The 72,089-nt window shown below is 39.6% G+C and overlaps 2 protein-coding genes across 7 annotated transcripts; one reads left to right on the forward strand and one right to left on the reverse strand.

Annotated features, from left to right (window-relative positions):
* The first annotated feature begins 707 nt into the window (after window positions 1-707).
* efna4 (ephrin A4) lies at window positions 708-46,408 on the forward strand. The gene is made up of 5 exons (XM_014995193.2): window positions 708-1,939; window positions 28,739-29,037; window positions 35,242-35,310; window positions 43,667-43,693; window positions 44,531-46,408. Exons 1-5 carry the CDS (start codon window positions 1,818-1,820, stop codon window positions 44,614-44,616), a joined length of 603 nt encoding a protein of 200 aa, XP_014850679.1. The 5' UTR covers window positions 708-1,817; the 3' UTR covers window positions 44,617-46,408.
* A 13,222-nt stretch (window positions 46,409-59,630) lies between these two features.
* flad1 (flavin adenine dinucleotide synthetase 1) lies at window positions 59,631-67,994 on the reverse strand. 6 transcript variants are annotated; one of them, XM_088013928.1, is made up of 12 exons: window positions 67,658-67,994; window positions 67,434-67,471; window positions 66,849-66,939; window positions 65,866-66,034; window positions 65,087-65,464; window positions 64,060-64,173; window positions 63,688-63,955; window positions 62,848-62,995; window positions 62,478-62,576; window positions 61,945-62,134; window positions 60,071-60,144; window positions 59,631-59,963 (listed from the first exon to the last, which is right to left on the reverse strand). In XM_088013928.1, the coding sequence occupies exons 3-12, from the start codon at window positions 66,854-66,856 to the stop codon at window positions 59,828-59,830; spliced, it is 1,584 nt and encodes a 527-aa protein (XP_087870054.1). In that variant the 5' UTR covers window positions 66,857-66,939; window positions 67,434-67,471; window positions 67,658-67,994; the 3' UTR covers window positions 59,631-59,827. The 6 variants fall into 6 exon arrangements, with proteins under 6 accessions (XP_087870054.1, XP_014850680.1, XP_014850682.1 ...); XM_014995194.2 differs by having other exon boundaries at window positions 67,563-67,994; XM_014995196.2 differs by having other exon boundaries at window positions 67,890-67,985.
* Between the last annotated feature and the right edge of the window lie 4,095 nt (window positions 67,995-72,089).

A 72,089-nucleotide genomic window follows, 5' to 3' on the forward strand; every position in this document is an offset into this window, starting at 1 on the left:
AATATATTCAGGCTAAACTTTTAATGGATCAGCAGATTCATCTTTTAAACTGCATGACTTTGGTTAGCCATTTTGGGTGTCTTTCTAAAATCTCCTCTAAACAGTTTTCTTGAATTCGGTCCCATTCCCACAGAACAAGTGTAACTGAGCCACCTTTCAGCTGTGCCCACAAGGACATGTTTTATTGTGGATAATGGCGCTCTCTAAAAGCTTCAGCCAGCATTTTCACAAGCTCTTTGCTTACTGTTCTGAGGTCAATTCACACATAATGCTTCAAGATACATCACCTGGAACACATAACCCGTCTTCTTCTTGAATGTCATGACGGCTGGGCATTTTCATACTGTTTATAATGGTAAAGATGAACTGGGTATCTTCTGGTATCTGGAAATTGCACCCAATGATGAACCAGACATGTGGAGGTTCACCGCTCTCTTCGTGATATCTTTGCAGATTTTTTTTTTAACTTCACATCATCAAGGAAGAAGTGTCTGTTGTAAATTAACCTGAGTACTTTTATAAACCAGTACTTTCTCAAACTTCACGAAGGCATTGTAGTCCTACATTGGATAAAGGCATTGTATGTAAATTTCTGACAGAGAAGAATGGAAGCAATAACAAGGATCGCTGTGATTTTTTTTTTTTTTCCAGATTTCAAGGTTAGTGTTGTAGAGGTAAAACTCTGCTTTCATTTGTACAGCTCTTCTGTAGGAATCATGCAGCTTCTGCACCAACTCACTCTGCACACCCACATTTACATCAAAAATGTGTAAAAAGAAATGAAAAAGAAAAAAAATCTAAATCATACAAGGAATAAAACACATATTGCAAGAAGTGTATGCATCATAAATGTTAGACAAGTGGACCACAAAGCTGATATCCAACATACCTATACAGCACATAACTAACGTTGAGTAAAACTGTGTACATTTAAGTCAAAAAGATACTGAGGGAAAAAAATGAAGTAAAAGTAAAATATATTGCATTCTATGTTTGAAATATCAAAAATAAGTGCCACAAAATGTAATAAAAGACAGTCTACCTGAAAGACAGACAGACAAGGTATGGTAAGCCCCTGAGATTTCTTAGGGGACATTTTCTCCTGGTTCTGCCCAGGACCTGGTTTCCCACGCTCCGTCTCTGGTCACTTCAGGTAAAAAAAAAAAAAAAGTAAAACCAGAGAGTCTTTCTGGGTTTTCCTGTAATGGCGAAACTGTCGCAGGCGGTACCCCCACACCAGTGGGCGCACCTCTCAAGGATTTAACTGTTGCACTCTGGTGTCACATATAACCACACCCTTATGGACCGATTGGCTCGAAGTTTGCCCGGCACCGCCCTGAGCTCGGTGCATCCGCCCTCTCTCCTCTGTGCAGCCTGTTGCTGCCAAACCAGTTGGCAGGCTATGTCATTTAATTTATTAGAAAGCCTTTTTGAACTCAGGTGACATCTTCGTTTATAGAGACTTCTGCTTTAAACGAGAAGTCTAGATTTGAGTACATTCTCAGGAGCGCACTTTTGGGGCGGGGGGCGGCGCACCTTCTTCAACCTCTGTGGTTGTGATTTTTGTTTTTATTTTTTTTTATTTTTTTTTATTTTATTTTATTTTATTTTTTCCTGCGCGATTTGAATGAGTTCCTCCTGGTACATCATGCCATTCTGGAGCAGGCGCCGGTCTAGCGAAAGTGCGGCACCGTGTGCATGAGTTGCTGAAACTTAAATGTGCAACAAGAACAGCCAGCTGATCACCGCGCCTCTTCTGTCAGGTCTCCCAACCTGACTTCCTCCCTCTCAATCGGCTGCACAACAACGGCTCCGGGATGGTCTGCCTGCGCGCACCGGGAGCTGCGGGCGCCCTTAAAGCAACAGTTTTCCTCCTCAACATCATCTCCGCTGTGGTGGCGAAGAGACACGTGGTTTACTGGAACTCTACGAACACAAGGTGAGAAACCTCCTTGCTGGGCAGTCAGGGATGCTGCCCCTCAGGACAGACACGAGCAGCAGCAGCAGATCGGGTTAGAGCTGAGGCTTGTCAGGCTGATTCAGTCTTCGGGCCCTGTGTGTAAAACAAACGGAGCCGGCCTGAACTCGTCCTGCCACGCAGTTGCACAACAACCTGAGCTCCTTGAGCATGACTCAGAGCTTAGTTTGTTTTCAAGAATTTCAGCTATGCGAGCAGATCGCGTGTTTTGTGCGCTTAATTAAAGGGGGGCGTAGAGCAGGAACGATTGCTCGAAGTCTTCAGGCTATGAGGCTACTGGAGTAAAAATAACAAGAAAAACAACTAATGTTGATACAGTGGAAAACTGGGTTCACCTAAGACCCAGTTATCTGCTCACACCTTCTCCAGGCAGCCTCTTATCTTCCTCATAATAACCATTCTGCAGTTACTTATTATTCTGTTTAAACAGAGTCTGAAATATGGGTTTCTGTTGAAATGTTTGTTATTAATGACACTTATGACGTTCTCATGGCTTAGGTGTTCATTATGGTCTTATGTGCTTTTGTGCATCGGTTTGGTGATGAGAAGATATGCGTGTAATGGGTTGATTGGGGCCATTAGGGTTGGCAGAGTGAGACTTATCCAGGTGTTCCAGGGTGGTCTAATTGGGCGCTTGAGGTGTGAAACTTGCAGAGACGCAAAAACACGTCAACTATTGTCTTACAGGCTTGTTCAGAGACTCACTCTACATGGAGGCGCTTTAAATTGAAAATGAAAGTAACATTTTACGCAAACAAATTGCACGCAAAGTAACATATCCCATACATTTATTTCAGTTGGATGAACACAGTTTTTGCAGAAGGACACTTACACTTTTTGCAAGAGAGAAAAATGTCCAGCAAAAGAAGATGGCTGAGTATATGGAGCACAAAAGATGCCCAAAGCAATAGGTTTGGCTTCTTATGCCTGTCTAAGATTTGAGCTAAGGGAAGCATATGGATTATGACTACATTTAAAACAACAACAACAAAAAACAGTTAGCAAGTTAATAAACTTTTATGGCTTAACATAACTGTGAGAGAGACTGGTTTTACAGTTGTCAAACAGATGGTTGTTTTTCCACGAGAAGGCTAAGCTAAATAAGGCCAATGTTAAAGAGTCTTGCTTTTTTTGGAGAGATGCATAGAAGCACACTATCCAAAAGTTTAGTGAAAGGAAAAACTGTGGTGGGAAAAGGCATCAAGCAGCCTTGAGAGTATTGTGGAGCAAAGCTCATAGAAGAGTTTGGGGGAGATTCACAAGGAGTGAGCTGGAGCTGGAGTCAGCCCAAACTACAGAGACCAGTCTAGACTCCAAATACTTCAACAATAATAAATATATTCCTTGTAGAATAAAGGGATGTTTTTTAGCCTTTATTTAGTCAGCTGTCTGGCATTGTGGAGCACCATGTATGGCATGTTGTTCTTAGCAGCAGCTCAATCAAAAGTGTGCCACTCCTGCATTTTTTCTGGCCTCTGATTAAAAGGACTTTAAACCAGGAAAGGTATGACAGTCTCTCTTGAGCTCAGTGAAACTGGTTAGGGACTGGTCACTGTCGGGGAGTAAAGATTGCAAAACAATTGGCCCCTGTAACTTGAGAGGTACTTGCAGAGAGCAGCAGAGCTATGTATGCAGATTTCCTTTTCATATTTCTAGTCAAATGTTCATTAAATGCACAAGACAGGAATATAAATGGCAATGTTTTCTGTGGCTGCAGTAAATCAGAATTTCTCAAATGTTTTACTGTACAAGATTATGGCTATAATGTTAATGTTACTGATGCGCTGATCGGCATTTTCCTGGCTAACGTGGATTTCTGTTTTTCTTTTTACATTTGGACTGCCAGTTTTTGTTTATAGAAATAAGTCATTTTTCCTCCAAAAAATAGGTTTTTGATTTTAGCGGGTTTTTATCCTGGGGGAAAGAAAAGGTTAAATAAAAATTCATGTTGCATAAAATATGAATTACATGTTCTTCAATAATGTTGATGGTTCTTGCTGTGCAGTATTCTAGCACAACTTGTTACAAAGTTCTATATGATTAAAGTAGGCATTATAAGGGAAGTATTTTAGTAAAACAGAAAATCCAGGCATTAAAAAATTATCCCTTTTTGTGGCCCAAAGCATATATTTGTAACTTTTATTTTTATTTACCTAAAAATCAGTCGATGTGCATTTTGTTGGTTGATTTATTTGTTTTATTTTTTTTACAAATTCTCTCAAACATTGTAGCATTTTTGTTGCATCTCTAATTTTCATGTACATACAGAGGATCTAAACATGATTCCCGAGACCAAAAATGTCTTTCCTGAGGCTTGTTGGTCGTTGCTGCAGTTCTTATCTTGTGCGTTAGAGCCAGCCAGCGTTTCTATCCAGGCAAGTAAAACCCAGAATTGCAAATTGGGATCCAACAGAAACGTGTTTTAGGAGGAACTCTGCAAGGATTAGGAAACCCCTTCATGTCCCCCAGAGATTTGGGGATGAATGGTCACAGTCGGCGACGGTGCCGCACACACTCTGCTGCACAGCACACAGTCACAATGCCATCAGGTGGAGGGTGACCCACTGTGGCAGAGAATCACTCTCATCAGCTACACCACCCAATCACAAAGCTATCAGTGGAGCAGTGATGTCCAGAACACCCTAGACTCGCTCTCCTCTTCTCCCTCCCCTTCTTCTTCTTCATTAGTTCCCTTGTTACATCCTGCTCTCCATTTAATTTTTTTTTTGTCTGTGCTCCCCCTCCTTTATGTCTCGCGACTCCCTCCTGTCCTGTGATGGTTATTGGCAGTGTGATTAGTTGAGCTTCAGTCATTTTCCCATCCCATATTTTCTATTAGCTGCCTGCCAGCCAGCCAGGTTGTCTTGAGGCCTGTAAATGCAGTGAGGCAGAGGGGAGAGGAGCACAGGAACACGGGTGCTATGCCTTTTGTGCCTCTGTGCTGCACTGCAGGACTCAAAGCCCCAAAATATCCACTTTTTGGACTTTAGTTAAAAGAGTCGAATGTTGTTTAAATGTTTTACATTGTGATATTCGTAGTAATAATATTAGCTATTTTTATTAGCCGTTTGACTTTTTTGTTTTTTAATCATTGTTCAACTAATATGTTTAAACAGATAGATCCCTTCTTATTCAATTCAGTTAATTAATTATCTGATCGCCACAGGGCTGCAGAGTGACTATAGCAGGGCATCTAGTTGCTTTGCAGTCTTATTTCCCTCAGGAGAGGGTGGAGGAAATGGCAAGCCAAATATTGATTCAGGACAGAGTAGTTTTGGATTTGCATTCATGTTTCTGTCAAACATTTCTTGAAATAAATGCATAAATTCTGTCCCACCTGCTTGGTGTCCAAGTGTTAAGTAGAACTCATCAAAAATATTGAATCACACTAGTGTAACAAGAAATACTGAAAAACATTACAGCATTTTATTATTTTTCTCATCCCACCCGTGGAAATGGCTGCTTATTTTAGTACTGACAATAACTTATGAAGCACATGCTAACTTTAGCGTTGTGTGTAGTGAACAGTTAGTCAGTTGAGGTATTCTCACTGTTCTGTCAGGCTTTTTTGATGAGTCAGTATAGCTCATGTCAGTGTTTCTTTTTGCATTAAGTACCTAAAATGTAACCACACAAAAATAGTTAAGTAGCAAGTGCTTCGTAAAAACGTGTGAACGTGTTTGTCAGCCTGCCCTTGACTAATTTGACTAATTACTCCTTGACTCATCGACATAAAAGGGCATCTAAGAAAACACTTTATTACGTCATGGTTAACACCAATGCAGGGTGTTAACCATGTAGCCATTACCCTCGTATCTCAGAAATCTGAGCTTGAAATGCTAGAAAGACTTCTGATTAATCTGAAAAAAATTTGTCATCTTCATGTCTTGACAGCTTTTATCACCACAAAGCACAGTCCTATATTTTTGGCTTTTAGTGCCAAAGAGCAAATGCTAACATTAGCAGCATTAGCAGTTGGGCGCTTAAAGTATTCTTAGAGTGCAAAATATTTCTTTGTAAAATCTTTATCTAGACTGTCACATTTACTTATTTATTTCTTCCTTAACTTTTAGATTAATCTGGCAAAGAAGCAGGACAACTTAAGAATAACCGAGTCTTAAAAAATAGAAACAGTGTATCTGGATTTGAGCGTTTCCAGTCTCACATTATTGGCTCATAGTTATAGTTTGATTTGATTTAGCAATATTATTGATTTCAAAACTAGATATAGCTTCGTGACACAGTTCAATTTCAACATTGATGGCAGATTTTTTTTTTTTTTTTAAATGATAGAATATAAAAAAAAACAGTAAAATTGCTTACTACCTTTTCAATGAGAACAAGCAGAAGACAACTGAGGCATCATTAGTGGCTAATAACTGTGAGACATTGAATTTCTATGTTCCTAAAAACATAGAAATCCTCACGTTTATTACCTGAGCATACAAAAACTTGATGTTTTTTTGTTGTTGTTGTTAAAAACAGTGTGGCATTTTAATATTGCAAAATGTTGTGCCACATCTGTTTACATCTTGAGGAAAAGACCCTTATGTTTTTTTGTCAACAACAAGCTAACTGCAGCAGCTAACGGCTAGTCATTGTTTTCCCACAGTGCTTACAAATTATTTGTGTCTTGATTACCCAAAAATGCTGCCAGATCAATAGATTAACAATGATGGGGGTGGGCTTATTCAGTGGTGACATAATCAATCTTTATTACTTAATAATTCTTTAATACAAAGCTACAATATGTCAAGGGTAAAATCACTTCTCTGTGGTACATAATGGCAGCTTAGATGGTATAGCTATTAGATGGTGCTTTACAGAACAGACCTTAGTTTGAGAATTGCATAACTTGTTCACTAATGAACTATTAATATTTCCAACATCTTTGGACGTACTGGCACAGAATAAACACTGACCGAACAAAGGTTACAAAATAAGATCATGTTGGGTTAACGTCGATTGTTGGAGGACATGCTCTCTTTAGTGTGGTTGACAGGAGACGGTCTCTCGCTGCCACCATTCCTTCGACATCTAGATTTATGGTTTTAATGAAGCGGGGGCAGTGGAGTGGAGACAGAGGAGCCTCTGCGCTCTGCCCTTTGCTTGCTAATATGCCTGTAACAAAGGCTCAGTAAAACACTTTTAACGGGCGAACATTTAGCACTCTCCTGATTGAAAAATGGAGCTCTGAAATGGAAGTGATGGGGGTCAACGGCCAACGCTGTGGGATCAGATACCATGGCCTCCATCTTTGTGGTGCTCAAGTGTTCCCCCCTCTTTTATGATTTCTTTTTTTTTTTTTTATGAAGAGAGTTTACGATCGCGCCTGGTTTTACAGCTGTGCCTCCTTCAGAGCAATAGTCTCTTATTAGATGAGAAATTATTATATACTTCCTGGAGCAGTTAAAGGTCAGTAAAATTATATAACCACACTTCACAGAGTATTTGTGAGTGCGGGCAATATTTGTTACCTCTCTCCTGAGCAAGAAGCTCTAACACTTTTATAATAGTATTCATACTTGTAGCACCTCAGTGTCCTTTAAAACCTGTTGAGTCAAACACTTTGACCAGCCATTTTGCTGATGCAGCTGTGTCTTTTTTTTTTGTTTGTTTGTTTGTTTTATCTTTGGACCTACATTCATCCTTATAAAATCCACTCAGGAATCTGTCGGAAAGTTTACTCAAAGCACCAAAACTTTACTTATTGAATTACTCTAGCGAGATATGATTTTGGAGATGCTGTATACGAGCGTCATCCCATACATCTGTTACAGAGAGAAAATGTTACCCTCATCTGAACCAAAAATAAGCCACTTCGATTCCTCGTTCTTTGGCTTATTATTTTTCCTGTTCTTTTCATTCTTGGATTCCTCAAAAGAGGTGAGCTTCTTGCACAATTGTTTTTTTTTTCTTTTTACTTCATTTTTTGTTTTATTCTTTGCATTTCTTCTTTGAATGTTTGCTGCTTTTCTTGTAAAGTGACTTTATTACTATCCCTGAGATCCTCATAACTGAAGTCACAAAGAGTCATGGTTTTAATATTCAACTTCCAAAACATCACTATATTTTCTTTTACTGGCTGACTCAACATCAGAGTGCACAATTAATAGGCAAGTGGGTATTTTGACCATATGATCTTTTTACTAACTCCCAGCGGATAAAGCTGAATGCTAAATGGATTTAATCATAGCAGGTGAGTCAAATCTGTTCAGGATTTAGCCTAAGGAGGTCAATGCCTCATATCAAGGTCTACATAATTATTAGGTAGATTCTTTTCTTTAAGTGAAATGGACCAAAAAAAAGAGTCTTTTTGGGTTGCAGCTCTGTTTAAATTGCAAAGATATCGGGGCGTGATTACAGAAGCTTTGTCACATTTTGTTACAAATAGTTAACAGGGTCGCAAAAAACGAAAAAAAAGATGCCAATTTGAGGAGAATCGATCATGAATCTGCCAGGAATTATCTTCCATATTTCATCACTGCAAACTACCTGGAGCACCTGGAAGTACGAGATGTTCAGATCTCAGAGACGTGCCCAAGGTGAGGAAGGTAGAAACCCAACCACCACTCGGCTCTCCCATCACATTACTAACCGCGTTGGGAAATCGGCATTACCTGGGCTTAATCCGCCAAACACCGGATGAAGAAACAAGTACTTGGGAAATGGGATGAAACAGATTATTTAGCATGTACTGGCGTAGCAAGAATAATATAACATGCTTTTCCCAGCAGTTTCCCCTCTTGAACCCTCTTTTCAAATTTGGACATAGTCTTTAAAGTAAAAAAACAACAAACAAAAAAACAACAAAAACCCGTGAGCCCCCTCTTTCTTTCTGCCTCTATCCGTCCATCATCCCTTAGACAAACTCTGAGCTGGAGCTGTGAGCCAGTGGAGCATGTTTAAACAGTGCAACCAACAGTTGTATTGGTTTTTCTGCATCTTTATTGAAAGAGGCCCTCGTAAGTCTCCCGCGTAATCTCTGCTGTGTTTAGGCGTTGTTTCTCTCTGCCTGCGCTCATGAATGATCTGCTTTAAATACCAAAGTAAATCACGTCTCGCATACCGCACCTTCACCACGCACACGCATATCCCGATCCGGTCAGTGTTGCGAGCAGCAGACAAAAACATGCCGCACGCCGAAGTGAAGGCAGACAGCGTTTGTAATCATGTCTCGGCAGGAGGAGATTCTTTTATTTTTATATTATTATTTTTTGCTTAATCACGTTGCAGTCATTATTGAGCATCCATCGCTCCTCCGTTGCACGGGTGGGCTTAAGTGAAAGTATTTTTCATACTGTCTGCCATCTCTCTTCTCTGTGTCTGTCTCTACTAATCTCTGTCTTCCCCTGGTAAATGATTAACATGGAGAACCTGGCTGAACTATAATCAACAAACCCACAGTGAGGTAATTACACTTTATTCCCTGTCCTGCTAACAAAGCAATTTCTCTTCCCTCGTCCGCCCCCCACGCCCCTCCTCTCCTCATCTGTCATGTAGCTGTATCAGTGTCTCTCTCTTCCTTTTTTTTACCTCGTTTCTATCCATTGTCTCAGTAACGGCTGCGCTGCGACCTGTGTAGATTCAGAGATGGCATTTGCGTACCTTGTCTGTCTTTTGTAAGCATGCCTTGTCTGTTTGTTTGTGGATTGGGGTGTATTATCTCTGAGTGAGCCCGCTTTGTGTGCACCCTTGAGCTGCTTCATCTCCGTCAGGAAACAATGCGGGGCAGTGATTTTTTTTTTTTGGCGGCTTGTAAAAAGCTTGAGAATTGACATTTGGCAGCATTGTTGTCAGCTGAAGTTTGTTTCAAGAGGAACAATGGCTCAGTCAGAGGTGTGTTTGTAGGAGAGAGAGGGTGTGTGTGTGCTTTTAGACCACTTGCTCGTTTAGGTAAAAGGGAAAGTCTTTGTTTCCTTGATAAACAGTTGGAGCTGCGATTAATTTTACAGCCTCAAAATGTACCTGCCAAGCGTCAGAAACACTCGAATTCTGCTCCAATCTTTTTCATCATCCTTCCTTCTCGAGTTTTCAAACTTCTCTCCTCCTCAGAATGAGCTGTGACAGTGGCTTTTGCTGAGAAAACTCCTCTTCCAGCCGGCGGCGCACGGCTGTGAGAACATTTACCAACCACTGCGCTGGCCTCTCATCTAAATGGGTTATTGTTTTGTTTCCACTTGCTAGTTGATTTTAGGTGCGACTTAAGTGTTCAAGGAAAAGGTGGATTGTTGCCTTTGGATGCCTCTGCTTGTATTTGTCATAAACGCGGGGCATGTATTAGAAAGGGCATTGTGCATTCAATGTTGTTGCTTGTTACTGATAAGGTATGGACCGGTATAAGATTCCCACAGTATGAGACCCTTGAGTAAAAATGTCCCCGTTTATTTTGTTTACACGGAATCTTAAGATAAAAATGTACAACTTGTTGCTATTTTTAAGCAAGAATATCGAAACGCCTGCTAATGTCAAGTTTCTTGCTTCAAAAAGTGACACTTAAACACAGAGTGATTATAAGCAGTGTTCCACCTGTGACTGTTCCCTAAACTAAATGGACTTTGCATCACACACCTCACAAGGCTGCACTTTTCTCTGTTGCTGCCCCCATATGTTTTATTTTGTTTGTTTTTTTTTTCCTTCTCCTTAACTTTCCAATTAGTTTGCAGTTTTTGTGAACTGAACTTGTGCCTCATCCTCCTCGGTGGGGAGCATCAATGGCTTTTTGCTAGACAACCGAAATATGGATATTTATTAGCAGCAAGTCATATTAAGCAAAGGCAGGATAAATAAATACTTGGTCTGTGTGAATTGAAAATGTGATTGGACAGGTTGCACCTTCACAAACACCCTCTGAAGCTTTACAGTAGTTTTCAACTAAATGTGTAGAAGATCTTTTGCCATTCTGCTCTTTTTACAAATGACACACCAGCAAATATTAGCTGTGCTGTCTGTTTAGGTAGCCAGCTTTCAGTCGGCTGCTTAACACTCAACTGCTTGTAAGTGGCCAACAGGTTTAACATGATTTTACCCTTATAAGACTTACGGGTGGAGCTCATGCGATTGTTTTTTTTTTTTTTTCAAAATGAAAGATTTGAAGATGCATTTCTTTCTTGTAAGTCGGTGATTATGTCAGTGACTTCTTTTAGCCAGCTATTTCACATTTTCTGGCATCCTTTTAGAGCCTTAGGAATATTTTTGTTTGAAGATTTTTGCAGTCTAGAAGCCTCAAAAAGCTTTGATATAACTTGATATCAGCCTGTGATTATGTTTGTTTCTCTCTGTGGTGCGCATCAGTATGTAACCTGTATTCCTCCATTCTCCTGCCAAGTGATATATTGCACCCCAGAATGCATGCAACATGAATATAATGGTTGCACAATAAAAACTATCTTTCCGGCTGAAGGTAACACCGAGATGCCTGTGCACGGGAAGAGTCGGGGCATACTGTATTGAAAATGAGGTTTGAGGCAGAGGCCTGGCGGCGGTGAGGACGTCTGTATTAAAATGGATCAGATAGTCACAGTGCAGCTCCAAGCAGACATGGTGTAGAGGCATGAAAGGACGGCCGCCTCTCTCCCCCTGGTCAGGATATTTAGTCAATCGATACCAATTTACCAGCCAGATATTATCGTCGCCTCCTCGCATTATCACCAGACTGCATATGGACCCATCGCATTCCCTATTTCTCTCTCCACGTCTGCCCGGTTCTCTGTGTACACACATGCATCAATATTAGGGCGCATTAAAGTGTAATAAGCTGCATCGTGCGAATGTCTCCGAGTGAGCCGGAACAGCTGCGAAATGAAATGAGGTGCGCTGTTGGCACGGCGCAGCCCGTTTGGCACAAGATGGCTGCTGCGCCGCGTGCGTGTGAAGAGGGAGGTTATGGTGGTTTAAGAGCTGCCGGCGAACGCAGAGCGTGAGCGTATTCTTTCATTCATTCATGCATTCATTGATTCACGGCTTACAATGAGCTGCCATTGTTACTGGTGTCAAACGAGCTGTGTACTCATTTGATACAAAAATATTTGGTACAAAACAAGCAATTAAACTTGGGGGAGGCAAAGAATGCTTAGACGAGAAATGTGGGAAACGCTGTCAATCTAATCCAGGATAAAACGCAACAATGTGACGCTTGTTTAGCCAACACGAAGGTTGTAGAATTTCTCTCACACGTGTGCACGCAGAAGCTGCGCTCGCGCTTTCAAGTACACATGGCCTCGCACGGTGCTCTTCCACTCGGCTCAGAAATCCTACCAGAAAGGCAGCCTGGGAATTCCCAGAGACAGAAATTGAATTAGTATTGAGCCAGGCAGAGCAAAAGGCTGTAGCAGGAGCCTGGATTATTGTACAAGACAAGGTTCTGACTGCCGGAAGGACACAGAGACATCATACCTCCACAGATGACGGGTGCTAAGGGGCAGAAACTTGTTTCTTTTTTGTGATAAATCCTTTTTTTTTTTTTTTTTTCTTTTTTAGTTCTCCCAGAAACCATGCCTGATTTGGATCTCTGTTTTCTATCAAATTAAAGTAATTATGGTGAAATAAGTTACTCTTTGTGGTTTCTAACTAAATGATTCTTGCTAAATGACAAGAAGGAGGTTTCAAGTTCCCCTTCATTAACTTAAATTTCAACTTAAAATTCAACGTGCCACATGAAATGTGCCGGTATTAGATTTTTACAGTACGGTACAGTTAAATAAAAACATCAGTTTCACTATATCATGGGATTCACAAAACAACAAAATAGAAATTGTGCAACATTATCTGATTTTAGTAACTTGAGCTAAAACCTGACTTTCTCACAAACATGAAGCTTTTATACCACAAACTAAAGATTTAAAACTGTCGTTCCATTTTCATACTACGGCTATCTATGGTTTTAACAGCTGAAAATGTTTCCATACAGTCAAATTTGTGTTTTCTTGTGAAGATAAAGTCTTAAGAGCCCTTTTTTTTTTTTTTTTTTTTTTTTTTTTTTGCAGTCAGGTGACCATCAGTTGCAGAACAGGCGTGGTAGGAAGCACTCTTACTTCATAAAGCCAGGAGAACTCAATCACTTTCTCTGGCATCACATTAAAAGCCCTATGGGAAATGTAGAGACATGACAGTATAACATTAAGCTATTGCAGGTTTGAAACAAAGTTTTTAAAATGGTAATTGGTCCCTGCTGTATCACAGAGCAATGACAAATTATGATAATGTATTCTGCCCTGGGATTTTACAGTAAAAGATAAACGTAGATAATTTAAAGTAAAGTTATCTTCAGGTTGCACTACTTTAAAGAAGAAAAAGCAAAAAAAAAAAAAAAAGAAATGCTTCAAAAATAAAAAATCAAATCTGCATGAAGTGTTTTCCTTTGACCTGCAGAGCTCATCACTTTCTACTTCACTTATTGATTTAGACCTCATTACATCCTCCGTTGGCCATAAATCTGTTTGTGTCCGACCACACGTCATGCTTTCTACACTTTGCACTACAGCGTCTTTAGTGAGTTTGCGGGAAATGGATTAGTGGCAGTAAACCTTGCAGAAAAAAAAACTTTGCACACTACTAAACCTGCAAGAAAGTGGTTTATATGTAGACTGGAATAGTAGGAATGTCAACTTTTATCCAGGTCTTGACAAATACTCAAGAATATGGAAAACGGTGTGTTAAATAATATTTGAATTTCTAAATGTAAATCTCTCTCTCTATATATATTGTTTTCTCCATCTGTCCATCCATTAACTTTGTCCAATCTCTCAACCATGCAGCCAGCTTTTTGTCCATAGGTCATTCGTCCATCTATCCAAGTTGTCCATTTATTAGTCGTCTATAAAAAAGAAATTCTATCTGTCGAGGAATTTTTGCAGTTTCTGTTTTTAAATCTTGCACCAACACAGAAATATCTCCCATAAATTTACAGTGTAAAATATGTGAGAACCCTAAATATGGCCAAAACAATTGTAAATTTATTTGTCTACCGTATTTTTGCAAGAGCATAAAGTAAACTTCTAGAAATGTCAGAAATTTTTATTTTTTTATTTTTTTTTTCTTGTGGGAGAACAAAAGCTAATATTTTGGCTCTGCCTCCCAGAAGTATAATGCAACCTACTTTCAACCCACAGTGATACGCAGCACACTGATTTTTGCCTCATTTTGTTTTGTTTTTTTTGCAGAGACACCCGTACCACACACACACACACACACACCACACAAATGAACAGAGATGCTGCCTCACTGCCTTGTATTTTTTAAGCCCCTAGAGAAAGTAAAAACATTAGACCCACAGTGGAGGAACTGAGAGATGAAGAATGTGTTAAGGAGAGGATGGTGGAGAAAGAGTCAACAGATTTCAACTCCCCAAACGGCAAAGGAAGGGCCCCCAGGGACAAAGGGATGGGAGAGGCTGAGAGGAGAGAAGAGGGGGTGTCGGAAAGCATTACAGTAACCGTCAGAGTAAAGGAGTGAGGGGCGAACCCTTCCTCCACCTCACAGTTCATGACGCAGGCTCGCGTACAGGTGTCGTAGGGAGAGGCGCACGTGATGCCGATAGTACCATCGGCCTGCCTGCGAACACACGTGGCTGCTCAGACTCTGGGGAGAGCCCAAGGAGGAACCACACTTCATTTAGAGCTGACGGCGCTTTCCTGGCTTGGCAAAGCGGTGGAGTCACATGACTTAAAAAAAAAAACAAGAACAAGAGACCGACTGTATCAGAAGCCCATTTAAGCTCGCAAGAAATCAGATTCAAGATGGTGCTTTGGTAGATCAAGATATGAAATATTTCTTTTCACTTAAAAAAAAAAAAAAATGCACAATTTGATCCAAGCTTCTTGGTGATCTGTTTTTTTTTCTTCCCGTTTTATCTTTTTCCATTTCAATGTTTTTAGGATATTATGCAGCAAATTGAGTTGTTTTACTGAATTTCTGAGTGGACATTGTTTGTTGTTTTCACCCACTGCTTTGTCTGATGTCATACAAACAACCGTAGTCGACAGTTTTACAAGGGAATACTTTTAATAATTATTTGACAACTTTTTAATTTTCTTATTGGTGCCATGGTTGAAGATTTTTGGTAATGTTAAATTAAGTGTGTAACAAGATGTTTTGACATGATCATATGATGATTGGGTGATTCTTTTTTTTAAACAAAATTATTATTATTCCATCTAAACCATGTTTTTCGATATTCCATAGGCATCTAGACGTAAATTAATATATATTTAAAGTCTAAAAGTGAATGCGTTTTTTTTTTGTTTTTTTTTACATTTATTAGAAGTTTTCATGTTGGTTTGTTTTTAGTTGAGACTCACAAACTCAAAAGTAAAATTACGGGTGAAACCTTTCAGAAGGGAACACACACTGGGAGCGCTGCTGTGCATCACCGCAATTAACAAGCATCAGACGACATGAAACTATTTTAGACTAATCCCAACAAATCAGATAACTGTCGTTTACAGTCTGACAGGATCCAGAGCAGAAGTTGATTTGTGTTGTTATTTTTTTTTTAATTCTTGCTGAATGGAAATGGAGAAAAATAGCCTGTTGCCAATCTGCACAGCTATGATCTAATAGCAGGAGAACTCATGAATCTCATTGCTCCTGCATTCAGTTGCAAATGCAGTCATTGTGTGCAGCGGTCTTCTCAAAACACCAGGGCGGTGGCTTGATGTTTATGAGTATGGAGAGTTAATCTAAAACACTCAAGTAGCAAAAGCCTGGTCATGAAATCTCCACTCATTAATGTTTTAAAATATATTTCCAGATGGACTTGTTTACAGAACAGAAAGTTATAGACAGGGTTTTTTTTTTTTTTTTAAAGGTGCTTGCCTCAGATTTACAACAGACCTTTTGTCATTAATTGGAGCAAAAAACAGTCCTACATACCTTACCTCCTATGTGGTAATCTTTTAATTTTTTGGGTCATTGTGGTTCATTACCTAAAACGTCGAGCAGTCATCTCTAATCCCAAATTAATCAGTTAATCCTGTCTGCACCTCTCCTCATGACCCTCACCACTTCCTTCCTTTCTACTCCTAAATCCATCCAGCAGTCGCCCCCTCCTCCTTCCCGTCTTATTGTGTCTGAACTTTTCATCCGTGTTGAGGAACTTTGGCCTCAACTGGTCTCTCCAAGAAAACCAGCAGCTGCCAGGCCAACCAGAAGGAACAGAAATTTATTTTAAAGCACAACCTCAAACTAAAGTTGTCGTCGTTCATTATTTGTTTTTGTATAAAATCGTTAACTTTCCTAGAACAAAACAATAGAAAATGATTCGTCGTTCCCCTTTTGATTTCTGTTTGTATTCACGAGGTGCGGGTTGGTACAGCTCTGCGTGACTAGAACGGGCGAAAGTTGGATGCCTTGAGGGGGAATTAAGTGGACCTTCCATACACCCGACACGCAGAGCGATATGACTCTCAACCGATGTGATGGGAAAAGATGGAGACCATGGATCCGCTGCGAAGAGGGTGGGAGAGGGGAAGCAGGCAGTTTAGACTCCTGGGAGTCTAAGGCAGTGACCGTGAAAGTGCTTAGATAAACAGAGAGAGAGAGAGAGAGAGAGACTGAGGGGAGGGAGGTGGAAGGAGAGGGTGGTACGGTGCAGGCACACAAACTGGAGAAGGAAATGAGACTTGAGGTAGATGGGGAGTAAAACCAAGAATAGAAGTTTTTAAGTAAGTTGACCAAGACTAAAGCACTGAAAGTGGCAAGCTTACCCTATTTACTCCTCTGCTCTTCTTCAGCGGCCTCCGCTTCTCCTCTCCCCTCCCTCCCACACTTTAAATTATTCAGGCCAGTTGGATGTATTTGAGCATGTCTCCTAGACATGTTTTGTACGTGTGTGTTTGACTGACAAACGGCAGGACAGCCTCTAGCCCACCAACCACCCAGTCCTGGGTGAACAACCGCCGCAAAATCAGAGTCGGGGAGGGGGGTAAGCGAGAGGCGGAATGCTCACCTGAGATTACAAAGACAAGTGTACGCTGCCTATCCAGCATCGACCTTAACATCGTGGGTAACAAGACAAAAAAATGGTATGCACAAATTGGATAGAGGTTTCACCGTCAGGAAGCTGACCTAGTTTGAAAATGATGGATTTTCAAAGCCAGGTCTGATTTATTGGCTGAGTGTATATGCTTTGCAAGTGCCCTTTTCAAAGTAGTGACTGTCTGGGTACGTGTGTGTGTGTGTGTGCGTGTGTGTGTGTGTGTGTGTGTGTGTGTGTGTTTGTGTTTTAAAGGTTTATGTTTCTGTGTTCCTCTTAACCTACTTAAACAGGTGGGCTGACAGACTTGGGCCACTGATCAGCGCAGGTTAATGCAGTTAAAAGTGTAGAATATGAATATGTCTTAAAGTGAGCTCCAGAGAGAGGAGATGAAAAATTAATAGTGCTAAAAAGTATAAATTGTACAATGTTAAAAGGATTATTCATAAGAGATAAACAGAGAAATTTTCACAGCAATAATTTCCCTCTTTAAAAATAAAAAGTTTAGCTTAATCAGCCCAAACTGATGAGGAAAGTTTCCAAAAAAATAAAAAAATCTAAAAAGCTTAAAATGTACATGTTCTGTCTTGGTAAGATGTCAGAAGAAACACAGGTCTATAATAATATATCTAAATTGTACCTGTTCTCTCTACAACATGTTGAGACTTAAATGTGTTTCGTTCAGGCTGTGAGAGAGAGAGAGAGAGAGAGAGAGAGAGCACAAGACTTTCAATAGATAACAGGAAGGCCAAGTGGAATGCAGACTACTTTTTTTTTTTTAATTAAAGGCGACATTTTACTTCTCTAGGAAATACGAAGAAACTGCTATGCATAGATATGAAAGACAACTTTCTCATCTGTGTTTGGCTTGTGCCAAACACAGATGAGAAAGTTGTCTTTCATATCTTTCTTACAAAGTAAAAGCTTAAATAGTTGGTTGCCACTTTTATGAGAAAATGTGGAACTTTTTTTTAGGAAAATAACATAATTCCAGTAACTAAGCATGGAGGTGGATGTGTGGTGGTCTGAAGCTGCTTTAGGAACTGGTTGACTTTCTGTGTTTGAAGCCATGAATTCTGCGTTTTTGCAAAAACTCCTGGAGGATGGTCTTCAGGCATCAGTTCTGACCTTAAGATTAAGAACGCCTGGGTTTTGCAGTCAGACAATGACTAAAAAAAAATGTCTCAAATGTTTTTGAGTGGACCATTATCAGATTGCTTGACACGCTCCAATGTTGCTGTAATTCTGTAAAAATAGTGGGCCAAAGTTCTTCCGAGTCGTCAGAAATACTTCAAATTGAGATTTAGGAAGCAGTTACTTTCTACCAAGGCGTCTGGTCGATATAGATAGCTTTTTTCATTTTAATAAATAAAATGTGTTTACAAGAACAGAAACTAACTATCCAATTAATGTTGAAGTTGAAGTAAATTCAGTTTTGTTGTATTTTAAATGAAGTCAGTCAGTGTGTTATTAAAATTTCCACTCTTTTTTTTTTTTTTTTTCATTTGTGCCATTCATTGCAGTGGAAACCTAAATGAAGAGTCTTCTAAAAATCTGTGCTCTCCTCCTTAAAGTTAACATTAATTTGTCTGCAGGCTCTGAGATCTACATACATCACCATAAGGCATGTTAGTACATACGCATAAGACAAACGATGTTGACGCAGTGGATCAGGTTGCCTGCCACTTTGCAGGAAAAGCTGTTTGATGAATTTTATAAATAGTTTGAATCCCTGCTTTGAAGCCACCTATCATAGCTGTCACAGTAAGATCCCCTTCCCGTCTTATAGGTTGGCCCTATCAAAGTCTGAGCGGTGCAGTACTGCTGCCGTGTTCAGGTTTACGTATACGAGCCAGGCACCTACACAAATCAGCCGTGTATTTTCACAGCAGCTCCATTTAGATCGCTGAAAACATGGAGAGCACTCATTACTCTGAGGTTTAGGCTGTCCAACAGACGTGATGCAGGGGGAAAAAAGACGAAAGGAGCAAACGATGGATGAATGGGTGGGGCACTGGCTTGGCACCAGTCCCAGCTACGGATTGGCCGTTGTCCTGGCAACGGCACATCTGACCTTATTTAGCCCCTTGTACACACTCCTTGCCGAACGAGCACTTTGCTTTCGCCCTTGTACAATTCTTGTGCCGCTCACGACTTCCCCATCGCTCTTCTCTCCCTTTTCACAGTGTGGCCATCTCCACTCGAACGTCAGCTCCACGCTGCTGCCGCAGTGCTGACGGGCACGGTGAGGCAACATTTCGCCATGCACCGCTTTTCGCCAGAGAAGTGCAAAAATCCTCTTGCACTCTGGTCCATTCACTGTACGTTGGGGGCAGTAATTTCATACCTCCTTGAAAAGTTACAGGAAGGCTTTTTTTTTTTTTTTTTAGGATTAGACTAGGCCAGACGGGGAGAGCGGTGCCTATGCATGAGGGAGCTCTGCCACAGGATGAGATGATAGCTTCTGCCGACCTAAAGCTGCAACAAAATGACTCAGATGAATTGGTTTCCATACACGTCGGTCCTCTGGGCCTAAATCGACCAATTCTCCTCAGCTCTGTCGGCCGTAACTATCCGTCCTGTGGTGCTGCTGAGTCCCGCAGAATCCGCACACATGCCGGCTGAGCGGACCTTCGCCGTAACAGGCAGAAAATGGGGTCTGTCTTTACTTGAGGCTGGGATTCCTTTAGGCCTCAAACAGCAGGTGCATCCATATATCTGCATGCTTTCATCCCCATCTGTTTCTGTAAATTGGTGGGGAATGTGGGTCGAGACGGCCTGCTGATCCACACAGTTTGAATAAGGAGTGGTGTGACTGGCTGGTGTCTTCTGGTCATTTAATTAAGTCTGCAGGGATAGGAAAGTGCAACCAGTCGTTTTATTGAGTTGCTATATGTATGCTGTCCTCTGCATTTATTGGCACACCTGGTAACTATGAATAAAAAGCCTTGAAGTAAATATTTTTTTTATTTTTTGCAGTAATGTAAAAATAATCAGCATTTTTCTACCAGAGATTTTTTTTTCTTTACCTTCTTCACCATTTTTTCACCCTTCTTGTTGGAGAGATGAGCTTCGGTCACTACTCGGCTTTATACAATATCATCAGTTGTTTTAAATTTTGTAGTTGTTGCTCAAACCCGAGATGTAATCAACTTTACATGAATGGGTAATTTCTTATAGCTGTTCCAGAGCTATTGAACGCCTTACTTGAACTACTTGTTTTCTTGTCCCTCAAGTTTTGAACAGCGACTCTGTCACATTAAGAAATCAAATGTACACCACACTTTTCAGATTTTTAATTATGAAAGTACTACGTATCAATTTCCATACTCTTCACAGTGATGCACTGCTTTGTGTTTGTGTATCGCATGCAGTCAAGCAGCAAAAACCTTTTCCGGGGCATTGTAAACCCAAAGCCCATTTCACTTAACACGTATTGCAGAACTGATTGAAATGTGCCGATATTGTTTTCAGGACAAAGGAATTTCGTTTGACGACAGAGAGGAGGTAGCGGCTTTGCACATGTGAATGCAGGATAGTGCGAGTGTTTAGACGCAGAAAGGAAACGACATACAGATGGAGACGGGAGACAGTGGGACATGTTCCAAAGTTCACATGCCGACCATTCAAGTCATTCGAGTCACTCGAGTAAAGGAAATAAAAGCAAAGGGTCTGTGGTGTAAAGCTCAGAAACGCATCCTGCCGACCCTGAAGAAACCAACAAAGCACGCGCGCACACACACACACACACACACACACACACACACGCATGCACTCTCCTGCAGTCACATTCAAAACAGGAAAGTGTAGATAAGCACTTTTCCTCATTCCTTTCTGTGATGAGGTGTTGATCATGTGTTTGTCTCCGATTTGGGTCCAAAGAGGCGGAGTCTGTTCTTTGGATGTTAGGTGGAAAGAGGGGCTTACAAAAGGTTTTTTTTTTTTTTTTTTTGAGCCAGCTGGAAAGGCGAGATAGTGGGGGGGCCACAGATGGTCGTGGATTGGGAGGCGACATCCTTGTTTGTGTTCGTGGAGGGGAGTAAGGATCACGACAGACACAACACTATAGGTTCTAGGCTTTGGACACAGCATAGCTTTGTGTTGAAAGAAGGGGGGCACAGCTAGGTGATTTGGGGGTTAGGAGGGTGGGCTTGTCCTCATTTTGTTGTGTTTTTCACTCATGTGGAGAAGGAGTGTGTGTGTGTGTGTGTGTGTGTGTGTGTGTGTCTGTACGTGTAGGAAGAAGGAGACGGTGAGGGAAATGTTTCAGCGCTGTAATCTCCTGGAGTATAAAGCAAATGAAGCCTGTTTTCCCACTTTTTCTAACTTGTTCAGTTCCACTTGTCTTTTTCTGGCTCTGAACTCGGGTAAGCCCGTGGACTAAGGGGAAGTTTTGCCGACCTGAAGGAAGCACTCTTCTCCCTTTGATGAACTGCCGACTTTCTCCTCCTTCCTTTATCTTTAGGCTCATTTTATCAGGAGCTCTCTCACACCTCCCCTCGGTTACTTCTGATTGTGAAAGTGCTTGCTGTCCCCACAAAAAGGCTTCCCACGTCTGGGAGCAACAGCTGCTCAGTGTTGCTACGCCTGTTTTTCTCTTCAGTCACAAAGAGGTGTTGTGGTGGAGTCATTTTGACCGGTCAGACCTCTGAGATTTGATGTGTAGACATCATCAAAGGAAGGGACCGGTGAGACTGGAATGGGTGCATTTCTTTCGCCATGCCTTTTAGTAGTTGATGCCAGTGACTGTCTGGTGGTAAACAGTCATGTCAGCTGTCTTCCTCATGATTGTGTTAGCCACTACAAGACCATAACACAACGTTAAAAGTTTTATATATTATCTAAAAGTTTTAATTTGCTGTAAACCATAACCGTAGAAGTCGCCACAAACAAACACTTGAAGCATATCCCATTGAATAAGTATCCTCTTCTTAAAAAAACTTGGGTAACTTATGGTGGTAGCCTCAAAAATCTACCAATCTTTTTTTTTTTTTTTTTACTTCAAGACATCTCAGTAAAATTCAAGCCAAACTAGCAGACTGAGTTGCTGTATAGCGTTCAGCTCTCAAACTTTGTGAAATGGGAGCATGTGCTGACTCTACTCTGGAACCATCATGATGATGGGGATAAAAAAAATAATGAGCAGCACTAATTGGAAAGCCATGAGTCATGGGAGAATAAGTTGATGGCTCAACCTGCAAAAGCTACCCTGTCATCCCAGATGAGTAGCTAACAAAAAGTAAAACTTTTTTTTTTTTTTTCTGTTTTTGTATGGCTGCTTTTACCATCGGCTCATTTCCACACTTGACTGCTAACGGTTTGGCTAATAGAGCTGCTTATGCTCTGGCAGAATTCAGTAATGGTTTGCAAACTTTTCAGCTTTCAAGCCACAAACTCATTTTGCTGCACAAACTGGTGACCCTAACTACGCTCGCTCAGCCAGTCTCGCTGATTAAAGTAAACAAACACTACTAACAATTAAGCGGGTTGGCGTCAATTTGCTTCTTCGTTAATTTTGACCCTCATTTTAAACCCATGAATTGTTATTTTTCCTCAGTTTTTTATTTGGTAATTCATTTGCATAATTTGTGAAGATAACTGTAAAAAAAAAAAAAAAAAAAAAAAAAAAAATTCCTAAAATTTGTAAATATTGAAATGTAAGTGTAGATTTTTTTTCAATGAAGGCTTTATACTCAAATTTATTTTATTGGATGTAAATTTGGTCCCCTGTTGGGATTGGCTGGCTCTTTTTGAACTATTAGTGATTAAGACCTCTAATCAAACAAAAATGTTCAAAAGTGGCCTCCATTATTAAAAATGGTTATTCTAGTCACGCAACCACATTCGTTTACAGTAAACAAAGCAAACTATGGATTTTTGACATTTCAACACCAAAAATGTATTTTAAAAGGTGTGCTTTGTGTGTATCTGCTTCATTTCAGCTTCTTTTAGTCAATCAGATAATCTACTGCACGCATGGCGCTCACACCTTTATATAACCATATTTGTTTTAAACTATTAGGAGTAGAACAGAAAAAAAGTATAGTTTGTTATACTTTTTGTTTCTTTTTGACTAAAATGAATCATTCCGTGAGAATCGTCTTTTGACTTCCACGGATAATTAACCGGTAAAAATGTGCCTCTGGTTCCACTGGTTTCCACAGATTAGCCGGCGATGAACTCGCCAAACAAACTCTTTTGAATGAGTTGAGATGTTATTGTTGATCCAGGTTTGACATGTTTTCTTTTTAATGATGACATGGGGGGGATTAATCAACGCCACGTCAGAACTACTGATGCCACGAACAATAGCCTTGTTTTGTCTTGTGAGATTAATGCCTCACCTTTTGTTAATTCTTCTATTACACGGTAATCTTCGTTTGTTTCCAGTAAAAGGAGTGTAGAAATGAAACCCAACTCCAAATATTAAAGAGAGCACATGGATCCACCCATGTGACTGCAAGTGTTGTTTTTAGGACCCACCACAGAGTTGGTAGTTCATCCAGCCAAGGAAAGTACGACCACAGAGCGCTGTGCCCAGCCAGCGTAGTGAGCAGAGTTGGCGGTCGCCCTGCTGCGACTGACCACAGAAGAACTGCGACTCGACCAAGCGTCCTGGCCTCCTCCTATCGCTGAAAGGGACCAGAAGCCAGGCACATAGCTAACAAGAAGCGTATTAAAACGATCGCATGCTTTCAGTCGTAATGGCAGGAAGTGTAATTGTGTTTTTCAGCATTTTTATTCTATGATTTTTTTTTTTTCTCCCAGATATTTATGTGCTGTGTATTGGGGCATATGCAGCTGCTGTGCATAGTTGAGAATCTGTTCTGTATTCCTGAGGCCGTGTTGCAAGATTGTTGCTCCTTTAATTATTCTCTCATATTAAAGGATCAAAGGTCTCTGCCACAGTCATCCCCCTGCATGTCATTAAAACCGCACGCACACACACTCGTGGCCGTGTGTGTGTGCGCCGCTCGGCAACATGGGGACACATCTGCAGGATATTGGCTTTGCGGAGTTCCTGGATTTGTATGGCAGTGTTCAGTGATTATTAAGGGATAAATGTTGGCATTTCTACTGAAGACCCAAGCTTGTTATTTTGGCTTCAGCTCCTTATCAACCGTGAGCTTGCAACAGTCCTCGGTGCAGTGGCAGAAGGGACGAAGTGTTTCCTGCGGATGTTTGTGTGAGTTTCTATTTTACCACTCTGCCTTTGCTCTGGCAAACTGCACGTAACCAGTACCTCTTTGCCACATCCAGAGGATTCTCCCTCTGCCAGGCTGCACCAGCACACCCCTCCCCGACACCCACAGCCTCTCAAAGCTTCTCCCGTGATGCCCCTCTGCTGTCACGGCTGTGTCGCTTGGAGTCTGCCAGGAGGAGGAGGGTGCTGAGTGTAATTAGGGCGTTCCCAGGCCTACCAGGTCCAGAGAGGAGGAAGAGGAAAGAAGGAAGGAAGGAAAGGGAAGAGAGAGGAAAGAGAGGGATGACAGGTTGACATGAGTACAGCACACACCGACTCTGTAATTGCTGGCTTGCATATGGCACGGGCTGAGGGTGGAGGCTTGTGGGAGGTAGGGGGTCAGGTAATATAAGAATGTGCAGTCTCTGAAAGCAACAGATGGAGAATGAGTGCATGTCACCCAACATGGGGAGGAGGGTAGAGAGAGTAGACGGAGTAGGGAGGAAGAAGAGAGTGAGAGGGGGATTCAGAGAGGGGTTTTTAGGTGAGGGATGGGAGAGAAGAGAACCTGAAGAGGGAATCTTGGAGTGAGTGGCATGTATAGCAGAGAGTGCAGCATATTGACACAGCACGGGCCTATTATTGAATGCACACACACACACACACGCACACACACACACACACACAGTTCAACAGGAAACCTTTCTCTGCCTGAGGTGTCTTAAAAAGCTCCACAGGTGGTTAGAGGAAAAGATTGTCTTTGTATTTATGCACCAGTGTGTGTGTCTACATTGGCTTGCAGGTTTTTCTGTTCGTCTTGCCACAAAAACCAAGCACCTTTTGTGCTGTAATTAGTGCAGGAAGGTAATGGAGCTATTGGACAGGCGTTGACATCTACTCACACAAGCACACACACGGTGTCAGAAGGGGTATTGACCAGGCAAAGTCGCTTTTGTGGGTCCTGAGCGAGGAATCTTGATCGATCGGGTCCTGTCTTTTTTTTGATGGATCATCAATTTCCACATGGTGGCAGGAAGTGGCCTCTGTAAGGCTCGTCTCTGGGATCTCACTCATCCCAAACACACACACACTTTAACACACATTAGGGCTGAGGGGTGATGCTGTGTATGTCAGGGTATTCAAAGTGGGAAAGATATTGCTTTGAACACTGAAACTTAATCTTATTGTGAATAATTATCTCAAAAAATATTAAACTTATCCAACAGGATTCCCCTTTATACCAGATTTCTGACCAACACATGCAATCTAATCGCTTTGGAAATGTCTTCAGTAGACGCAGATGATTGCAGAAGATGACGTGTTATTTTCACCAGTCATGAACCAAGCTGCAGACGAGAGATGGGTACTCTCATCTCTGACAGGCTAAAATACAAACATAAAGTAGCATAATGCAAATTTTCCAACTCAAGCTCTGGCAGCCATGAGACCTGACTGCAGCTCACAGTGTGGGACTGTAGTCTTTTAAAGAATCTGTTTCTCTCGTATCAAACATTTCCTTCTCATTCTGGAATGCTGGTATTTTTACAATCAGATGTATCTGACTCTTCAAAATAAAAGAACTGGCTGTTTGATTTATTAAAATAAACTACTGGTTCTATTTCTATGTTTTTATTGAATGTTAATAGTCTCAAATGTTTGACATAATGTTGTACAAAAGATAAAGATATGAAATATTAATACGTGAATTAGGTCACAGCATAATGTTTGTTTCCATACGGTGCAGCAGCATGCCTTTAATGAAACGATGCCGAGTTCATTTTCAGAGACGGAGTCTCTCTGGGAGCTTGACGTGGATTTGAGAAAAATGACTCGTGAACATGTCCGACTCTAAAGCAAGCTTACATGATGGCCCTTCTGCTCCACGATTCTACTGAGATATTCGCAACAAGTTTCAGGAGGGGAAAACCTTCATCTCTTTCAGCTTTTTTATTTTTTTATTTATTTTTTATTTTTTTATGTCATGGTCCCAGAAAGTCTCGTGTCATTTCTCCTCTCATTGCTCCATCCATCTTTGATGCACTGTAAACGTACTGGACCATCTCGGACTCCTGCTTCCCTTCATATCTATCCGCTCCACTTCTGCTTTCATCAGTTGCTCCGAGTACCTCTTCCTGCTGCTGCTCTGCACTCATTTTTCCGTGCTGCTTATTCTTTTGCTCTCCTTTGTTCGCCTACTTAACTTAAGAGCGATCTGCTGTGCACCACCACCTCCACCTCTCTTGCCCCCCCCCCCCTCCCAAACTCTACGCTCATCTTCCCTCCCATGTTCCTCTTCAGTGAGCCCCAGCACTCCTCTTCCTCTCTCCTCCGGTCTGTCACCCCTCTATAAAGACTCCCACTGACGGATCTGAACCTTCTGCTCGAGCCACATTCTGCCCCTCATTCTTCTCTCTTGCTGCTCCATGAGAAGAGGAGGCCAATTAAAGTCCGTCTTCTCTCCTCCTCCATGCCGTTGTTCTGCGCGCTGAGTGTCTGCACTCAGACTCTCTGGGGTCACTAATTAAAACGCTTTCTTTTCTCTTTACTCCACTTTATTCACCTATTCATCCAACTTTTATTTTCCTTTGCCATAGTTTTTCTCTTTACAGCTCTTCATCCGTCTTCTGTCACAAGTCTCGAGTTTCTGATTCCTGTCGGAAAATTTTGGAATTGTACTTAGAAATTTTCCGAATCTACATATTTACAGAAAAAGGAAAATAAAAAAAAAATAAAAAGTGAGTCTCTTATTCCAGTATGTAGTATCTTTCATCTTTTCTTGTGTCCTTCCACAAGTGCATTCTTTGTGCCCACCTTTCTTTACTTGTATCCTTTAACTATTCCATCCTTGTCTTCCTGTCTTTTATTTCTTGCCTTTGATTCTTTCCTCCTACCTTCTCTTGTGGTTTTCTTTATTTACTTCCTAGTGTAGTTTCACCCTTTTGTCCCGTGTCCTTCCCTTTTCGCCGTATGTCTTGCTCTTTCTTACCTCCTTCTGCCTTCCTGTACTTCCTACTGTCCTTACACACTTTCTTGTCTCTTTACTTCACTAATTCATTCCTGGTGTTCTTCCTTCCTTGCATACTTCCTAATATGCTTTCCACTGGCCTTCTTTGGTCCCTTTTGCCTTTGTCCTTTGCCCCGTCTTCCCTCACTTCTTCCCTTGTGTCCTTACTTCCAAGCTTTTTCCTTGTCCTTTTTCTCCTCCTTCATTCTGTCCTTTAAATTTCTATTTTTCTTTTGTTTCCCCATTCTGCTTTTTCATTCATTACTTTTTTATTTTTTCCATGAGTCTTTCCTTCCATCATTCACTCCTTGTCCTTAGTGTCATTTCCAGTGCTTTACTTTTTCCCTTATTTTTTATTCCAACTCCTTTCTTTGGTTACCATGAGTTCCTCCAGTTTTTCTGTCCTATAAAATTTCTTTGTTCTTCCACCCATCCTTCTTTATGACCTTCTATGCACCCTTTCATTGCCGTCGTCCTTGCGTCTTTTCTTCCTTTTTTCATTCCTTACCTCGTTCCTTTTCCTCTAATTTTTCCTTCCTTCCTCATTTCTTTTCTCCCTTCCTCCATCCTTTTATCATTTCTTATGCCCTTCCTGTCTTTGGTTTTTGCAGTTAATTTTTTTTTCTGCCTTGTGTAGCTCTTCATATGAAATTATAATATTAAAGATCAATTAACTTACACCGTCATCATACATTGCACATACCATGAAAACATTTTCCTTCTGTGGATTAAACACAAGCATACAACCAAACAACTACCAGAGCAAGACGGCTACATGAGCACGTGCCGCCATCGCCATTGTGTTGACACAAAACACTGTTTGTGGTGAAATGAGTGAAATTGGCAGACGGCTCTGGAAATTAGAGTCTGGAAAAGTCTGGACTTTTTCCATGAAAACATGCAGAAACCCTGTTGTTGTTTTTTTTAGTCTTCTCCACAGCTGTTCACAGTATTTAATAACATATTTACATGTAATCCACCCACTCCCCTCCTGTTTCTTATATTACTTTGTACATGGGTAGCTCTTTATACTCAAGCTGACAGGAAGTCAGGACCCTCAGTCTGAAGGAGCATACATTATGCAGCTCCTCTGTTCTAATGATGCTGTCTTGTCCAAAGTTGTTGTTGTGCCAAAAGCTAGTCAGCCTTGACTGACTCCACTGTGTACGCGCACGCACATTTGTTTAGGCCCGTGCACGGCAGTGTGTGCTTGCATCGCCTTGTAGAAGGTGAAAAGGGAGTGAGTGGAGTTTATTTCACACTCGTCTCCCCTCAGTGGTGTAATTAGCATATGGAAAATTGTTTTTCCTCGTATCTCTACCAGAGCAGCTCTCCCTCGCTGGTCTGGGAATAAAAATGGAGTTGTGAATACGTAAAATTCCCCCAAAATTTTATATAAAACTGTTGGGGGTTTTTTTTTTTATGCGTGCCAAACTTTTCCTTTATCGTCCGCATTTATTACGTTATTGACTAACAATCGGTCTTCTGAAATTACACATGTTCCTCCAGGCACCACTCCTGTTTAATCACCACCGCTGTCTCCAATCACTCTGTAATTGTTCGGTGAAATATTAATGTCCCCGTCGTTCTTTCTTCCAGGTTGACGGCGGGAAATCTCTCTGTCCAGTTGAATCTCAATGATTACCTGGACATCTACTGCCCCAGCTACCCCGAATCAGGGAGTTTGGTTCCGGAGCAGCCAGAGACTCTGGTCCTCTACCTGGTGGAGGAGGAGGCTTTCAAAGGCTGCGTGGAAACCAAAAAGGCCGTCAAGAGGTGGGAATGCAACACCCCGTTTGCTCCGTTTGGACCGGTCCGCTTCTCTGAAAAGATCCAAAGGTTCACCCCGTTCTCGCTTGGCTTTGAATTCCTGCCGGGGAGACACTACTACTACAGCTGTAAGTAGAGGCAGGAGGGGGGTCTCACGTTGTCAAGTGAACTTAAACGGTTGACATTTCTGAAAGAGAATTGTGCTTGAAAATATGTTTTTCCTTTATGTCCCACAACCTTAGGTAAATAAATTATTACTTTTTAATTGTTTTAATTGTTTTAGAGCTAAAAGCACTGAAATGTGTGCTGTTCATTTGTTTTGCAAACCCACTTTCACTGTATTTACAACTGCTGATCTTTTGGGGTTTTATCAAAACCATCATCTCTCTCTGGGTATAAAAAGGTTTATATTCCTCAGATTTACCCTGCATATCTTAGGTCTGTCTTTCTGACTTTTCTTTTCTGCTTTTATGTCATTATTCCTATTTTTTCTTGTATTTCCTGTTTTGTTTTGTTTTGTTTTGGGGTTTTTTTTTTTTACTCTATTCGTGTGGAGAGCACTTTAAAAATTATCCTTTGCAGAAAAGTAGATGCATAACTCCATTCAGCTCTGATCAGCTTCCCTTCACCGATAAAACTGTAGATAGTTTAATGCTATCACTGTTCAGTTTGCATCTTCTGACATCAACCCATCATGGTGTGATTGGAATTTTTATAAGATCTGGAGCTGGAAAACTGCAGTTTATGTCATTTATGTTTTATATAAATTCTCACTGAGTGACATGAATGTGATGTTTTCCTAAACCAGCAGGGTGTCACACCTGATGGTTTCTCCACAACATCCTTCTTGTCTCTCCTCACTTATTTATAATCTTGTGAAGTAAGGGGGAGAAAGGAGATGCACAAGTTATTCCAGTGGTTGTAATTTTTTTTTTTTTTTTTGGGTGAAGAACTTAGAAAAAGGAGGAGGAGTACATAAGACAACAATGCAGGTCCTGAAAGAGTCAGAAAAAATGCAATGTCATCGGTGGGTAACAAATAACGAAGCAGAGGGATGGGAGAGTGAAAAAGAAAGATGGCAATCAATACGCGATGATGGCAGCGGAGGAACGAAAACAAGGGGAGAAAAGTGATAGAAGACGAGAGGGAAACTCAGAGCTGTGACGTTACTGTAATGGAGGAGTGGAAAAGGGATGAGAAGAATCCACCTTGGAGAGAGAGAAACAGAAGTACAACAAAAGCATTGGAGAAGAGGGACGAAGGAAGAGAGGGAATCTTTACATAAATTACTGTTGGGGTTCACAGGACAATGGCGTATTGTGAAGGCATGAGAGAGTGGCTTCACACACACACACATGCATACATGCACACTGGGCCATTGTCGGTGTTCATGCCAGTTCATAGAAAAGCAACAATAGGTCCCCCCCCCTGGTCAGGCTGCAGCAGGCTCAGGGCGATTGTGTGCGTTTTGTCCACATCAAAGATAAGGCGTAAAGTTGGTCCAAATGTCTGGCTCTGGGGTTTTTGCTCATAATGGCTCTGCAGCCCTGAAGCTGCATAATGGGGTTAGCCTGGGTGGACAGTACAATGATATTAGAGACACTAATGGCATTAGTTTGTTCAGTCTGAGCTGATCTCAGCCCTTCTGTGCCAAAAGACTATGACACTTTTACAGCCCAAAGTCACAGTTTCCAATGAGTTGACAGAAACCCACAAGTTCTCCATGTCTGGGTCACCAAAAAACAGGAAACAGCTTGAGGTCCTCTGCTGGTCAGCTGTTCACTGCATCGAACGACTTCAGAGAACAGTAAGGACAGCAAGAGAGCTCAGTTCATTGAATGGTCAAATCGGTTTGTACGTATATATGGCACCAATTAACCACCATGGTATGTCATGCAAGACAAACGAGTCCAATATATAGAGATGCATCTTGATGAAACAAAACGCTATGGAAAAGTAATTTACTTCCTTTTTAACAGCAACCTTTAGCTCTTCTGCATTGTTGGCTCTGGATTGTTTCATCTTGCTATTGAGAAAACCTCAGAGATCCTAAGTGAGGTTTGATCCAGGCCAAGTGAGGCACAGCGATGCCATAAGTCAGTAACACAGTTGTCGGTACTTCTGGAAGTTTTTGGCAGGTGCAAAGCTCTGCTGAAAAATTAAATCACCCCCATAAAGTTTATCAGCAGATGGAAACATAAAGTGCTTCATGAACTGACAACAGCAGCTATAAAACGGTCCCACAAATCCTCACTGACTGTGAAAACTCCACACTGGGCACCTCTGCACGTTTAATCTAGACACCAGGACTTTGATTTGAAAGAGAAAAAAAGAACATTTTCATAAATTGATTAAATTAAAAAAAAAAAAGATCAGCTGGTTGCATTGAAACTTTCCTCATTATAATCCTTAGTCCTAAATAAGCAGTGGGTGCCGGCAATGAAAAACAGCTATTTTTTAAACATGAAGAAACTTGCAGCGGCAACAGTATAGAATATATATATATATGTGCATAAGAACAGGCTAAGACATGTCATTTTCAATGTTTAAAAGTGTTTTTCCTAGTACAAACACTTTAACAAGAACACACAGGTAGGTCTATTTGATTTTAGAGTATTATGCACAATCCAGAACTCCAGTAAAAGATAAGTGCACCTCTTCTCAAAGCACTTGAAGTTATTTGCTGATGGTATGAGCTCTGAAATGTCTGTGAAGCCCTGAAAAAATGTTAGATTATTTGATTATGACGCAAAATTAAACAATCTGGTGACTACAAAAGCACATTTATGTCATCGGTTTTTATTATAGTTGAAGTGTCTCTGCTGTAAGTGCTTGGTTTCAGTGATGCAGTCTTATTCAGGCTGACAGTAGGGGTCCCGCTGTGGCTTTCTGGGCTTTTTAAACTTAAGCAATTGTAACGTTGCAGAAGGTTTTCAATTAACGCTCTTAGATTTCAATATGCAGTATCTTGTAAAGGAAAAGGCCGGGATGGAAAAGATAGAAGGGTACAGGCATCAGGAGCGCCACATGTTCTGGTGTCATGCATAAATTTATGAGTGTGGCTTTAAATAATGTGGAGAAATGTCTAATATTTACAGCCGCGCATAAAAGTGATTCCCAATGTGCTGTCAGAAGTGTCTGCAGCTTTTGGTGCGTCATTCCTGGCGACTGATGTAACTGAGAAGGAGCCGGTTTTTGAAGAGGTTACTCAGGGTGGATCCTGCAGGTCACAGCAGGAAAGGCTGCTGTTTGACTTCAGGCAGAAGTTGCATTTAAGCCACAAAGAAGGGGCAGGGCATGACTTTGCAAATCAGATTGATCAGATGTTCACTTTTTGATTAAATAAACTCGCGTAAGTGGTGTGTGTCGGAGAAGGACCCATCTCATCAATTATCTCTGTGTGAATCCGTTGTCATCTGCGAGTCTAATAGCTTGCAGAGATTTTCTCTGTTATTAAATATAATTACTTGAGAGACAGAAGGATGTTGGAAAACCTATGCCTTCCACGTGTAGCTTTTTGTTGCTCAAACTCCACGTACACGCCACCTTTCTCCTGAGCTTCTTTGAGGCTTTATAAAGAATCTGAACCATTTTCATGTGAATCCCCTGAGGCTGATATTCGTACTATTTGGGTTCAATTAGTGGTACTGGATGGGCCACAAAAATATTTTTGTAAGCTAGTTTAAGTTCTTTGTATGAACTTGTTCTATAATTGCACAATATAATGAATCACACCATCTGAAAGTGTATATGTGCATTGCCTCAATCAAATAGCACTGCTTAGCTACAATACTTGGTAGGCTCTTATATTTCAACATGTAAGGGTAATTTTATTTATATAGCAAATTTTCAGTAACAAGGCAGTTCAAAGTTCTTTACATGAATTAGAAGAAAATACAAACAACAACAAACAAAGCCAAGAGACTAAGGGTAAGACTAAGGTAAGGGTAGAAACAAAAGAAGCTAAATGTTGGTTAACAGTGTTTGATTCTTGTTCTGGGATGCCAAGTACTCCACAATTTATAAACTAACAGGAGTTTCTCCAGGTCTTGCTCCGATATTTAATTATGAAGTAATAGGTACTCCATAATCCTTAATGTAACAGGAGTTTCTCAATTAGTGAGGTATAAAACTAAATATTGGTTCCATGTGTACGTTATCCAAGGCTTCGGGCTCTGGTAGACAATTTGATCTAGGAAAGGAGTCAACATAAGTATAAATCAAACGCCTCAATGAAAATAGTGGGGTCATTCCCATCTACCTTTCCAAGGTAGATGGGAATGAAGCTGGGAAAACTTACCTGAAAACTCTGTTAAGCCTTGGTTCCTGGGGAGGGAGTGAAGGTAGGAAGAACAGGAAGTGGATCCAGAACGGTTTGCAGTAATACAGGTGGAACTGAAGCTCATCATTTTTACACGGTTATGAGATATGGATCATAAGCAAAAGAGTGAGATCCTGGATGCAAAAGGTTAAAATTAGCTTCTTTTTTCTTTTGTGCATTGTCCGCGCTTTGACTTGAAGAGCCGACATCTTGAGGGCGCTCAGAGTAACGTTGCTACTCCTCAAAGGAGCTGGGTAACTGGGAGGCACCCTCGTCAGGCATTTGAGGAGGATGTGTTCACATGCGACACCCCGGGGCAGGCCCAGAACACACTGAAGGGACTATCGATCTCATCTGGATTTTAAAACACCTCGAGATCCGCAGAACCAGCTGAAGAATGTTAATGGGGAGAGTGATATGTTGGTTTCCTATTGATAGGTAGAAAATGGATCGCTGGCTAGATGGTGTAAGCTATCACACTCGGGTATCATAAATGTCAGAATGATTGTGGCAAGAAAAACTTTGATGATGTTGTGGTTTTTAATACATAGTTGCAGTGCAACATTTGTAGAGAAATGGCTTATTTGATGTGTTTATGTATTTACACAATTCTTTGTGTATGGCTCAGATTGATAGATTCAAAAGCAAAAGATGGTGATGAATTCTTTAATTACATTTTATCCTCACTTCTCTTGGTACTGCCACAAATACCACAAAATATTGTCATTAGATTTTAATTCCACATCGCTCCTCCCTGCTTACCAGTTAGATGTCCTTCATCCAAATAAACAAGTGATTTATGGATGTTGAACGATACACCTAGTTTGTATTCATGAAAAGCTTGATTTCTTCACATTTTGATCCACAAAAAAAAAAACATTTTTAAAGTCACCAAACTGCGTAGAAAGCGATGCCGTAGTAGTAGCTTTAGTCGTCAGGATTTAAAAGCTTTTTTTAAAAAAAAAAGAAAAGTAAAGGAACGAACCGTTTTCGATCTTTGACAATATTGCACAATATCATGTGCTTCTAACATGTTGCAGCATATTTCAACGGTTATTCCAGCTAACTTCACTAACATAAGTTTATCAGAAAAGCACATTGTGTGGAGAGGTGCGTGTTCTAGTCGTAGACCGACCGCCTCATATAAGGAGGCTATTCGACCTCAATGCAACCATCTGGATTTGATTCCTGACCTTGGGGATGACCTTATGTTGCATGTCATCCTCTCTTGTCTTTGTCTGCCTATTTCCTGTTTGAATACTGTGAATTGTAGACACTAGTATCACAAAATCTTTTTTTTTTTTAAACAGAGAATTGCAAAACTTTCAATTAAGGCACCTTTTCTAATCATTAAACACCAAACCTGGTATCATGCAAATTTATCCCTTGAATATTGTGCTCTAATAGTGTTTTTGTATTTTGAACTACCTTACATATCTGGAGTCATCCTGATAGCTGACAGGAATGCAACTGGGAAACAAATTATCTGGAGTGTTTCTTATTACGTGTGTCTGAGTTAGCAGCTGCTTGAGAATAGTTTTAAGACAAAACACATTAACTGGGGGTTTCATACAAATTTGCTTACCAAAAGCAACAATGCGGTGACGGGTAAAGCATCTATTAGGATCCTTTTATTCCCGAGTGAGCCATGATCAGCATCGATATGGGGAGCAGCTCCTCTCTAATGGTGGCACATCTCTGTAGTGCATTTTGTTGTTTTTACTTAGCCGAGAGGATAAGTGCGATATTTGGTGTGCAACAGAAAGATGATGTAAATCCTTGCTCGGATAATGTTGAAGTGGGAAAACTCGTCGTCTGCTCTTAAGCTTTTCCTGCACGCAATGTATTTGTAGCAAGAGATCCTTTAAATAGACTTCCTGGAATCATTTTTGCTCCGTGCAAGAATTTATTTCTTTTAATATTCCACATGTGGGCTGAATTCAAAACTGTTTGTTGGGTTTGATGAGTAAGTAGCTTATTTACACCTTATTTTGACTCTTGTTCTCTGCAGCTCTGCCGACAGATGAAGGCCCTCCTCTGCCATGCATGAAGATGCGTGTCACAATATGCTGTGAGCCCAGTGAGTACACTCATCCTTTCATCTGTTCTTTTATGCTTTCCTCTTTGTACACCAACAGACTCTTCTTTCTGCCTCTCGCATCTCTACTATCATGTCTGGGAGTATAGAATGATGTTCAGACTGCCACTCACTACTGAGCTTTTTGCTGCTTTCTATCTTTAACCTTGTAGTATTCTTTTTTTTTTTTTCCCCTAAATGAAAACTACTATGAAGTTAACTCTTTGCTGAGCATTGGTTACTTTCCTGTATCAATCCACACCAAGTTACAGCTTTAAAAAAAAAAATCAATTTTTGAAATGCCTAAACTTTTCCACTATACCATATTTATGATTTAAGTTATTTTAACTTGATGAGCAAAAACTAGTAGCTGGAGTTTCTGCAGCTGCAAAACTGTTTTCCTCTTTTTTCTTACAACAAAGTCAAATTTGTCAATTTGGAAGTATTTGCAGCTGAAGGAAGCAAACAGTCATGGTGTGGGAACTAAACTGTTTTTAAGATAACTCAGTTTTGATTGTACAATTTTAGTACAGCAGCCTGTTATGAACATGACTGCAGGTTGGCTACCTGAGCAGATAGCCTGACTAATTTACTAGTCAATATCAGCTGTAAATATATCAGATAAATAGAATCTATAAGTAGCAGAATGCCACAAAAATTGTGAGCTGTAAATTTTTACTCAATAAAGCTTCAGTTTTTCACTATAATGATATTACCCAGGTCTATGTATCGGATTCAAAAATATAATATTATAACTGAATGTACTTGTTAGTTTTACAACAGCTGGAACAGGTGATGTTTGTCTTAAAGCAGATTTGTTCAAAACATTATGAGCATAAGCCCATATAGCATTTCCATCATGCCTAGTCTGCATTTAGAACAAATTAAATTAATATTTTGTTCTGGGTTTTTTGAGCATCACATTCATTTAAATCTTATCCAACCAGTGGTCTTTCTTTTTTCTACCTGCTTGTCATCCTCATTCACCCACTCCCCATCGCCCTTTCTCAGTGTGAAATTCCCAGAGTTGATCTAATCCAGAGCCCGCCTGGAGTAATGTTAGTCTTCCAGTCCAGTGAGCTGCCCATTCCGGTTGGGAATGTTGCCCAGTCACTGTGGGAATCCCTGTACGGTGCTCGGTGTGTGTGTGTGTGTGCGTGGACCATTTTTCTTTCTGTTGCTGTTGCTACGCTTTGTGTGTGCGAGTCTATGGGCCTTTGCGTGCGATCTTTGGCAGTTGGACTCGTATCCGAGTGTGTATGTAGCATCGCATGCGTGTCTGAAACGTCTGTCCCAGTTCCCATCCCTGTGTTGTCTGCAGGGGGGCTTGTTGTGCTGTCCCAGACTGAACTAACGCACTTTTTTCTGTCTGTCTCTCTCTCACTTCAGTGAAACTGGCTGGAAAGTTGTTTAACAAACACTGATATAGTTTAAATGAATGAGGGAAGAAAATGCAAACTGTGAAAGAAATAAACCTCCTTTCACCTCGAATTTGGGTGTAATGATAGAGCAACATCCTTTAGGTTCATGAGTCTAAAGGAGTCTGATCGGAACAAGCTGACAATTTAGCAAAATTTTTCAGGAAATAAAAATAATATTTAGTTTTACAAGTGGAATAAAGATTAACAGTGTCACTTTGCAGTAAATAATCTAAATTAGTATACAATATACTTACTGTATGTTGTGGTATTTACTCTCATCTTTATTCCGAGTTCACCGATATTTTTTGTTTTGAATTTACAGTTTAAATATGTAGCTAAACGATATCGGTAGGTAATCCTGATGGGGACAGCAAAGGATGGCAAATGCCAACTTTCCCATTGATGATTTAAATAATTAAGCTTTAGCTAACATTAATAGGGATGTAGAATACATCCTGGTCATGAGAACAATAGGAAATTTGACCTAAATTGTAGTGAGATTGTAAAACCCCAACTTTATCATTTTCAATTGTAGTTGGATACAAACTGGAGAAAATGATTAATTTATCTTGCATTGAATGTGAACCAGAAAAGATTTTAGCAATAATTTTTGGGTAAACAATTAAATTTTTTACAGTAAACGTTTTGCTAACCTCAACCTGCGTTTCAAAGAGAGTAATCAGCATCTCGCTCAGATTTGATCAGTCCAAATATTGTATTCATGCTTGTCTAATTCTACAGTGGCCCTAATGCCCAACAAAGCTTAGAAAGTGTAGTAATTTTGTTTTCACAAATCTCACTGGCAGAAGTTCGGTCAGTGTGAGTCAGCTTTAGCATAATTATTGGATAATCTCTCACAGTGCTTTCTTTGTCTCATCTACTTCTCTGTCATTTTCTTTAAGCCCAAATTCTGCCAGACTCACGTTTTGGAGGCTTCTTCGTTGCTTTTGTAACCGACTGTTGTCAGGCAGCCTAGAGCCAACTTTACCTTCACTAGTGACGAACTATTAGCTAGTGTGTGAAATCTGAAAGTGCTGACACATCTTATCTGTGACTGTCACCTTATCTTATTTCAGAAAAGTACCCCAGTTGCTACCGGATAGTTGCTATTTAAATGTGGCTCAGGGCTCTTGGGGGGCTTTCGTAGCTAAGAGTTGTCAGAGTTGCTCATCGACATCTTTATTAGCGGACAGGACAAGAACGAACTTCCTTCTTTGCAATTCAAAATCAGCTTTATTAATTAGTTGCCAAGCTTAAAGCATGGATACAAATATTCATGGCTGTAGAAGTTTAGATTTTGATTTTCCTCCCGAAGAAGCTGAGAAATGGCTATTGAGCTTAGCAAGGATATAAAGCTTTCAAGCAGACGGTAACTTTAGCATCAGTAGGAGCTCATGGCTACTCTGCTGCAGTGTTGTGATTGTTAATATTTGATTTTTATTTCGTCTGGCACAGTTTCTTCTTCTACCATTCACCAAAAATGCTCCTATATATTTCTTAAAGGTGGTGACGGTGTGGTGCAGCAGGCGCCCCATATTCAGAGGCAATTAGATCTCGACACAGCTATCCCAGGTTTAGTCCCAAACTTCCGGGACCTTCGCTGCATGTCCTCCCACATTCCATCTCTGCCATTTTCTTGCCTGGATAATGTGGATAACGACAACTAGTGGCACACAATCTCTGACAAAGAAAAGAAAAGTAGTGAACACTGTTTCAGTGCCGTTGTACCCGAGTGTTGTCAGGGTGCCATATGGCAACTTTTGTGTTCTTGGCAGCTAGTTGGTCTCATTGAGCTTACTGTGTCGTATCATTTCTGTCACTTTGTCACAAATTGTTTTTGTTTTTTTCCACAAAGGAACCAGAATACTGCCAGATAACGATTTAAAAGTGTGTTATCGGGCAGCCTGACAACTTTTGTCCTGACTGACTTCATCAACACAACAGGGCAGCAACTCAAGAACCACTTTAATTCTTCAAATTTTGAGTCTTGGCATGAACTTATTTCACGAGAGACACAAACAGACAGCAACTGCGTCACGAATCGCGAGACACACTTCGACAAGAAACGAGATCGCGCCATGTCCTTAATCTCGAATAAACTCCGAAATGGCCATCACAGGCGCGACGTCAGTCGGGAGGTAATTTGCTACTTTATTACCAGAGTAAAATCTGAAGGATTTTTTTTTTTTAAAAGTTAGTTAATTATCTGTCTCCCATTAATTACAACTACATCAGATAGCTCACTTCTCTGAGGAAAGGCTAATGTATTCCTGACCTTCTGACTGTATTCCCCAATCAGCTCATCTGTGCCAAAAATAATAAAGAAATTGTAGAAATCACTCGAGTTCTGCATTCTTAGCACAGCATGCACACATGCATTTCATTTTCAGTTCTAAAATCACTTTGACTTCAGAGTAGAAACAGTTCTACCTACAAAGACATGCACACATCTGGGTTCTGTTTCCTTGCCTCATCTCTTTTTTTCTTCCTTCTGCCTCTCATCCTATTCCTTAACCAAAACTAATCCCGACTAAATTTCAGGATCTGCGTCTCCTTGTCTTTTAACTCCCCACCTCCCTTCCACCCACCTCCTCCTCATCTCCAACCTCCTCGCTTTCATTCTTTCTTCACTCTTCTGTCATTCTTGAAGTGGCACTAATCCCCCCCTTCTCTCTGTCTCTTCAGCTCTCTCCTCCCTTCCTCGTTTTTTTATGATCTTTCGCTACTGGAGCAAAACTAATCTAGGCCCCATCCGTAGCAAGTCTTTCAGACATCCTCCTCCGTGCCCTCAGACTCCGCCTTGCCACCTTCCTGTTTACACCTTCCCTTTGTCGAACCTCTGCGTCCGCCGTACCGCTTTCCACCAGCTCCCTTTTTCCCTTTTGCCCCGCTTCGCTCCATCTCTGTCGCGCGCCGGCTGTGCGGCGAGCCTCGTTGGGATAAACGTGTACGAGGCCGGCGAGAGGAAAGTGAAGTAGATGGATGAGAGCGGGGATGAAGGAGAGTTGGAGGCGATGTATTGCAGTCTGTCCACTCGCTGTTGTTGTGTTGTTCCCCTGTGGTAAAAGCTCCCGCTTATTCCCTGCTTCCTTCCTGACTTGGTTCCCTTTTATCTGACAGGTAGCATGGCAGCAGGGCATGCCATTAGACGCCTGTGTGGCCGTCAGTGATGGCAGCTCCTGTCCTTCAGCAAACGCCTCTTATCTAGACTTCAAATCGTGCTCCTCCCTTCCTCACTTTTTTTTTTTTTTCCATCTTCTTCAACAACCAGCTTGTATGCATTTCCACTTGGGGATAACCCTGTCGTGAGGGGTTTAAATTAATTAGCGGTTAGTGTGAAGGACAGAGGTGACGATGAGAGAGTCCATCAGGTGTGTTGTCATTGCTCCAAGGTCAGTGAGTTCTAAACCGTCTCTCGATTTCTCTGGTGTTTAATTTGTCAGTAATACAGATGGCGGATTTGTTTCTTTGATTTTTTATTTTTATTTTTTCCTGAAATGTCGTGAAGCACGACAGCTTGATGTTTATATGGGAGCGAGTTTGTTTTTTTGTAACGCAATGCTATCACAAATCGCGTTTGGAAAACAAAAAAAACCGATGTCTGATAGGTTCTCAAGCTCTCGTTGCATCATAAAAATGAAGCCCCGAATTGTTGTCGTGAAATTTCGGATACCCCACAGCCTTCTATTGCATCTTCCTCAAGCTCGCTTCACCTCCTACTCCATACTTACCTTTTTACTCTGCATCTTCTCCTTAAAACCCCCTCCTGGTGTGTTTATCTCTCTGGCTCTTCGAGTTGCTCTGCCTCTCTCCGGCTTCCTCTTTCCCTGCCGTCCCACTGTGAGAAACCATTACAGACCAACTTCCATCTCTCCCTAATTGATTCCCCTTCCCACTTCGTCTCACTTCCTTTTTTTTCTAGTCATTGTCCCGCTGTGAGCAGTCCATTACATTTATTTCAGTTTGCAGAGCGTCACCATTTTGCCTCGCATTCTTTTTCGGGGTTTTTTTTTTTTTTTCGTTTTCTTTTCTTGGGGGGTGCGGGATGGGGGGGTGGCGGATTGTTGCCTTTAATTTCTTGAATCCTTGCCCTCCTTCTCACCGCCCTCTGCTCTCATCCAAGTCACTCTTTGTACGCCTAAAACCCACTGGACAAAACTCGAACTGAACCTCAAGACCCAAATTTTAGCTTTTTACCGTTTTTAGCGATTTGCGTCTGAAATTCCCCGCTGGTTTTTTATTTCATTTTATTTTTTCCCCACCATTTTTGTATAACGATTTTATTTACGTTAGTTAGCATTAGTGCCTATGTGTGTAAAATGGCGGCACGAGGAGAGGTGGAATGGTGGAACATTGTCTCTGCAGTGGTGCATTCTGCATACACCCACATAAACGCCACCAGACACACACACACACACACACACACACACACACACGCATACACACACACACACACACTCACACTCTGAGGCACATGCGCACTTTGCCACGGCTGTCCATGTGCAGTTACACATGCAGCATGCCTCAGACTGCACTGCGGAGAGCGTGCTTTTTTTTTTTCTTTTTCTGCAGTCACGCCCCCGTGGACTCCATTTTGTGGGAGAGTTCGCCATGACGAAGATGATGATGTTAACACAAAAACAAGAGCCGTCGATGTTCAGCTGTTTGCGCAAATGATGTGATTAAAGCCTGATCAAAACACACACATCACCCGCAGCCGAGTAAACGCCAGGCATCTGAAAACGCCAAACTTTATGTTTTCGACTCGACGGCGAATGAAACGCCCGTTGATTTCACAGCGATTTAATTAAAAACGAAAAGTTACTCAGAAGTTTTAAATTATTAGTTTAATTATAAATCACAACAAATTCTAAAACTTTCCCGGTTTCATTTGTATCACCAATTCCAGACATACGACCTTCAATTTTGTTTTGTTTTTTTTAGTGTGTTTTTTTTTTTAATCAAAGTACAAATAAATTCTCTAAAAATTCTACAAATTTTGTTTAGAATTTGTGAGCTTGAGATATGTTTTGAGTAGAAAAAATAGAAAAAATTAAAAAGTTAAACATTTTCAACATATTACTTATTTTTTTCCCTTTTTTGTGGAATTTTAATGTAGGAACTGTTTAGTTTGTTTTGTTTTGTTTTCTTTTTTTTAAATATTGATAAAGATGCAGTTTCTGTGAAATGTAACTTATTGAATATGGCAATAATGTTTTTACTTGAGATTGTTTGTGGGGTACTGTGACTCTGGCTGTTCAGTTTTATATTTAATGTAGTAATTACTTGGCTTTTTTTCTTGCTTATTTTTATATTGTCTTATTTAATCAGTGGCACCGATAAATTGTTGACAGAAGACACATTTCTCCAAAGATTTTTTTTTTCTTGATTGAAAGTGGTTCGGTTATTGTGTTGTTTTCAGTATACATGCAGACTTTCAGTGTAGAAATATTTTTTTACTATTTTGTCTCAGTAATATTCTATTTGTAAACTGTGTGATTTTTTTTGTTGTTTTTGTTTTGTTTCATTTTAAGATGCATCATCAGCTGAAGAATTTAAAAATAAATATTTTTCCCATAATTTCACGTGGTACATGGTGAATACAAATAATGCATATATTTTTTATTAATGTAATGTTGTTGTTTTTTTCTGTTGCTTGAGAGTATTGATAAATTGTGCAACGTTGACCAACTAAAATATTCACAACTTGAATAGGATTTTTTTAAATTGCGTTATAGACGGATTTTTTTTTATTTTTAACAATTGTAACTGTTTTTTCGGCACTGTTTGCTTCACCTTACAAATACTCTTGCTCACATCGATGCACACGTGCAGAAGCTCAGTACTAAGCTGTGACATAGCAGGCTATTTAATGCTTCGTTAACCCCTTGATGGCTGTTAGCTATATCAACTTGAGAGTAATTTGGTTTCATGTCGGGCGGAGCCACGTGTTGTTCAGACGCGCTGAGGAAGGCTTATCGGGTTATGGATCAGCGGTTGGTTCTCTGAGGTCATTGATACACACCTTATTTTCCAGGCTACGGCTTTTGAGTGTGTTCTCGTGTGCACGGTTAGGTGTTTGACTTGTGAGTTGTCGAGAGGTGAGTTCAAGGCCACAGATTGATTTAAGAACCAGTTGTGCCGTCTTATCCGTGCCTTCTGACCCCTCCATCGTTGCTCTTTGGAATATTAGGCAGTTTTCTGCTTCAGAGAAATTTTACAGTTTTTTGTTTTTTTTTCCTTTCTACCAGTATTTTTTTGGTCTTTTTTTTCCCCGTTTTCATTCTTAACAGCTCCCTATTCCTCCATTATAGCAGTCCTCCACTTCTCCCTCCATTATTTCCTTTCAGCACCCTCTACCCACCTGCTGAGAAAGTGACGCCCAGACACAAATGCCCCCTTATCCCGTCTTATTCTTTCCCTCCCTTTTCCCTGCCTGACCTTGTCTCAGTCTTTCGAATCTTCTTTTCTTCTTTCACCTTACTTTCTCACTCGAGTCTTCACTGCTCTACGTTTCATCTTCTGTCCACTTCTTGGTTTCGGCTGTCATTTTGAATTTTCTTGCATTTTCCCCATTTCCTGTATCCCTCTCGGTATAATTTCCATCATTCTTAGTCATTCTAATTTACATAACACTATCTTTTTCCTGTTGCCATGCTTTCCAAGCTCTTTTTTTTTCTGTACGACCTTTAAGAAAATTTGCATAGGGGACATATTTAGGGTTGCACAGTCAGTCAGTACCCATTTTTCATGGCATTGGTCTTTGAGTAATGGTAAATACCTTCCCCTGGTCATTTGTCTGTTTCTTGTTCTTTTTGTTACACAAAGCAGCACTTTTATTGAGAAGGTTACACATGCAAAAATGACTAATCAGCATCTTGTTTCCATGCCTCAACTTGATCTAAACTCTATCTTTCTTCTCTTCTTGCTTATTGCAGCATCAGAGGGCTCAAAACGAATACAAGGTGAGATGTAAATTCTTGTAAAACATTTTTTTTTTTTTTTTTTGTAGGTTGTGGATCAGTGTAACATGTAAATTTCTATATTTTTCTGTATTGAGCTAAAACCTGCATGTCAAATTTGTGGATCCAAGGTAACTCAGAGATCCACAACTTGTTTGTAGAACCACAAGTCAGACACAGGTCTGTTACGAACATGTCGTTCAGATGGCGCAGTCATTATGCTCTGGAGGTGCTTCACTTCAGCTGGGATAATGGAGGTGGTCGACGGTGATGGGAAGATGGATAGAACTAAATGCAGAACAATCCTGGGAGAAAACTCGTTTAGTGGGCAGCAAAAGATTTGAGTCTGCTGCGGAGGTTCACCTTCCAGCAGCATATCCAGATCCAAATGGGAATTCATTAGAAAGACTGGCTGCTCTCCACTTTACAATTATCCACTATATCAATGTTGGCAAGTTTCAATAACTATGCTGAGGTTTGTGGTTGTAAAATGACCAAATGTGGTGTAGATAAAGGCGTACGAATCACTTTTAAAGGCACTGTTAGTCATCTACTTATTGAGTAGATGACTCGTCACAGTGTGAAATGGTTAACAGACTGTGTTTAAATCAGTCACGTTTTCCAGCCAAAACACAAAACAATGTTGTGCTTTAAATTGGTGTCAAGTTTAAACTTAAGAAGAAGAATAATGAATAATAAGGTCCTGTGGCAAAAAAAAAAAAAGGTCTATATGTGATTCCAAATCCCCAGACGGATTCAGAAGAAGGAAACTCGTATTCAAGCATTTTTGGTTGTACTTCTTACAGAAACAAATATTCATAATGTTCTCCTCTGCTCTAGGATCAAAACCTCGCAGCAGTGTCGTCTCACTGAGGACCACTTCTCTTCCACTCCTCATCTCCATCCTCTTACCGCTGATCACCTGACTCATCTGTCCTCAGTGCCTGCCTGTGCTCCATGGGTGCAATCTGTGGCATCTAAAGGAAGAATAAAACTGCGCTCACGGACAACAAATGGCAAAGTGCAATCTCTGCCGGACTAAGCCACCAACATTAACGACTGTGGTTAGAAATCCAGGCAGGACGATGGTTTCTCCGGACCACAGTGACTCAGGGAAATGACGCTGAAGTGCAGCAAAGCATTTCTTCCCGTTTTCTTGCTCTACCTGTTGCCTGTCGTACAACTACTCAGACAAAATGTTCTCCATACGGGAGCCATCTTAAGACTCCTATCTCACTTCGAAGCCAGAAGAACAATGAAAGAATCAGGACCTCCAGTGAAGTTTTTTATTTTTGTGTCTTTTTTTTTATATATATATATATATATATATATATATATATATATATATACATATTTTTTTATACTTCTTCTGTTGTTTACTTCTGTTTGAGTGGAAGCCTCCAGTTTAAAAAGCGGCCAAATAAACCTGCTAGAGTAAGGACTGGCTCAGGTTGGAGGTTTTCTGTTTCTTCTTTAATTTTCTGGACATGGACTCAAACTCGCACATTAATGCCTCATTATTATAATCACAGCAAAACAAATCTGCTCTACTTCCATCTCAAAGGAAAGGCATTTTGAATCTGGGAAAGGGCAACTCTTGTGGAAAAGTGAGACTGGGCTCCTGCGCCCCCTGCTGGGATCAAACTGGTTTTTACTGGTTGAACTGGGCTGGACATACAAGAAGAGACTGGATGCCGGACTTTGGTTTTTACGGGAGTTGTTCCTCTTTGGGCAACTGGCTCTGCGTTAGGGTTACAACATGCTTTCTGTTTCAGAGCCACCTGAGAGAAAAAAACGGATTTATGGGTGAACGGATCGGAGTCAGAAAGATAAACGGTGTGCACATCTGAGCTTTATGATTTTATTTTTATCGTCACATGATTTTTGGCTTCATGTGGGTAGTTGATAAAATAGCATATTAGACCTATTTAAAAAAATAATGTTGGGTCTATGTAAATCAGTTGTTTACTACAGTAACAATCAGTCTGTATAAGTTAATCGTAAAAATAACACAAACTTGATTTTTATGTGAGCAGAAAATGACAGATTTTCATACTTACAAATCATTTATATCATTTTATATGCTGCGCTAAACTGAATTTGCCAAGTTATTAAGTTGATTATTAAATTTATATTCGCGTGTGAAAATTTTGGCAAGAATGAATAAATGAACTCAGGCTCCCGATATATTTTTACATTGTTGACGAGAACAGAGCTCTGTATTTTTCCTTAGGAGCTAATTATATAATTTGACGTTATTGCTACGTTATTGGATTGGCTTACTGTCGGAAAATGTAAACATATTTCATACATTTTGTTCTTGCTTTAAAAACATAATTGTTAGCACTTACTGTTCTTTTTTTTATGGTGAAATAATCTCATCATTTACATTTTTGTAGGTGTTTTATTCTTTCAAACAGTTGGGTCTCAAAATGTTATCTTTTCCTTTTTTTGTCAGGCTTACTTTCCCCCCGCGCCACCCCCTCCCCCCCCCCCCCCAAAAAAAAAAAGATGGTTCTCTTAAGATTTGGTTTCTCTTCTGTACAGTGTGAGTTTTACAGTCATATAATGGTAGGATTTATGGATTTTTTTTTTTTTTATATTGCGTTTCTGCTTTCACATTTTAGTGAAGGATGTAGCGTCTTCTGTGAAGAGCCAACTGCAATCTGAGCCGTTTTCTGTGGCAGGACAACAAATAAATACGGTTGCATTCAAAAAGCTCGGTCAGTTATTTATTTTTTATTACTTTGGGTCTAAAATGCATCGATTTATTGCACGCAGCTGCAGGTCTCTGTGACAGTTTGCACACAAACGCACATGAGCTTATTTGTGGAACACGCACATTAAATGTTATACACGGCAGCATGAAGATAAGGGGACTACAGGGACTTAAAATGACCTTGTGGTGTGGGAGGCCATTGTAATGTGAGCAACCCAGTGGAATATTGAGCTGCATTTTTATCTATGGGTGGCTAAAGACTGATAAGACCCGGATACCCAGTGGACTCCTGCTTTTAATAGACTCCAGAACATCGCTCCCAATAAGACGACCTTAAAGTTATTTTTCTGACAACGCTGGACTGAAGTTCAATAATAACCCTCCAAAAGAAGATCTTTGTGTCTTAAATACAGAAGTGTCCATCCAAATCAGCTGTAAATGTATTTCCATTTATATAGGCTGTAATGTAGAACGTCTTGTGAAGCCACAGAGGCAATTTCCTGGATAATGGGGCTAATGCTCCTATTTCATGGTTTATGATCTCTTCTGATGACATGTTTGTCACTGTTGATGCGTGCCGTCGCAGAGCCGCTTTGGTTCTGACCTTCGCATATAAATGTCCAAAGCCCATGTTTTCATTCTTCTTCTATTGTGAACATGCAGGGATAGATGGGTCCTTTTTAAAATTGCCGTATAACGATGTGAGGGGGTGTGAGGGTGGGGGCTTTTAAGGCAGCAGCAGTACTCCGCTTTCCTTTGTGTCCCCGTTCAACTTTGAGTGTGCTTCTTTTTGAGCTGAAGGCATGCAGAACTTTTTATGTGAGTCGTTTGATGCAGGATTTTGTTTTTATCCTCCGCCGCAGACAGGAATCGCAGGATCGGTTGTGTCACAGGTTTTGGATTTGCCATTTTTCTCTGGGTTTGTAAAGCTCGCTATGTGTAACGTACCAGAGCTGGAAGTCAAACCCCAAGCATACGCTTCATAATTACACACACGGGCTGCCATATTAGAAAAACTTAGAGTACCATAAAAATCCTTGGCCAAAATTTCCTCTGAGGTTTTACTGGGATTACAGGAATCATAAAGGTTTTTATGCAATGACAGATTTAGGTTTTTGCTGTGCATCGGAGTAAAATAAAAACTTCTTCCACATTCCATCTATAGTTCTCCACAAACTACCTTGTAATTACTCTGTCTGGAGCCAAACTAGCAGATTATGTTTTGATACTTGGGCTTTTTTTTTCCCTAGCTTTTTTGGTGTCATTACATGTAAAAAAACAACTATCAATAGAAATTGCCTGGTTTTCTTTGCAGTCATATTTCATTTCAGTTTTTATTTTCCAACTATACACAAAACTTCACAGTTAAAAATCTTTATTTAATCAGGTATATTTACTTGATTTATTCCTACATTTAAAATTCTAAGTGGCATGAAGAGCTTTGGTTTTTATAAAAAAAAAAAAAAATTAAAAAAAAGCAGCTTCAGCCTCCTGGAAAATACTAACAGCTTATTAGAGTGGGACCGTTTTATCGTCTTGGATCAGCTCCAATCTCAAAAAAGTCATAGTGGTTCCTTCAAATACTATTTTAAAAGCCTTCGAATTCAGTTTGACGACTTGCACAGAGGTTTATGACGGTTTACTTCATCTGCTTTATATTTGCATCAGTTTTTTTTTTTTTTTTTGTCTTTTGGAACACATACATCACAAGTAAACATATTACACATATTCAGACAGAGTAAACCCCTGATGTAAAGGTAATTTCTCATATTTTTTTAATTTTTCCACTTTGCAAAAAGGACAGATTCTCTGGTAGTTTGAGGTTTTGCAAACCGTGTTTTGCAAGAAACATCAATCGTGATGGATCACTGATCAACAAAGTCTCAAACAGATCAACCCACCATCCATAAACGGTTATGTAGATGCATACGGCAAATGTGAGAGCAGTGGAAAAGTCCATTTTGGATGACCCCCTACAAAATCTTTTGAGGTTAAATATTTTTCCCATCTGCTTAGGCAATGGCACCAAACAATTTCCATCCTTTTGAAACTAATGAAGTTCAGCAACTTGTCTTTGCTGTGGGTGATATGTACCAGTATATTTGCCACAAAAAAACTGTGTACTACGTCCAGGATTACGCAAAAGATTAAAGTGTTTTTAAGCAAAATAAATTATATAATTGTACAGTCATGGAGGAAGTGTAGTTGTTGAACCTTATGCTTGTGTCAGACTGATGTTCTAATTTTAGAGAACTTCCTAAAGTTACTATTCCCCCTTTTTTTTTAACAACTACTGTAGTCTTTTCAAAGGTTTCAGCATGATGTGGTCAGAAAAATTACTTATGGGTGGAACCAGTTAGAGAAGATGTTAAAACTTAAGCTCCACCAGTCTCTCCAGTTCACCAGTCCGTGAGCGTCTTCAGTCATCCCTGCTTTCATCTGCAGGTTTCCAAACGAAATCATATTTTGCATCAGGAAGTTGAGACGGATCACAATTTGAAATGTCCCGTTCTTGGTGTTACTGCTCTGTAGTGCTTCTCTCGGGATGTGGAGCTCATTTCTTAATGTGGAAACTGTCCGGAGGAAGAGATTTATTACTGCAAGAGTCTGCACGGAGCATTGAGATGTATAGACTCAGCTGTGAATTCTTTATTATTATCCTGCAAAGTTTTAACGCTAGCTTCAGAGATTACAAATCTCCAAAATCACAGAAATGTCACATCTTGTGTAATTTCTGAGTGTATGGTCTCAGTACTTTGTAACATCATGCAGAAGAGAGTAAAAGCGTGACGATGCAAATTCTGAGGCGAAACAAAAAAAAGTTCAGCTTTGATTTATTTTTTTTTTTTTTCAAATATTCTCCATTTATATTCTACTAGCTTCTCATTTTGAAAGTCTCATTATGACCATCAGAGCTGACTAGTAATTACAAAATGCTACTTCTTCATCAACAGAATTTGAATTTTCGTCACAGGTGGTCATTTACCTTTGTGGTGAGTTACAGTCAGACTGGGCTCGTCTTTGAGCACATTTAGCTAACGAAGGTGCTAATCTTTTAGATTTCTAACCTTCTGCCCTATAACAACCTTTCTCCTGACATTCACTATTCCTCTGAGCAAATTTACAAATACATTTTTGCATAATGAACTCAATTTTGAGCTGGAGACTTTTCTTTCACTACCTTCTTCTTAGGTGGGCATTTGTATCATCCACTGATATTAGACTGTGGCTAATTTTGACCAACTTGAGTTTATTTCTGCTGCAACTATCTGCTTTTGGTTTATACATGGCTTGTGTCACACACCATATTTATCATTTTCCATCTCTTTTGGATATTTTTTTTATTAGATTACCTCTTTTATAATAAACTTTTGCTATTTCTAAGTCAGAGTTGGCACCCTATTTTGTGCTCCATTGAATCTGTTCATGTTAAAATCTTTTGGCATCTTCAAACCTGCCAGACTTCAAACTCTCATGCAGCCCATAGGTATCCCTAAGTAACTCATTAAAGCTTGTGAGGCAGGTCAGGAAAAGATGGTTGAGAAAAATGACAGGGGGGTGTGAAAATTAAACTAATTCATGTCTACAAAGTGAAGGAAGGGCTACTAAAAATAGATATCACGGTGCTTCTGACTAACCTTTCCCACTGCCTGACATGCCTTCATGAGAAAAGGTTTAAAGGAGGAATGTGCAGGTCAGAGTGAAACTCAAAACTTTGTGGTAAAATCTATGCAGAAGAAACCATGAAAATATTTAGAAGATACGAATATATTGTTGCATCGGGGAAAAAAAAAAAACTTTTTAAAAATGTTCAAACCAGTGCTTAGCTCCCACAAAATACACTCCAAACCTGAAGTGAACTGCATAGACATGTGTGTAAAAACCCTTCTATGAATAACAGGTTTTAGGGAGCTGTTTTCTCATACCTGGGTAGATAAAGCTAAAATAGCAGCAGTTATAAAATCACAATTTTTGAGCATATGCTCTCTGGTTCAACATTTTACTCAACACTATGTGTGATGGAAACATAAGACCCTGAGCACAGCATTGTAAATGTGAAATATGGTGGTGGTAGCATCATGTTTTGGAGATATTTTTCTCTCGGCAGAGACAGAGAATGGATGATGCTAAACGCAAGACAATTCTGAAAGAGAGACTGAGAAAGACAAGAGGCTGAAGCTGAACAGCCAAAGGTGCAATGGAATAATTTAGACCAAAAATAGATATGAGTTAGAATGACCTAGTCAAAGCCCAAGTCTATATTCAGTCTGTGAAAAAGTAAAAAAGAACAAAAGAAACATACACAAAAAGATTTGGACCTGTAGTTTCTGTAAAATTTTGTATGGGACACTTTTTCCATTTTTATTTGTAAAAACTAAACATTTTTTGAAACCATGTATAATGTCCCTCAACTTCAGAATTATGTGCTACTTTGTGTGCTAGCATATCAAATAAAATCCTGATAAAGTACAATAAAGATTGTGGCTGCAATGGGACAAAATGTGAATAAAGTTCAAGGGGCATGACAACTTTTACAACTTCAACTTGTTACATTAGTTTACAGATGCTTAAAAAACACCGAACAAAGCTGCAGGGATGTGATTATTAAATCGTTATGCTGAAGGCACCAGCTAATTTTTTTTTAAAAATTATTGAAACCAATTATTTCGCTTTTGTAATCAAAGATTCCAAAATGTCAGCAGGAAAGCATTAAATTTAGATTATTTGTGCAGTCTATTCACAGAGGAATCTGACACTTATATCCATTAAACGGATTACATCATGCCCAGTGAGACAGAAAATTCTTGTTGAAGTATAATAAAGGGACCTTGACCTTAATCACGCTGGGTTTGACCCCTGTCCTCATTTGTAAGATCAGACTGACACTCATCTTGAGAAAAGCACACAATTACCAGGGAGCTCTGATTGTTATTGTAACAATTATCTCACCGTTTCTCTCTGTGTTTAGGCTACTTTCAACTTGCCTATAAGCTGTGGAGGTTTTTGTTATGGATCAAATGGGAAGTTTCCCCGGGCAGCATTAGAAAGGAGGGGGGCAAAAGCAACAGATTAAAAAAAAGAGAAAAAAAAGTACCTTATCTGTTTTCTGTTATTTTTATGATGACCAAGGGAGATTGGAATTAAGAGGCTATAGGTGAGACACTTTGTGCAGAACTGCAGCGCATTTTTATTTTGCCCCAGAATCTCGTTTTGCTTCCTGTATTTTGAATGGCTTGGTGGCAGGAGAAGGAGGGGCATGCCAAGGGTGCCATAAATGCACAAACTGCTGCTGCCTAGACTTCACAGAATGTCAAGTCGCATTATCTTTAGTATTTCTGTTCTGCTGTGCAAATAAATAGAAAAATAGGTGTTTACAAATTAATGTTTTGTTTAAAACTCTGATTTTCAAAACTTTAAATTTTAATAAACTTGTAGAAAACTGCAGTTGATTTTTATTGATTTTTTTTTTACTGTAGTAAACCAATTGTCACAAATAATAAACTATTTGGAAGTTTTTATTGCACAAAGGTTTTAAACCACTTCCAGTTTCTTAATATAGCTTTTCTAGCAATATTTTAACTGATGTAAAGCAGAAGTGTTTTGCTTAAAATACATTTATAGGAAATAAATGTAATATTTTTAGTCGATTTTATAAATTTAACTTAAGATTTGTAAGCAATGATGTCTTTGAAACAGGCTACTGTTAACAAAATACCTACAAAATATAATTTAAATGTACTCCTGTAAAGATGCACTGATCAGAATTTCGTGGCCAGCCAGAACTACGTGAAAACACTGCAGGGGTCAGTGTTCAAGATTCAACAATGAAACTGAGTGAAATGTTTCAGGAACATTGACCTTAATAATCTGCATCTATGGAAGAAGGTCAAGCCCAAACCACTGCTACGGTCCATCTCAGATTATCCAAAAAAAACAAAAAAAACATCTTGATTTCTGAAGACTTTGGGGAGGAAATGTTCTACTGACTAATAAGACAAAGGGGGAATGATTTCGAAGGTATGTGTGCCATTACTAACAAAATTTCTGAAAAAGGAACACCACAGCGACAGTCAAACATAGAAGTGGTGGTGTGTGTTACTGTTTTACCGTTGCAGGATTTGGATAGCTTGCTGTAGTTAATGGAACTGCGGCAAGCAGAAGGTCCTGCAGGAGAATCTCTGTCAATCAGGTTATGACCTTAAATGCCAGCACACAGACATATACCAGGAAAATGATCCAAAGCACAACATCTGGTTCCCACCTGAAGGGTTAAAAAGGGACAAAAATCAAAAAACAAAATTAAGGTTATGAATGGGTCAAGTCAAACTCTGAACTTAAATCAGGTTGTGATGCTACAGCATGACTTTATAGGAGCTATTTAAGCTCAAAGTTCTCATATGTCTCAGAATTAAAACAATTCTGCAAAGAAAAGTGGTGTAAAATGTTTCTACGGCAATATAAAAGGCTCGTAGGCAGTTATTGCAAACGCTTGACTGCTGTCGTTAGCAACTACATCTGCAAGGAGGCAAAAACTTTTTCACAGCACTAAATGTTCCTAGAGAACAATCAGCTTAGTAAATTAAAGTAGAGATGACTGAAATGTTTCAGTTACATTCAGTTAATGCGATTTTCTTTTACAATTATTTCTTAACGCGGGGTCTAATTTTACACACTAAATGTACTGAAATTATAAGTTGTATAATTGCTTCTGTTTGAGTTTTTCGGATTGATATCTTGACGTTGTTTCAAAGATAATCAAGTATTTTCTTGTTCACATCCATTATTTTCTCAATATGTGCAGCGAGCCGCCTGGTCACAGTCATTTTTCTACTAATAGAAGAACAAGATAGGCCTATCATCTCCAGGTAAACAGATAGAAATTTTATTTTCTTTCCAGACATGGAATAATTTTAATGGTGTTCTAAATTGGTGTATAAATGAATGGAAGGTTTTACAGAGTGTTAAAAATCCAGTTTTAATCTAAAAAAAATATATATATATCAGGATTCAGCAGACAGTGGTAAGGCTTTGTGGTGTAAGGCATCTTTCATCCTTCTGACACTCAACCCCATGTTTAAGTTATGCTTGTTGAGTGCAAATGTGCTCCAGCTGACTCGAGCAGAGCAGATATTTTTCTCATCAGGTTTGCAGCACGCTGGCTGAAGCTTCACAGACCCTGGCCCTTTGCACCGGAGCTCGTCTGCAGAATGAAAGGCATTTCAGAATGCATCCCGTGTGAGCATGTGCGTGTGTGTGCGTGTGTGTGTGTGGATATGAGCAGGGGGTCCTGCGTTTGTGTACTGGCCCGAGAGCTGTGACAAACCCAGGATTATGAGCCGAGGCTTTTATTTGAACGCACCAAAACCTGGCACAAATGAGCCAAGTCAGTCACACTTCACATTGCAGAAAGCAAAGCTGCCTCTGTTCCTTACATCCCGTCCTCCCAGTCCGTCCCCTTTTTCTTTCTTTCTCCCTCACTTTTATCCACTTTTAATGTGCAAAACTTTGATAGTGAACATCCTATTTCCCGTGTTCTGGTCTGTTGGCTTTACATGCAGATGGGTTGCTAATTTGCATAGACTCAAAGGTCTCCCTTTTCTCCTGATGCTTTCTGACAACGCGGCGTCTATTCATCCTCGGTGTTAAGCATCACTCCTGGGACATCGCCTGAATTGCTGTCTCATGGTGCTTCAAGTCTCGTTTTACACCGCAGAAGCTCCCGAGGAATTGGATTAAGGACACATTCCTTCAGAGAAAAGCTTCACAGTCAGCGGCATCTGATGGATAGTTCGCTCTGATATCAAAGCCCGTCACATGTTTTTGGCACAAAGTCACACCAAGTGCAATTTTAAGTCATGCTGTGTCCATATCACAGGAGCTGTTAGCTCGGTGGAGTCTTTTATAAAAGTCAGTCCCACCTGGGAGGGATATAGAGAGAAAGTCTGAGGTTTACAGAGAGTGCAGCAAGATTAGCTCTTTGTCCTCACAGCACCTTAAGTGGCTGTTTTTACCACACGTCCACCTGCCGACCTAAAGCCCATCTTTGGAGAACCAATTAGATCAAACAATTATATTTTCATTCCAATGTGTTCCAGCTTTTCCTAGGAGACGATCAGAATTTTAGGAAATATTTATTTGCTCTTCTTTTTCATACTTATATAAAAAGGGGATATTGAACTGTTTTGAGTCTTTATAAGTACAAAAACAAAGAATCGTGTTTCTTGTTTTGTTTTTGTTGTTCCCTTTACTGTGGATAGAGGTACAATATCTATACCTTTTCTTTTTTTTTTTTTCAAAAGACCTCCATGGAGACTCTTTGGAGGAGATGCAGAGATCCAAAGCTGGGAGAACTAATAGTTGCATACTCCATATGACCTTCGTGAGAGAGGAACTAAAGTAATATCATTAAAAGTCTCGTAAAGCAGGTATTTTCAGCCCTGATCCTTAAGGCCCACTCTCCTGCTTGTTTTTGGTGTTTTCCTTCAGAACTGCTGTCTGGGTGTCAAGGTGAGCCCCAGCAGATTTACTTTCACAAGCGTCTGCTTGATATATTGAACCTTTATTATGAATTGCTTTGGGTTTGCTTCAAATGTACTGGACGCAAAGAGAAATAAGACAGGAGAAAAAAAGGGAGAAACGTGGAGAAAATTGTTAAAGGGGAAGAAGGAGATGGAAAGAACCATAAAGAAAACACAAGTCAACACCCAAGACGACTGCCTCTAGATCTGCAGAAATATTAAATAAAATTAAAAAAAAAAAACAGTAGACAGGAAACAACCACCTGACCTAAATGAATGGGTGATTGTTCGGTTTCTGTACCACTTGGTAAGGATGTAATGCAATCACTTGAATCAGATGTGGAGTAAAGATACATCTAAGTATGAAGGAACAGAGTTGAGAATCACTAATGTAGAGGGTGCAGAGATGTGGAAAAACGTGCTCTGGTAAAATTTTAACTTTTTAGCCTACTTCCAAATCAATATGTGTGGCTGACGTAACATGGCGACGGCAGAATGATGCTGTGGGAGTTCTTTTATGCAGCAGGACAGGGATGCTGCTCAGAGCTGGCGGGAAAACAAATATTAACCTCTGTTCTCTATCAAATCTGATTGTTTCAGGGATTTTGCAGCCAATGGACAAATCCTACAGAAAACTTGTCACATGTGAACAGATTACTAAAAAGCATTAGCTGTCATCTCAAGCTTACTTGTTGATGTCACTTAACTGAGTGGTGGGATGTTTCTTATTTGAAAAAAAGCTGTTTGCTACTAAATGTTCTCAGTGATTTTCCACAGATAAATAAAACAGATTAAAAAAAAACCGCACCTATATGTGATGACAGCTTTGCCTGAATCTTGAATCACCCCGTTGCCTTTTAAAGGCAAAGATGTCACTATACAGTGCAACAACTAGACTTCCTATTGGGTCCATGTAGAGCTGTAGATAATAGTTGTTCCGTCATTGCTTAATGCTTGTTAAAATGTTAAACAGAAACATTTGTGGACTTTGATGGGCTGAATATCTCAAGTAAGAAGGCATTGTGAATATATGACTGTACTGCTGCTTTATCTGACACAGATACATCACTGACTAAACATAAGATATAATCTGAGGCTTATTGTCACAAAAACATAGGATTTTGCAATGACTTAATTTTTTGGTGAAATCTCATGTTATCAAAATTAATTTTGTATCCATTGCTAACTAAGCATCAAGCATGAAGGTCCTGCATTAATACCCTTACCTTACTGATTTGTGCAGGGAGGCTGTTTATTTCAAATTCCACGAGTTCAACATGAGATTTTGCTTAAAAACTCAAATTCTCCCATCATTAGTTTGCTGTACTTAAGGTTAGACCTGAAATGCTCTAAATAAGTTGTGCTCATCTTCTACACATCATGAAATCAATTTAATGTTCTTTTGAATAATTTTTTTTTGAATTATTCAGAACATTTTTGCACATGATTGCATTCAAATTTATGCTTTTTATGGACTTTTCGATTAGACAACGTAGCGCTGGTTCTCTCTGATATTTAGCCTTCAAAACATCTCTGCATTACTCTGCTGCACAATGTCATTACATGCAAATTGGTCAAACCAGTTCTCATTATCGCTTAAGCGCACTCCCTATCCGCTTGTTTATGTCCTACTCCAGTGATTTGTTCTCAGGTGAATTTTGATTTTCTCTAATGAAGGAGGATGTCAGATGACAAACTGGTGACGGACGGGAAATGACCGCAGTCGACTGCTGGGAGAAAGAGAAGAGAGGCTGCAGAGTGGAAGGTCGTGCAAGACCAACAGAGAAAGAGCATATTTCTGATTAATCGATTATGACAAAAACTAAATAAATATGTTGTTCTCCTTGTCCGTTATTCTGGTCCTAAGTCATGCAAACGGCATCTGATTTTAAGTAACAGAATAAGCACAGTTTTCTGATGGCAATGGCCAGATTAATTTTCAGTTTCCACAATTATCAAACATCACTTTACTGTCTGAGCTTTCACATGCAAAGCAATCCATTCAGGCATCAGAACCCACCAGGCATGCTCTCATATTCCAGAAATGTCTTTCTGTGGAAATTTTATGCCATCTGCTAAACCAGCCAATTACGTGCCAGGTGGCAGTAATGAAGCAGAAATCACCTCTTTATTTAAATGGAGCCACAGCAGAGAGCCCACAGTTTTAAAGTCTCATACAGCAGCAACAAGCTCACAAAAGAGGACAGAAAGGTGTAGTAATGGAAAAGGAGAAGCGTTAAAGAGGAAGAAGTGAGCAGCCCCCGATGGAAACATGGTCCTAAAACCAGAGAGGCTACTTAAAGAATACAGGCAAATGGAAACATGTTCAAATGAATCTTTTCAATGAAGGAAGTCTTCCATATATGCTTTCATACTGTAAAATAGCTAACATCATCTTTTATGTAGAAATCAGGATCTAAAACCTACAGAATTTTGGAGTGAAAGGAAAGGAAGTCAACATCATGGAGACTAAAGGTATTTTCACACCTGATAGTCAGGTACACTCGGTTCAATTGGGGATCAAAATTGTAACATTTGTTACATTTTCAGGACTGTAGCTCGCATTCACAATACACTGTGTAAAACGACTCAAGCTATCTGAAAAACCTGTTTCCTTGGTACGGCACTGTGCAACTGTACGAGGGAATCCCAATGCCTCCATTTTCACACTAATTAGCTTGAAAAGCTCGTTGTTTTTGTGAGTGGATTACAAGTAGAGCTCTGTGATATATTTTCTTCTAACCATATTTGTATGAGGGCCTTTACCTCCTATTCACTCCACGTCAGACCACGAGACATTTTTTCCACTAATGGTGGAAATGCGCCTTTATTATGGTTGCATTGACCCAGAATGCCCTGCGCTGTAGTCCACTTCCTGCTTTTGGAACGGTCTCTAGAGCATTCAGGCATGTTTTCAACCGTGCAAGAGTTCAATTCAACTGGATAGAGACCTAGGGTTTTTAGGCGGATCAGAGTTCACTGTTTTAGTCCGTTTTGGAATTCAAATTTGGATTTTCACCTCTCAAACAAATTAAACTTTCTAATGAATTAGAGTCTGATTCAAGACTCTAATTCTGGGCTGGTGTGAATGCACTCTAAGGGGCACAGACGACAGGTCAGAGTTAAAGCTGTGGAGAGATTTCAAGCAGGGTTAGGTGCTAAAACCAGATACCAAACTCTGAACATCTCAGAGAGAACTGTTCAGCCCTGTGAAAATGGAAGGGGTTAAGTACAAATTGCAAATGTCAAATTCATCATGCCAGAGGAGGTGCACAGATCCACAGTTCAGGTAAGAAAACATGTTAACAGAACGCTATCCCAGGTTTTTTCTTAATGTAGAGGTAATAATCCGTTTTTCTATATTTGCATAGCATTTCCACAATATATAAATAGTACCTATTTATATAGATTGTATATGTTTTTTAAAAAAAAAAAAACATTTGTTTAAACAGAAAATGTTAAAACATTTTTTATATTGTACACTCCATCAAATCAAATTTGACACACTTTATAAACAAGTTTAGTGGTTTCCTACTTGGAATGTTTTAAAAAGCTAAACTGGGCACACACACAAAAAAAATAGCTCGTTCAGTTGTAAAGGTTGCTGAAATGTGATTTAGACCAAGGCATTTATGTGCTAAATTGAAATGACCTAGTCAAAGTCCAGACCAAAATCCAATCGAGAATTATTGATAACTGATGCTCACAGAGGTTTTCCATCCTACCTGAATGAACTTGAGCTATTTTTAGAAGAGTGGGTTAAAAACAGTAACTAGATATGCCAGCTGCAGAGGCACAACCAATTTAATTCCAGTAAATGTTCTCACATTGTTCATTTCTACACTGTAGCTAAGTTTGGTTGTAAGAAACAGACTGGAAGTCTAATACTACATCATTTTTCAGCCACACGAATCATTTCAGGCAATGTCCCGGTGTGTTTGTCGCACCACCACAAGCCACCCCATGACATTTGTGCTGTGATTATGAAGCCCCTGTTTATTGCCTCTTATATTACTGTTATTATTAATAAATCAAGCAGGCCCGTGAAGCCAGGACAGAAAGTCAGAGGTGTTATAGGGGGAAAGAGAGAGAAGGACCGACCTAAAAGTGGTAATTGCCGGTGTAACAGTGTGTGCAGCCCCGCGGTGGCCTCGTAAGCGACCCGCTTTATTAGATCGGCCGGTATCGATCGTCGCTGTGCCGCGTTGACTAATCTCCAGGCGGAGCGAGGAGAGAGAGAGAGAGAGAGAGAAGATCGATGAGCCTGGATTCAATCATGTCTGGAAACAGAGAAGGTAATTTATTGTAATCACGGCCGGCTAAATTGGAAAACGTGAGAACAACGCGCCCGTGAGGTCCGCCTGGAGAACTACAACATGTGAGGAGGGAGGGAGGGGGACGTCCCGGAGGGACGCTCGGTTAAACGCGCAGCAGCTGGCCCGTCTCTGGATATAAAACACAGATTATTACGAGCCTGCTGGGTGACCTTCAGCTCTGTGTCCATGCTTCTGCACACACGGTGCCTTAAAACCTGATTTTCCTCACCTTTTCACATTATTCACAAATGCACTCCGATAACAGCTGTCTGTCTGAGCAGATTATTTGATTTAGAAACAAGACAAATGGATCAATGAATAAAACACCCTGCTGGGGTGCTGTGGATATCCTGCAGATCTGTGTGAAATATGACAAAGGCCAAAAAGACACATGAACTGATGTTTTATTCAGCAGCTTCGAAAACACATTACTGTACTACACACTTTCTGTTCAGTCACATAAACATTGTGTGGAGTTTTCCAATAATCACAAAATCCAAAATGCTGTTTATGAGAATATTGTGAATGTTAATCAGATATCTGAATAATTACAGTAATAAAACAACTAAGAACAGGGACGATTTCAGGCACGGGAGTTTCGCTCCTCTTCTTCATTCTCCAGGAGGTAGGCTGGCTTGTAGCGCGTCACCCCCCTCTCATCCACCACCTGGAGGGCCTTGTTTCGGTAGGAGTTGTCCATACTGCCGAGTGATGTATACCTGCAGGTGGACAAAAAAAAAAAAAAAAAATTATGGGGGAAGAAAAAAAGAACTTGAAAATGTTGCTCAAACCTGAAAGACCAAGGAGAAATAAGAGATATCTCTACCCTTTATCATACAGGATACAGTAGGGCACGTGTAACGTCCTCAAGAACGACCAGATGTCATGATATGTCCAGTCCTGTAGCGTGAAGGAGACACTTGATTAAACATCCAACTTCATTATGCATCTGCTTTGTCTATGGGAAACCATCTTCTGAATCGGTTTTAATTATTTCAATATTACTTGGGATAGGAAACACATTTTGGCAATGGAAACATTTTTCATTCTCTTATTTTCTTGTTCCACACTTAACCAGAGCTGGACAATCTGGTTTTAGACTTTTCTAGAATGCCTAGAAAGTATACGGAGAAAACTTCAAACTCATATTCTAAGATCAATCCAGGACACAAACATGGATATATGTTAACTGTGTTAATTTTTCATTCAAGACTTGTCTACAGGACAAAATGCTCAAAAAGATATAGTAACATTCCATGTAGGAATATTGTCTTTGAGCTGTCAACTTTCTCAGGAACAAGGCTGCATCCTACAATTTGTTCTCTAAATCCTTACAAATGTGATTACTTATTAATCAAACTGCTGAGGGTGCTGTATTATATAAAATGTTAATATTTGCACCATGTTTGATTAATTTAATCTAAATATAACTTTATTAGAAATGCATTTGTTCATCCACTATGCTCTTTTTATATCAGCATGCAAAAAAAAAAAAAAACACACCAATGAAAATCTGTCTGTATGGCAAAATGTTGAAGATTTACTTAGTGTACTCATGCTGATTAACTACAGATATTTTTATTTCGTGTTAGTGCAACACTGGAAACAAAATATTATCTGTAAATTCCAGGATCCATGAAACAACATAATGTATTTAGATTATTTAAAGTCTTCTAGAATACCTTAGATCAACTTTATCTTTGAAATATGTGAAATTTATTGTCAAACGTAGAATTATCCTATAGTAAATGAAATGAAATTTGAAATGAAATTTTATTCGAACATGATACAAATATAAAAATAAAATAGTGCACAGTAACAAGAAGTGCATAAGAAAGAAGAGAAAATACAGATTTTTTTGTTTCAGTTAACATAGCATGCTCAAAATGGGGTGAATGCAGATTCTTTAAAGAACAGCTTGTGATCTATGATACCTTCATTCTTTGTAACTAACAGAGTAGATGGGCCAAAAAAAGGAAGAGGTGAGGCTGACTTTTTTTACAGCTCAGTTAGGATTCATTTGTTTGTGTATTTCATTCAATGGCTCAAAACTATACAATTTTGTTTTAAAACAACATCTTTTAAAGACAATACCTGTAAAAAAAAAAAAAAAAAACTTTTTTTTTCCAGAAAAGTTGATTTTTCTAGAAAATAGAATAAGAAATCAGATTTTGATACTTAATTCTAGACACTTATTCTGACTTGGAAAGAGAAATCAAATTTCATGCTTTCCAAACGTAGGACCTGCGTTGCAAACTTTAACAAGATAAATTTCTGCATTAATATTGTGGGACTGGACATTAAAACACTACTGGGACATATTTGTGGAAAGAAACATAATAGTTTCTATCAACCTATTTAATTTGCCTTTAAATATTTAGGTTATTCCTGTAAACACAGAAGGAAAGCTACAACTATTCTGCGTGAGCTGGAAGAAAACTGGAAACTTGGATGCTAAACAATGGTTCACCACTAAGTGCCTTTTTAATGACTAAAGTAATAAAACTAACCTCATTGAGGGAAGAGAATTCTTTCTTTTGCTCATGGAAAATAAAAAGTGTACTTTTAAAAACACAAGGACACTTTTGTGCAACAGGATGTGTTAAGATTGTACAAAAAAATAAATAAAAATACAAATGTGCAACGAATAGAAATTAAACAGCTGCAATTGCCAACAATATGACGTGAACATGGGCTTACCAGTAGCGGGTTGACTCTCATGTATTCCGGCCAGCCAGGATCAGTGGGGCACATCGGTGTGAGGGTGTGGGAATAGGGGTCACTTCTCCTGGTTCCCATCAGGACGGCTTTCAGCTCCGGCCTTTTGTCATGCAGCTCGTTGAGAGCCTGCCGGATACTTCCCTCCACCGAGATCAACTCGAGGTCATATCTGTAAAAGACTGATGTGAATATTTGGACCAGAGGCATTGCTTGTCCAAATACACTGTGCTTTCACATTCTGTCACATTACTACCTAAATCTTTAATGTATTTTATTAAGGATTTTTAGTAGAGCGTCATGACGTGGAAGGACTCCAATATGTGTATCAGAGTAAAAGGAGATGAATATGCAAAACAAATCCAAACAACATAAAATAAAAGTTGCCATTTTAACGTCACAACACGTGAAAAAGTTCAGCGGACATGAGTTCTGCAGCAAAGCACTTTGAAATCTGCAAAAAGGGGTAAAAATTGAAATTGCCCCAGAGAGAATAGACTAATCTGCCGACTCACTTTTTTGTTGTGTCTTGGAGGAATCGCTCCATCTCCGGGAATGGGGAAACGTTACGGATATACAGAGCTTTAACCTTGTCTTTCCCGTCTGGATACCGCCTGAGAGTGGAAGGAAGAGAGAAATCGGACATTAAAGATAAACATCAGGACGACGACCGAAGATTAGATAAGACAATCTGTCAAATGCAGTCTAGAATGTAAAGAAAAATAACCCCGTAAAAAGATTTTCTGTCTCAAAGCTTATCCGAGTCTTTTTAGATGTGTGGCACTATTATGTTGTTCATTTTAATTCTCCCCTCTGTCTCTCCTCTCTCAGGTGAAGCGTATTTTAAACAACCCTCCTCCTTTTACTCCTTTCCTTTCCAGTTACCGTTTCAGCGTGGAGTAGTATAGATGGAGCAGAGCCGTGCAGTCTTTGCCTCCATTGTAGCCAACGCAGACCTGCTCAGCTGAATACTGATCCAGTGCCGTCTCTATTGTTTTCAGCGCACACTTCACTTTCTCGCCCAACGCTGTGCCTGAGGAAAGAACTCCACAGTGAGATTATGGTTCATAATCAAAAGTAAATAGGTATTAAGTCATTCATAATTCCTAAAGCCAACTGCAGGTTGTTTAACTTATTTTGCCATTTGGTCTCATAAAATGTAAATTTTGTGATAATCCACTATTACATTCTTTTTATTTTTTTCTTCATCTACTGGTCTCTAAACATCTAGCCTGTTGCTATGCAGATGTGCACAAATGTTACCTCTGGCAAAAATGCAGAAAAATTGCAGAATAAATTCATATTTTCTTGCATCATCATCATCTGGTAGAAAATAAATCTGACACATCCAACCTTTAATTTGAGAACATTTATTCAGTAGGGGGGAAAAAAACAATCAGATAATTTAAAATAATCGTGGCACACCTATTGGTTACAACTAAAAATTCATATACAAAGAAACTAATAGAAGTATTTGTATTCATAGCTTACTTTATAATATTTACCATAATTTCTGTTGACTTTAAAATACTCCAGGTAGGAAACTAAAGATTAGCATGTGGAAAGTAAATGTACTCAACATTAGGTTTTCCCCCCGTCCCAATCTTTCAATGAGATTTTGTTAGTACTATAAACTATGAATGTATTTTAAGGTGTTTTTCACCTGTGCACACCTGCACAGTTAAAAACTGATATGAAGCATGACTTTAGCTTTGCAGGCCTCACCACTGTTGGCCAGTCTATAGACCTCTGCAGGGGCAATAGTCACTGGGTCTTTGATTAAGGACACAACACTTCCTTTGGGCAGCTGATCAACCAGCTGAGCTCGGGCTTTGTCCACCTCCTCCTGGCTGTCCGAGTCCAGAACCAGTCTGACTTTGCAATAATTACTCAACCAGTCGGGGTAAGAACCAAGAGCCACCCTTCGGCCCCAACTGGCCTGCAGTTTGGTGAGCACGGGCGCAATCTCTGTTTCGTCTGCATCCACAAACACCTGAAATGGGCAGGTTTCGTCAGTTCAGTCGCAGTAAAACACAAGGGTTCTTTTTTTTTTTCTTCTTTTTTTTTTTGTAATCAACAGCTGTGGGGTGATGTTACCTCTCGAGAGTGAAATGTGGTTCCTGAACTAGCAAAGAGGTGCTCCAGCCCAGTGAAGGCCAACTCCATGAAAGACGGGGTCCCTGGAAACACGTACACATTTCGCACGCTGACCTGCAAGACGACAGGCAAAATGTTATAAAGAAAGACACATGTAACAACGGCTGCAACTAATTTAGAGTCAAAATGTACATTTAAAACCAAATATACATCTTTATAACTATGATTATTCTCAGTCCAATTTTAAAAGCAATTTCCAGAGAGTTATAATGCAAAATAACTTCTGCCTCTCCTGCAACAACCTGTTGTCTTTCTTTCTTCTGCTAAAGATATTTCCTTAAAAGATATTTTAGTGCTGACAGAGCTGGCAGGCTGTCTCCCTGGAAACAGGATTATGCACAAGTCTCTGACTGCACACAGGTTAGATACAGAGTTTATAATTTCAAATTCAAGACTTTTTACCGACTTAAGTTTTCTAAAGATTCACTCACTTTTTTTAAGAACATTTTTAAACCAACCTATATCTTAGTGTCACCTATTTATGAAGCATTTCAAGTTTGTACCTAAAAATATATATTTTAGAAAATGGATTTTGGAAACACAAATATTTTACTAAGGCTTTATTTCTATACGTAACCTAAATGCTTTTTAAATCAGTGGCTTCAGCTTCATTTATTATAAAAAAAAAACAACGTCGTTGTGGAGTCCAGTCTATCCGAGTCGTGTTTCATGGAACTAATGAAGCTAATTTTGGTGGAGCTTTATGTTTGATGGTACAAATCTCTTCACCAACATACTCCAGGAGGATGTAGCATAAAACAGAGGATGAATGTGAGGAAAGGTACCCGAATACCCACTGTGAAGTACAGTGGATTATGTGGAGTGCTGTGTGCTACTCTTTCAACAATTCAAGGAACATTGTTAGAGTGCAGACCACCAAGAACTCATCACTAGGTCTTTCAGCAGGAAAATGATTCCAAAATATGCCACCAAATCACCACAGAAATTTTATCGTGAGCTCACTTACCACTGGGTAGCGCTGCCGTTTTCCAGTCTGAGGGTCGATCCCATAGTTAAGTTTAGCTGACCGAGGCACCATGGCTAGCTTCATGGCCGGGCTGTCTGCGTCCGTCACCCCAAAGTATTCCTCAACCAGCTGGGTGAGATCAGGATGGGGATACACCTCCTCCTGGAACGCTGCGGCAATGCTTTCAAAGGTGATATCGTCATGAGTGGGGCCCACACCTCCTGATGTTATAAGGTGGGTGTACTGAGAGGAGAGGACGACCACCTCCTTAGCTATGACCTCATGTATATCCGGTATGACCGTTATACGCTGCACTGACACGCCGAGCCTTCTGAGAGCTCGGGTTAGGAAGGTGCTGTTGGTATCCGCTGTGTGACCCTGAAAGAGATGCAGAAGTTAGTTTCCAACCCAACTCCGACAACAAATTCAAGGACTTTAAAAAAAAAAAAAAGAAAAAAAAAATATGGAAGTTCCGTCTGATGAAATTCAAGGACCCACTGTAGGTCTGTCTGGAGGGTCAGCCATGACACTGACTGAATCAAAGACTTCATGTTTAAATCATTATTGTTTCAAGTCGTGGCGGGCTTGTCGTTTTAAGACAAAGCATCACTGGCTCATCAAACACGTTTTACAAGGTTTTCCAGAGTTATGACAAGCCAACAGTGCAGAGGGTGACAGAGTTTATGTTTAGAATATCAAGTACATCAAAGCCTATAGATTTATTCGAGGAAAACATCCAAAACATGTCAAAAATGTTACCAGAAAAATAAAAAAACTACCTTGAGTATCTCATCTCCTATGATGAGAATGGCGGCTGTAGGAGCATCAGCGCTGACTGCAGAGGACGAACTGGCGCCCTGGCTGTTAGTGGACATGGTTGCTTTGCTGAGCTGTGCTGCCAGTCTCCTCACACGCGCCACTGCTCTGTTCAGACCGGGTAGCGAAAAGCTGAGAAGAACAGAGCAGAAATACAGAAGAAGGCCTGGGAATATCGGCATTAAATAAAGATAAACAGCTTGTCAGGTCAACTAAAATTAATGAGGAAAAAATACGACGTACAGTGCCATCCAAAGATATTCATACCTCTTAAACATCTCAAAATTTTGTCACAAAATTTACATTTATTTTACCTGAATTTTATGAGATGGAACACTAATAGTAATTGAGGGAAAATCATACATGAATTTTGTATTTTTTATACTATTAAACTCTCTGATGCATCTAAATAAAATCTAGTGCAGAAAACTACTTTTAGAAGTCACCTTCTTAGTAAATAGAGTCCACCTGTGTATTAATCTCCAGCGGTTCTGTGAAGGACTCAGAAATTTGTTGCAGAACATTACTGAACAAATAGCATCATGAAGACCAAGCAGCAAAAAGGAAAGATCAGTGGCAAAACAGTTGAGAAGTAGAAATACATTGTAAAATAATATCCCAAACTTTGAAAATACAACAGAGTGCTGCTCAATTTATCATCAAGAGACCTGTGGTAACTCTGGAGGAGCTGCAGAGGTCTACAGCTCAGCTGTGAGAATCTGTTCACTGGTATGCATTCCACAAATCTGTCCTTCACAGAAGAGTAGCAAGAAAGCCATAAGAAATTCCTGATGGGAGTTAAAATGTGAAAAGGTTCAAGGGATTATGAATACTTTTGCAAGGCACTGTAAGTCATCTTAAAGTACACTTTACCCCTCTGTCCATAAATATTAAGACTTTATAATAATCACACGATGACCCCATGTGGACAGAAAATGATGCTTACATTAACATGGATCCACATGGAGCATCTAAAATTATTCAAGTGAAGTTCAGGCCCTCTTGTTCTTCATAAATTGTCACCTACCAAGGAGTATCTTGGTGGAAAGATATGAAAAGAGAACAGCAGAGAGAGAAAAACAAGGAAGCAATATTGTGATTAAGGGAGGCATTCCAGCTGCATAGAAGAAATGCTGCAAAGCATCACCAATCTACAGTCAGACTAGATTTTCACTTAATCAAATATTTATCTTCTCCTGTCTTTTGCAAAGCAAATTTCCTGAATCTTGTAAAAAATTGTGAGTTATTTTACTTTTTCATGTAAAACTGTTGTAAAGAAACTGATACAGCATGGATGTTCCACTGGATATTAGCCTGAATCTTTATCGCATATACTTCGGTTTTTTTCGCAATGACTTAACCAACAATACTTTCGTAATTTAGACCAACAATTAACAAACTTGTTCTTGCAGTCTAATATATCTTTGAAATCAAGCATAGAATTGAAGTGACGTACACAGTTTAGTTTAGCCACAAACTGCCACAGTCTTAAAATCAACCATTTCGTAAATTAATCAGAAATCTGAGTTACCTGAGATAAGCCTCGCCGTTAGATGATTAATTCACCTCCTGTAAGTAGCACAAAAGCAAACAATAAGTACGCTAACATGCTGTTTTAACACATGTATTTAACTGCCTTTCAACTATGTACTCTACTTACATCTATTAGTTAATTCCAGAAGCACGCTCGCTGCAGTTTAGTTAGGATTTAACAGTTAAACTCTGAAATTAACATTAAAAATCTAGGGAACTTACTCCTGAACATGACATGTCCTTCTTACGTACGTATCCTTACAGTTGTGACGACATGTCGTTCAAGTGAAAGAGACCAATCACAATCAGGAAAGCGTCACTTGCCAAGCTATCATTATTATGGAGGTGGGCTTTAGCTGTTAGCAATTTCATGTACGCGGAAACCATTGTTTTTGCTTCAACTAATACATCCTATATATAAAATGTTATTAAACTCAATAAACATCTAAATTACCGGTAACCAGGCCCATCGAGCGCCTACTTTTTCCGTCATAACGGACACGAGAGATTGCTATAAAATGCTACAGATGCTAAATGCTGCACCCGCTTCTTCTCCCTGAGTTCTAAATGAGTTCTTCACCACGTGCGCCCCCAGTGGCGAAAAAGTCAGGACTGAACCATCTTATCAAACCTTTCTCGCCCTAACGTCTTAATATTTGGATCCGCAGTTGTATAACGTAATTTTATAAATAATAAAATAAAAATCATAAAACCATAAGTACGTGACGGTTGCACATAAATTTTATAAGATAAAAAAATATTAAAAACGAGCAAGAAGTTCCAAAATAACTTCATAAAACCATAAGTACAGTATTTGTTACATGTAAATCATGTACTTATGGTTATACTGGGGCATTCATGAATATTTTTAACAGTTAAGGGAAATTTATTAGTCTCGATATATGGTATTTTTTTGTCTGTAGCTAAACAGGCATAATTATCACATGAATAAAACTTTTTTTATATAAAACAATTGATATAAAAACACATTGGAAATCAAGTGAAACACATAAGCAAAATAATTTGTGGTATTTATTTAAAATAAATAAAATGCTTGAGGAAAATATACTGAGGCACCGTCTCAATCTGGATGAGCTTCTTTAATGTTACTATGGAGAGCTGTACTTCATTTTTGTGTGGAAATGTCCAGTAATTTTTACTTTTATTTCATTTATTTATTTTATTTTTTGCATATTTTTACTCTTCAACTTGAAAGTGCATTATGGACCAAGCAACCTTCTTACGTACTCATGACTTATCCCTTCTGAATGTGGGTAGTCTCGTACAAATGTGTCTCAATACATCAGTGCCACCAAAAGAATTCTATTAAATTAAATTCAAAAAGTGAAAATTATATTATGTAGACTTTGCACACAGTAAACTTAATCTGCTTACAGCAGATGAAAACCAAAAATTCAGTTTCAGTTCTCTGCAGTTGTTTTTGGCTCCATAGCTATTGCTAATGTGAACATAGAAAGATGGTTTGATGAAATTTGATTTGCCATTACACCTTCATTTTAACAATTTTACCCATTAATACTTTAATGTTTGGTTTGGCATATGGGCTCCACAGTAGCATATTACCCAAGAAGTTAATCTGTTTTAATCTTGACCATGGTTCTTTCTGCATGGGTTTACGCTCGTTCTTCCTCCTACAGTCCAAAAATGTATACATCTATACATCTCTATAATGCACGGTGATTGACTGGTGACCTGTCCATGGTGTACCCTGCATCTTGCCAAATGACTGCCAGAGATGTGGACCAGCCAACTTGTAAGGAAAAGTAGGTATGGACAATGATGGGTATGGTGACTAAATATAAACTCTTTCAAAAAATCTGAAGCAGACATTTCTCTACCTTTTTGGACTGTATAGGCAACTCTGAAATATGTGTAACTAGTGATTCATAAACTGGTTTATGTGGTTTTTGGGCAAGAGTATCACTAGGACAGGTGGCCAGTGGATTTTAGGGCAACACAGCACAAACAACCATGCATGCACACACACTCATATCTATGAGCAATTTAAGTTACAAATTTACATGTTGTGTTTTTTGGAGTGTGTGAGAAAGTTGGGGTCTTTGAATATACCTTGACAAGATTTAACAAATTTAACTGGTCTAATCTAAAAAGCACATGTTGTTTCAGTAGTTGTGAAACAAAGAAAGAGACAATGACGATTTTCAGAGCTAATAGATTGTTCTCAAATATCGAGGATGTTATAAAATCGCAAGAAAAATAAATCTAGTCTGGAATTTTATTAAAATGTGTGAGAAATCTAAGTGGAAAACCAGGGCAAGCATTTATACTAAAACCGCCACTGCTAATGTTATTTTTAAAGGAACTGTAAAGGGTTTCCTCAGCAGATGCACAGAAGGTGTTATATTAAACTTTTAACTTGTTTTAGTTCATGAAACTGAACGAAAACGGAAGGAAAAACTTCCAGTAGTGAACAGAAATTATCCAACTGTTCAAGTAAAACAACTTTTGTTCACTATTTCTATTTTACGCAAACTGCAGTCTGGTCCAGGTGCAACGAAGTAGCCAAACACACACCCACGCAGGAACCGCGGCCAGATGACGTTGCCATTTGTTCGCGGAAGTGGCTTCTGTCGTGACTGTTGAGGGGGGGGGGGTAGCGTTGTGGAGGGGGTGAAGAGAAAGGAAAGGCAGAAGAAGAAGAAGAAGAATGAGGAGAAGAAGAAGAACCTGACAAAGAAGAAAAATAAGTTTAGAGTAACCTTTTCTTAAGTTAAAGTAACTTGGAAGTAGTGTGTCGACATAAAACCCTCTCGACGCTGCGCGCTGTTTACATGACTTTAAGCTAAAGTTTGAGCAGCAACAGCAGGCTGTGAGGCAGGAGGAGCAGCTGCGGGAAGGAGAGGAAGAGAGCTGGTAAGTTTCTCGTTAAAAGTTAACTGACCGCACTCTTTTTGGGTCACGGCTCGGACGCTGTGAGTCAAGCTTTCGCACTTTTCATGCATGTGAAAAGTTTCTGGAACACTTTAGAGTCTGTAATGTGCGCTGAGAAATGCTTTTGTATTTGTGCTTTTCGAACAGTGTAGTATGTTCACACTCTGGATCAAAATGTTTAACTTGTGATGCGTTCAGGTGTTTGACAACGCTGTATAGATGAAGGTGGGCAGCTATTTATTTATTTTTTTTTTCAAATAGGTACATGAGAGCAGTACTCAGTAAACGATCTTCAATCTACTGCTTGTATCAGTAGTTGCTGCAAAAAGTGACATGCCATTAAGACAGATGAAGCCTTTTGTTATCTTACTGTAAAAACTATTTTTAATGAAAAATAATCGGAAAAAAATAATTTACACATTGTATATTGAATGTTGTTAGATGTAATCCCCGAGAACAGCAATCTGCAAAACTTTATTTAACATGTAAACAATACAGACTATATAGAATTTGTGGAAAAATAAAATTTTCAAATATTTTTTAATCCCACCCACTTTCATTTAGTTATCAAACTGTTTAGCGAATATTATTGTACAAAATTCGATGGTGTAAAAACTGTGACTGGAATTTTCACCGATTTACATATTTCTCCCACTTTAGTTCCCACAACTCCCTACACCTAATTGTGTTATAACATTTCCATAAAGGAGATTTATGGATGCAGAGAAAGAGCACATGAAGTTAGTTGGTGTGAGTTTAGATGCAGAGGATAGGACAAAATGGAGACAAATGGTTTGCTGTGGAGACCCCTGAAAGGAAAAGCAGAAGTATTATGCCATATAGTTTAATATCAGACAAAGCTAACATGTGTAAATACAAAAAGCAGTTTGGAAATGATAATTTCATGATCAGTATCTGGGGAAAAAAACAAAACAAAAAACATTCAACTTATTGTGGATTGCTGCAGTGCTGCAGCAGTTCCCATGTTAAGCCATACACTAATGCCAACTAATGATGTAAGATGAGTTTGGTTCCACCAGCCACAGCTTGTGCTTATTACTGCCAGAACTATAGAATCAAGGAATAATGTAAATAGAACCTGCCTGACAACATGAAGTGGACTAAAAGTTCCACTTCATGTTGGAAAGCAATAAAGTTTATAGCTTTAAACACAATGCCCCGATGTGATGTTCAAGTTACTGAACATCAGTAACAATCAACTGATGTTCAAGTTACTGAACATCAGTAACCGCATCAGTCTAGAAAGATTTAAAAAGCCGTTTTAAGGTTCTGGTACTTATATGAACAGTACTAAGAGCTGCTATGGACAAATAGAGAAAATATGGAACAGTGGCGAGCCAGTGAACCAAAATCCACTTACCTCAGTTTGCCAATGTTCACGATTCAACAGTGACAAAGAGGCTGGTCAAAAATATCCTTCTTTGGAAAGATCAAATAAAACCTCTCGCTTCACTAAATGCGTTTGGGTTGCAAGATATTTGAATATTTTTGTGTAATAATCTTGCTTCCAGCAATCCCCATGACTTTCACTATTTTGGGCACCATGATCTGCATCTACTGTCGTGGGACTCCATTCTAACATGCTAAATAACTTAATGGCATGCAACGTGTGCATGCAGGACAACTGCAATCCAACCAACATATATTGCAGTTTTTTGCGTAATTTTTCATGCACAGATTGATGCAATTATGATATGTTGTGCAGTTCTTGAAAATAAAT

The sequence above is a fragment of the Poecilia mexicana genome, unplaced genomic scaffold (assembly GCF_051168715.1).
Source record: "Poecilia mexicana isolate PSO_F unplaced genomic scaffold, ASM5116871v1 scaffold_16, whole genome shotgun sequence".
Classification (NCBI taxonomy): domain Eukaryota; kingdom Metazoa; phylum Chordata; class Actinopteri; order Cyprinodontiformes; family Poeciliidae; genus Poecilia; species Poecilia mexicana.

What these genes read in the sequence shown, in the direction of transcription:
- efna4 (XM_014995193.2), top strand. Translation starts at nt 1,818, where the DNA reads ATGGTCTGCCTGCGCGCACCGGGAGCTGCGGGCGCCCTTAAAGCAACA. An exon ending in GAGACACTACTACTACAGCT is followed by an intron (nt 29,038 to 35,241) that starts GTAAGTAGAGGC and finishes TGTTCTCTGCAG; the next exon opens with CTCTGCCGACAGATGAAGGC. An exon ending in CACAATATGCTGTGAGCCCA is followed by an intron (nt 35,311 to 43,666) that starts GTGAGTACACTC and finishes TGCTTATTGCAG; the next exon opens with CATCAGAGGGCTCAAAACGA.
- flad1 (XM_014995197.2), bottom strand. An exon ending in CCACATTTCACTCTCGAGAG is followed by an intron (nt 63,956 to 64,059) that starts GTAACATCACCC and finishes TGCCCATTTCAG; the next exon opens with GTGTTTGTGGATGCAGACGA. An exon ending in TGAGAGTCAACCCGCTACTG is followed by an intron (nt 60,145 to 61,944) that starts GTAAGCCCATGT and finishes TTCACGCTACAG; the next exon opens with GACTGGACATATCATGACAT.